The sequence below is a fragment of the Neltuma alba genome, unplaced genomic scaffold, assembly GCF_004799145.2.
Source record: "Neltuma alba isolate B1F8T4 unplaced genomic scaffold, ASM479914v2 tig00013300_pilon, whole genome shotgun sequence".
NCBI lineage: Eukaryota > Viridiplantae > Streptophyta > Magnoliopsida > Fabales > Fabaceae > Neltuma > Neltuma alba.
Genome location: NW_021637580.1, coordinates 110,723 through 182,811, shown reverse-complemented (window position 1 = coordinate 182,811; position 72,089 = coordinate 110,723). Strand labels below are relative to the sequence as shown.

Genomic DNA, 72,089 nt, shown 5'->3' with positions numbered 1-72,089 from the left:
GCCCGGAGAGAGAGGAGGGAAAGTAGGAGAAGAGAGAGAAAATTTCAGAGAAGTGTTATTGAAAAATGGGAGAGAAAAAACGGTTGTAGCAGAAGTTTTTTTGTGAAATATCATTCATTAAAAAAGAGCCACATAAACTGACAAGTGGGTCTGCAATTCATTGAGTTGGTGCGTTTTAATTGGAGAGTGTTCAAGTGATGTGTACTCCCAGAATACCTAAGAATTTCTGGCAATCATGCATGTCAGAGCACGTGGAAAGCAGGTGAGAATGAGAGCAAGAAAGGTACTGAAAGTCCTAATGATTGGTTATCCAGAAGTTAGTTAGAATCTTTCCCCTGGTCATTTTCTCTCTGCTTTCCTGTGATTTCTTTCTTTTTCTGTGATTATCCCTGACTGCTTCTTCTTCCTTTTGTTATATTTTCCCTCTATGGTTGTACTATCATGACGATAGCTTAATGCAGTACTGGAAACTTTTATCAAAGTATATATCCATAGCTTCCGCATATTATCAAAATATACATCCTCACTCTTTTTTTTTTTTAATCTCTGTAGCTCTGTCAAACGGCACTACCAACGCCGCTGCTCTTGCCCACCAAATCGTATACGCAAAAACCTACTAGATGCTACAAATCAGAATTTAGATCAAAACCGACTAAATTAATCGGTCATGGCTAGAGGGTATAGACTGATGAGGACTCATCGACTGAGGACTGAGAAGGGAGGAAGGAGAGATTGGAGACGGCAAGCACTGACCAGAGAAGATAACAAGCACTAATCACTGAGATCAGAGGGTGAGGGGACGACGAGCACAAGGGCAGAGCATCGGCAACTACTCAAGCCCTCCAATGGCTGCCCAGTGAGTGAAGAAGAAAAGTTGCGCAAGGGTCTCAATTTTTCAAGGAATACAAAAACAAAACTAGAAAACATCCTAAAATTGCTTTTTGTTTTTAGTTTTTAAAAACAAATCACTATTTTTTGTTTTAAAAAAAATTTAACTCAAAATAATTTGCTAAATCGTCCCTTAATTCTTATCTAATCTTGGTTGTGTCTTAATGCTGTTCACCATGCTCGTCCTTAGGGTGGTAGTGGTGGCTTTTTATTAAAGGCGATTTAATAAAGAGAAAAAATGTATAGATACAAAATTAAAAATTAAGAGAAGGTATTATTAAAGGAGTATTTACAATGCAGATGACTAAAAGGGATATTTTAGAGTAATTAATGCATATTTTTTGCTCAAAAAAAAGAGTAATTAATGCATATTTTTTCAAAAAATTATAACTAATTTAACTAATTTTAATTTAACTAGTTTCTAAATCTTTGCAAGTTAGTTATTTTATTCTTATATTTAGGCTTGGAAGGGGTATGTTATATTAAGGGTTAACATCTAATTTTACCTTGAAAGTTTATACATTTGAGCTATGGGTATCCAAAAGTTTTCGTTAATCATTAAAAAATTAATATTCATCGTTAATATTTTTAACAATTAGGGGATGTGTTACTCATTTTTTAACATTTCTGAAACAATATTAATCTAACAAAAATTTTCGTACACTTAAATTTTTAGGATAAAATCACACATTAATCCTTATTTTAAATATGGATCACGCAAGATTTATTACTTAAGTTGGGTAGCCAAGTGACTTTCCTAACTCATTATTGACTTTTGCAGTTGTACGCAAAAGGTCCTTAATTATCTGCAGGCCAAGTAAATGGAAAAAGAAAAAATCCTTATTATTTGAGGTCTCTTCCCAAAGAGTGCTCCCTTCAGTGGGCAAAATTAATGGCAGGGAAGGAAGAAACATTATTCTTTCCCCAAAAATTAAGAAATTTCTTCTTATGATGATGATGAAGAATTTTACGGGGACTTCAATTTAATGTAATCCAGGTGCGTGTGCGTGTGCACTGCTCACCTCTTTTCATTCGTAAATTCATCTATTGCGCAATGCTTTTCTCTGTTAGTAATATGCTTAAAACCTTTTTTTTTCGCCGCCATACATACAAACATTATTTAATAGTCACATTCTTAAATATATAATTTTTAAAATAACAATAATTATCAAAAAATTATTATTTAAAACTATTGATATTATAGAGGATTAAAAATCAAATTAATATTACCAATAAGCTGTTAGTTGACTTAGCTCCATAAAAAAGAAAACATAAGTTTGAATTCCAAAAAGTATACTTGTTGCGAGGGCTTTAATCTTAACACTCCTAACCCGTCAGAAATTAGTCTCAAGTCCAAGATAATTTAAGGATGCTATGAGTCACTAAAAATAATAAATGAACATTTTATATAAAACTGAAGGACTAAAAAATAAAATAAGATAAAAATATATCAGATTTTTTCCCACTCTCATTTTCTTTTTCCTGGGCGAATGAATGCGCAGAACAGGAGGGGGGGATTTCTGGGTGTTCTCTGACAAGCTTGGCCTTCTTCTTTGGTTCAGTTTCGTCGCCTGCCTTCCTTCCCTCGCAGGTGTGATAATTCGTTATTTTGAATATCTTTAAAAAAATATTTTAAGTGATTTTTAAAGAATTATCAATACATTTTAAGATATTTTTAAGAGTTAATTGAAAGAAATTAATTGTGAGCATTATTTGGGGATTTTCTTGTGAATATCTTAGTTTGAAAGAAATAAAAATTAATTAATGCTAAGTTTGAGATTTAGTTGATTTTTATCTTATCTTATTTTAATTTGGGATAATTAATATACAAGTCCTTATAGTTTCAACCAGTTTTTAATTAGGTTCTTATAATTTTTTTTTCTTTTTATCAGGTCTTTATTATTTTATTTTATTTTTAATTAGATCTTTGTAGTTTTTATTCTTTCTTCTTTAAATAATAATATTCTATAAATAATAAATTATTATAGCAATCTTATGTTAATATTTTTTAAAATTTTTAGTTAAACATATTTATTATTTAATAATAAAATTTCTAAAATTAGAATATAATTATAAATAATTTATAATTAAGTATAATTGATTATTCTTCTGAATTATTAATTTCTAAATGATTATATCAATTATTTTGTCCAATTATATATTATTAATTTAAAAATAAAATTAATTTTAAAGAACAAAATTAATAAATAATTTTCTTAGAACTACAAATGACCTAATTAAAAAATAAATGAAATTATAAAGATTTGATAAAAAGAAAAAAAATAGAGGGACCTAATTAAAAACACGTGAAAGGAAAAGGACCTGATAAAAAAAAATTTTATAAGGACCTAATTAAAAATAAGATGAAACTATAAGGATACGGAAGTTAATTATCCCTTTTAATTTCTTATAGTTTATTTCCTTTCCTTTTATTTTATTTGCCTTGTCATTTTAGCTTTTCCTTTTATTTATTTTTATTTTCTTCTCCCTCTTCCAGCAAGCCTCAACGCACCGTTTAGTAAGTACTTGAGTGGAGGGCTTCACGTGAGGAAAGGAGGAGGAACCGAGGAACCGCCAATCTGGTTTTAGGAGAGAAGGGTTGAATTTGAAAGGGGGATTCATATTTGGGGAGATTCATCTTGAAGGCCGCGGAAACGGTTCTGGGGGCTCTTCTTCTTCTTCGCTGGACCTGAGGAGAAGCGCCGACTGGTTCGAAGAGAGAGAGCTGGAGAAGAATCCTCTTCTTCGGCAGATCTTGTAGCACGAGTTTGACGGAGCCGGAGAGGAGATACTGGGCACGGTGGTTTTCTTATCCGAAAAGAGAGAGACACCATTGGTTATCAGTTGAGAAAGAAGAGCGACTGTTCATCATTTTCAATCTGGAAACACGCGGACCATAGTTGAGCAATATTTTGATTCCCTGTTTCTCTGTTTCGGTTCCTCTTTCCTTTGCTTCTGATTTTCACGAAGGTTTTCGAATTCGAGACCGTTGCTTTAGAGCTGAGATTGATTGTATTAATGTGTAGCTAATTTTGTTTTTACAGCCTAGAGGAATTATGAACTTGTTAGTGGATTGAGTTTTGATTTCACTGAATTGAGAATATTTAAGGTTAAATTTTGGTTACTTAATCTTGTTCTTTATTGTCCATTTAATCACTGGTCATCATTAATTGTGACTTGGAGAATTAAAGTTTTTCTTGACAAAAGGGGTTTTAATTAGGCTCTTAGATTAAATAATATGGGATTAGATGATAATCTAACTTATGATTAGAATAGAAAAATACCTAATTGCCCCGTATAATTGTTGATGAGTGAGACTGAATTGTTTAGCTTCTTAAGTAATTGCGTAAGAGATTACATAATTAACTTAAAAGAGGATTATAACTGGACCGACATGCATTTGTAGCTAATTGAACTCTAGATTAACAAAATTAACATTAAAGCTAATCAATTCAGTGAAACAAGGTTTAAGAAGTTAGCTAGGGATTACTGATTCCAGGCTGACATTTTAACATTTGCTTAAATTAATTTGATAAAGTTTTGTTTTGTTTATTTTAATTTTTTTTCATTCAATTTCATTAAATCTTGATTTTCTCAACTTAAATGAAACAAGAATTTTTATTACCTAATCACTGTTAGTTGATTTTTTTGTGATATCGACTTTGATTTGTTACTATTTATTTTTGTTAACCGTACGCAGTGTGTCTTAGGCTCTGTTTGGATGACACTGGAAACCATGATTTGGAAGCTCAAACCATGGTTTGCCCAAAATGTCATCCAAACAGACCCCATAAAATTGCAAACTGTGGTTTAAGATAAAACCATGGTTTCGGCTCATCAGTAGGCAATGGTCATTCCAAAAACACCCTCTTCCTTCTCTTCTTCGCTGGCCGACACTCCTTCTCTTCGTTGAACGATCAGAGTATTCTCTCCACTCAGCTCAAAGCTCGGCCCTTCACCCCTTGATCATCAGCTCGTCTCTTCGCCCCTTCATCATCAGGTTGCGCCTTTGCCCGAACCAGAAGGTGTGAGAGAAAAGAGAGAGAAGGAGCAGATGAGGCTCAGAAGCCCAGTAGAACGACTACACTCACTGGCCACTGCTGCATTTCCTGGCTTCTGCGGTACCGTGTTCCCCCCCCCCCCCAATAAATAAAAAAGAAAGGTCACCCAAACAATCATTTATGTTTCAAACACACCAGCATCCCACTTTCTACATAGTCGATGAAATTTTCTACGACAATCTCTCTCTCCGAGTCTTCAATCCTAACTTTCGAATCTCCAATTCCACCAAATGTCTCTCTCCCTCCGACAACCTCACTCTCGACTTTAGATACACTGTGGCTCCGAACCAGAAGGAGGTGCTACTGTTCTTTGATTGCGACTTGCCGTCGCTGCCGGAGGAGATGAAACAAAACGTATTGGGGTGTTCTAAAGGGAACAGAACGAGGTCAGTGCTGGGCATGGTGGTGGATGACGCAGATAAGAAGTTGAAGTATGCGAAGGATAATTGCAGGGGTGGGCCGACTATTGACGGTGGTGGAGAAGGTGGAAGGAGGGATAAGAGAGGCTTTCATGTTTAAAATCTTCAAAGAAAATTAATATTTTTCAGTTAGAAAAAAAAATTCATTTTTCTATAAACATATTTAATATTATGTTTTATAAATATATATACACATATTAATTATGTATTAATTATATTATCTTATATATTATTAATTATGTTAGTAAAGAAATTTTCATTAACAATTTTATTTCTTCAAATCAAAATATATCATAAAATCTATCCCTTATATAATTATCATATTAACTTATACCCTTTTTGGTAATTTTCACATGAAAAAGTGCTTCTGGTAATAACCATCCAAACACTCTCACTTCTCAGAATCACTTTTTCTCAGAATCTATTCTCCACAAAATCTATTCTCCACAGAATCTATTTTCCAGAATCACTTTTCCAAACCACGGTTTGGTTTCATCCAAACACACCCTTAATATTTGTACCATCACGGTGTGTGCCTGTTCGATCTCTGGTGGCTCAAGCTCGGACTCTTCACCGAATCCTCTTCTTCCTCTGTTCCGCAACTCGCTACCATGCGTGAGTGTGAGCAGAATGCCGTCCCCTTCTTTAAACAGATAAACGCATCCTAATTGTGGGGAAAAAGGGTCATATGAATTTATGAAAATACTCTTATACTCTTTGGGACTGTATTGTAATTGCATTATCATATAAAATGACAACACTGCTCTTAGACGTGTATCATCGGCCAGCGAGGAAGATGAGGAGGGCCAAGGGAAGAGAAAAAGCAAAATGGCTATGAATGCTCCCCCCAAGGATTCGGGAAGCTTCTCACCCGCTCCCCCTGGGGTCGTTGAACGAGATCAGAAAATCTGATGGGGTCTGTTTTTTTTTTTTAAAATATTTGGAGCCAAGACCAAACATGAGCAGTAGCCTAAGGCCCACTACATTTCTTTCTTTCTTTCTTCCGCCCCTTTAAAACTTACCAGATCAATTAATTGATTATTGTTGATTTTTAAAATTCTCAAATGGCTGGCTCATTACAGAAACCTTGCAATGCCTGATCGACACCACTATTAGAAAATTGAAAATGTTCCCTTTTTTTTTAAGTTCCTTAGTGTGACTTGCTGGAACAAATAGAACATTTATCATATATAAAGATGCAATTTCATTGATCTAGATTTGATTTAATTTGAACTTAAAATTTCAAGTGAATATGTAGAAAATCATAATCTAAATTCAAAATAATTATTTGAAGCTTATTATCAGTTTAAGGATGCAATTAACACATTTAGTCCATGAAGTTTGCCTTCATTTGGTTTTAGTCCCTCAAATTTCAAATTCTAAGTTTTTAATCCCTCAAGTTTATTTTTATTTAAGAAATTAGTCCCTATAATTCATTAAAAACTTGGATCACCTTGCCTTTTTACTTTTTAGGAACCAAAATCAAAATAAGAGCAAACTTGAAGGATTAAGAATTATATTTGCCAGAGGATATTATTATGCATTTGACCAAAGTAAAACATTAACCCTCTATTTGGATGGGAATAAAAGTTGAGAGGAAAGAAAATGAGAGGAGAGAAAATAGAGAAAAGAGAAAATTGGAGAGAAAATATTATACTCTCATGTTTGGATGGACAAGAGAAAACAGAAAAGAAAGAAAATGAGTAAATATATGAATGACTATAATACCCTTTCTATTATACTCCTCCGGTCCTTAATATAGGACCCAATTCTTGAGTTGGTTTTGGTCCTAAATATAAGACCCATTTCTCATATTTATCAATTTTCTCTAAATTACCCTTATGGATACTCCCTCAACCATAATCAAGTAGAAGAGGGAGAGGAGGTATTAAGAAAGATGATTATGGTGTTTTAAGAAAAATGTGTCACTTTTCTTATAATTAACTAACTTACCTAACTTTCTTAATCTAATCAAATTAGTTAAATGGGTCTTATATTAAGGACCGGAGGAGTATCAAAATATATCTTGATTAAAATCAAATTAAATATAATAATGAAAAACCATATTTACATTAACATAATCATATAATTTAAAATCAAATTATTTGATAAAGATATATTATCACGTTATTATATTTTAATATCAAATAATTTTTAAAAAAAGAAAAAAAATATTTTGTGTAATGTAATGCTAAAAAAATCAAAACAACAACTCTACTTGTTTTTCCTTTCAGTTCATTTTAGAAGAATTTTTGTAATTTTAGTTATTTTATTTTTCAATCAAACAAACACAGAAGAAAGACTTGATAATAATAAATAAAGTAAAAAAATAAAAAAATATTATTTTGCTGAAAAAACATATGTAAGGATAGCGAGGAAAAATATTTTTTCCTCTCACAGCCCATTTTCCTCCCAATTTTTCTCTGGGAGGAAAATGAGCTATGGGACCCACCTCATTTTCTTTCTCGCTTTTCTTTTTTTTCACTTTTCTTCCCTCATCTAGATAGGAGAAAAATCACTTCTCCCCTCATTTCCTTCTTAGTTTGCTTTCCTTCCTTATTTTTTTCTCCATTCAAACATAGCATAAGTCTGGAAATATTTAGTATTTACCCAAAGTTTCACATTTTCTTTCATGTAGTTAAATAAATTTTAAATCATTAATTTATTAATTCATTGAATATTGATACACACACACCATTATAATATGTGTACATGTTCATCGGTTTTGGTTTTCACTTTTTACTTATTGGATACAAGTTATGTTTTTATTGATCTTGATTTGGAAAAAAATCTGATTTGATGATATATTTATTTGGAAACTGACCCACTAATCTTACTAGGTTCGCACATTAGCGTCTTTTTTATTAGCGGAGTTAATGCGAAGCCCAAGTAATACTCTTCTTTTCTCCCGTGAGGTTTAGATGGGAAGCTGTGTTTTTTGAATATGGTCTCCCCTCATCCAAATAACTGTAGTTCATTGCCCAAAAAACAATCTCTATGCAAAACAACCCCAAAAAAAAATCTCTATGCAAAACAAACCCAAAAAAAAAAAAGAAAAGCCGCTATGTTATATTCTCAAATACGCTATGCATAAAACCCGCTTCGCACATTCCACAACTCTGTTAAGCTACCTTTTGCAAAACAAACCCAAAAAAAAAAAAATCCAACTATACACTAAAAATAAAAATAAAACTCAATCAATCGTTCCATCAGCATTCCTTTGAATTTTCCCCACCTGGCTGTGTGAATCTCTATGCAAATATATCATAATACAGCCAACGGGTTATACAAGCCAAAGCAAATCATCATATAACTGTTGAACATCATAGGCATGTAAAGAGAATTATATGCGGAACAAAAATGAACAGCTAATATTGAAGAACATGGAAACAAAATGAACATCTAATATTGAAGAACAAAGATTTACATCTCCACAAGAAATAGCTTTTCGAACATTAATTTGAGAATTCTGCTCAACATAATAAACACAGAATTGAAAGAAAAATGAACGCTTGATAATAACATAAAAAAATAAAAATAAAAATACTGCCTAATCCTCTACGATCCATATTGAGCTTCTTCATCGCACCACACAGAGCACCCCTCCTTCTCTACCACCCATTTGTCCCCATTTGTCCACTATGGCATTTTTAATTGAAGCTGGAAGAGTTTACTGCAATCACATATCCCGAACTTGAACCCCTTGAGGAATTCCATGCATTTCCTATATCAAGCGTGGCCGCTTATCCTTGTGAATCACTAATATAAAAGCAGTGTTCCATGTCAATAAACAGAGCATATACATAAACTAATTTGTTGAAATTCTATCTGATAATATTCTGTAGGGTCAAAAACTAAATACATCGTTCGTGTACCTGCCTTCAATAATCATAGGGGCCTAACCCTTTGTCTTTAAGTTCAGGCCCAATAAAGAGAAATACTGCACGGTGATGGTAGTGTCCTACTTTCATCAATAACATCACATTTTGATTTCTATGTCTGTTAAAGGTTTTTGTTCAAAATCATAAATAACAAATTGCGTAGACCATGGCAAAACCACAGGAATGATTATAGACCCAGTAAAACAGCAAAACTATTGTTGTTTTCTGCTAAATTAACATAGAGGTTGCTGATGAGATCATAAGAAAGAAAGATCCAGTAAGGTAATTAATTACATAAGACTAAAATGATTATTTAGGTTCATATAAAACATACTTGTAAACACAAGCTTGGTACTTCGTTCTGCAACTTGTCAGACTTCGGGGAAGTTACTAGTACGCTGCCTAATGATATCAGAAAGGAGAAAATTGCCCAACGATACATCCACTTATGTTTATTAGCCTAGAATTGTCATCCAAGAATAAACCAAAGTGCTACTGTTGGTTGGACAAAACCAAATATTTACGTCTCACTCCCAGAAGCCTGATCAATAGATCTGTCTTGTGTGCAATTTTTGTGTCCTTTGTCTATCAACTGGCGTGGCTCTGATTACTGGCTTCCGTGAAGAATTTATCTGCTGCTAGCGGACTTCTTCCCTCAAATTCACAAAATATTTCATTCTTGTCTGTTTCATTTCTTTAATATTTAGAAACCCCACTTTCTGTCGTGATACTTTCAGTAAAGGAACTAAGGCATGTTTTCACCAGGAAACATAGTCACTTCCAACCTTAGCTTGAAGGGAATTCTACAGAACCCTCCACAAAAAGCTTGTAGGAGGGTAACTTTTCCTATTCTTGAGAACATACGTTTTCAGTTTTGGACCAAAAGATTCGCTAAATCTATTGCCGTGATTTTTTAAATGAGCTTTAGTGGTATTTAATTTTTACTTATGTAAATGGACTGTACAGAACAATATTGGGTCTTTTAGAAGATTCAACCAACATAACACGATAACAGTATTCGGTAGCCAATGTTAGCTATCCAAACTAAATTTTGAAAATGCAGAAGCACAAATTACTTGGGATTTCTTCCCAGAATTTCATAGGACAGTATAATTTGATGCACCATGATCAGGTTTTTCATATTTCCATATCTCAATATCATTTTACATAATTTGATAGCCTAAACGTCTGCATCAAAGTTCATAAATTTAAGCAATATGTAGCAATTGATATATGTAATTTTATGTATAGTTTAAACTCAGAAGCAACATAAGTGTTAAATGTAAAATGAAGAGTTTAAAGATACAGAAGACATCTTTCAATGCAAAGACTAAATTTTGAATTGAGAAAGTTAAATGTAAAATATAAAAGAAATACTGATAATGCAGTTAATTTATTCAAACCAATCTACTATTATGAAACATAACAATGATGAATTTCAATGCCCACAATCACATAGTAATTGTATTCACACTACGAAATCATGATTATCTGTTATTACATATACATATAAATGTAACTCAAAAGCTAGAGAGAAATCCAATTTAGAACCTCTCTAATTCATCCAGCTAGCACCCGTAAGTTGTCGCTCTGTTTTGGGGCAAATAGGTATCTGAGATTCACAAGCCACGCAAGAAATCAGAGGAAAAATGAAGTCATGCCCATATAATTCTCATCTCATCACGCTTGCAGGAATTTTGTTTGCCCAAAAGTTCCTCGAAAAGCAACGATGCATAAAGAACTGTAAGCATGTCTTCACCAGCAAACATAGAGTCACTTCCAACCTAAGCAAATTCACTCAAAATCAAATGCATTAAAGTGAAACTATATATATTCAAGATAGAGCAGAAGAATATTTATTGAAGTGCCGTTTGTTCTGCTAACGTAAACTATTTATTTATAAATTTACAGAATGTAGAGTAGCGGTTCAAGCAAAGCATCCTACGAAGCAAAACCTACACAGAGAACTACGCAACAAAATCAAGAGAGGAGACAGCCACATCGAGAAGGATAAAGACCCAGCGATTTGGGAAGCTTCAAAGATTGCGTGAAAGAAGAAGTAAACGCTGTGAACGGACTGCAGCCTATATTTTTCAGGAAGAAGAAAATGAACAGTGAGGAAAAAGACGTCGCAATATATGTCTAACTGCCTCAATCGCTGAATACACAAAAAACAACCAACAGCATCAGGTTAAGCAACTGCTGGAACCACAGATAATGAAGGACAAAACTCCCTTACATGATTAAAGAACATGGGTGCGCAAACTTCGGACCCACGATTGCCCGCACAACATGATCACAAGCACGAAACTGCAGGCACGATCGCGAACATGGCGTTGGGTGGTCTAAATGAACGTAAAAACATTGCTTTTAGGGTGTGTTTGGTTGGAGGGGAGGGGAGGGCAAATGAGCCCTTCCCCTCATTTGGTTAAAAATTTTGGAGGGGAGGGGAACCAAAATGTCCCCACCCCTCCCCTCCCTCCCTCCATTTTGGCTCCCCTTCAAATTGGGGGTTTTTGGAGGGGAGCTAAATTTGTGAAACATTATGCCTTTATAATTTTTTCAATATTCCACTTCTACCCATAAAATATATTATTATAATATTTATTTCAAATAAAAAATATATTATCCTAAGTAAAAAAATAAAAAATATATACATTATTATAATTAAAAATATATTATAAAAAATTATTTAAAAATAAAAAATTATTTAAATAAAAAATTATATATTATAAAATTAATTGTTTTTATAAATATATTATTTATTAAATATATTTTAAAGCTGGAAAAAAAGATAGCCTAAAGAGAATAAAATTTCATTTTTCTTAGAGCATATAAAATTTGTTAATTTGATTATTTTAAATATATTATTATATTAATTAGAATAAAAAATTACTGTACCAATTTTTTAATACACATATTAACATGATAAGACTGAATTTTTATTAAATTATATGATTTAAATTAAAATGTAAATTAATTTATATAATATATCAATAAAAAACATAAATTAATATGTAAGGGTAAATTGGTGAATTGATTATTATTATCCTTCTCCTCCCCTCCTTGAACCAAACAAAAGATAATTAAATATCCTTCCCTCCCCTCTTTTTTAATCAAACCAAACAAGGGGAGGATGAAACCTTCCCTCCCCTCCCTTACCCCTCCCTCCCCTCCCCTCAAACCAAACAGGCCCTAAGCAAATGGAGACAAAATTCCTGATAAAATCATTTTTAAAATCTTTGATTTTCATTCAAATATCTTGTCGTCCCACGAAACCTATATGAAACACCAGACAACTGGCATGGTGCGATTCACTCCGCATAGGCCATTAATGTGGCTTGCTGTGCAGGCTGCTTTCAGTCCTGCTTTTATATACACAAAGATCGATATCCAAGTTAAAGCTTTGTTTGGTTTAATGGAAGGGAGAGGAGGAGAGGTCAATTAAAAAAAGAGGAGAGGAGGGAAAAAGAGATCATGATTTTGTTTGGTTGGAGGGGAAGAGAAGAGAGGGGAGATTTCTTGTTTGGTTCATAAGAGGAGGGGAGGAGAGATAATTATAAATTGACAGATATGCCCATATCTCTATATTTAGACTGATTTATTTTTTTTATTACAATATTTATATCAAAATTATTATTTCTTAATTTATCAATTTCAAAAAAAAATCAATTACCTCACTTGCATGTGATAAAAAAATGATAAAACTAAAAAAAATTAGAAAATATGATAAAAAGTTTAACATTCTATCTCATTAATTTTATAAATACATGTATTAATATATATGATATGTATATATTATATAATTATAATATTATATGATTATTATCAAATATTATTAGTGGCTAAAAAAGAGAAAGAAGTGAAAAAAAAGATTTTTAATAAAATGGACAAACTTGAATATTGAAAAGTTAGTATGGGTAGTTTGGTCAATATTAGACATAATATTTCTCTCCCCTTCAAAAAACCTCAAATTTAGAGGGGAGCATGGGGAGGGGACGGAGCACTAAAAGACAAATTTCTTCCCTCCCCTCCCATCTATTTTTCCCAACCAAACACACTTATCCCCTCCCCTCCCCTCTCCTCCCTTCTCCTCCTCTCCCCTCAACAATCCTCCAACCAAACAGAGCTTAAGGCTATGTTTGGCTCAACGGAGGGAAGGGGAGGGGAGGGATTTTAATCAAGGGAAGGGGAGGGGAGCAAAGGGGAGGGTAGCTACAGAGGGGAGGGGAGGGAGGGGAGGGATTTTAATGATCTCCTGTTTGGATTGATTGGAGGGGAGGGGAGGGAGCAATTTTAATAATACCTTATTTTGTTCTAATAAAAAATTGACTATTTTAGCCTCATAAAATTTAAATGAATTTTCTCACTTTTTATTTTGTTAAGATATAACTATATATATAATACAATTCACTAATTTTGATTTACAAGATACAGTCACATACTTATAGAATATCAAGACAAAAAGTCACAAGTGATAGATTTCAATCAGAGAAAAGACTTTGAAGGTGAAAGAAAATACCAACTGCCTCTTAGAATTAGAAGAAGAGAAAAAAAGTTTACAAATACTCACTAATTTTGGAGATAATTATCTTAATAACCTCTTATTAGATGCTCAAAAGAACTCTCTTATGTAGAAATGTTTATGACTGATTAGAGGTTAACAAATCGAAAGGGTATATAAGGAATTAAAATATTATCTCTCACCTCCCCTCCAAAAAACCCCACTTTTGGAGGGGAGGCTAGAAGGGAAGGGGAGGGGAGAAGAACCCCTCCCCTCTTTAAAAAACATCTTATCCAAACGAGGGGAGGGGAGGAGCTCCCCTCCCCTCCGAAAACCCCGTACCAAACATAGCGTAAGTGGACATGGTGGGTTCTTTTTTTCGTTTATTAATCTTCTAGGACCGATTCCATGTAACTAAACATAGGATGATATTAAGGGTTTTTTTAATCACTAGATATTAAGTTTACATTATTAACATAATGTAGATTGAAAATACTATTCCTCCGGTCCTTAATATAAGACCCATTTAACTAATTTGATTAGATTAAGGAAGTTAGGTAGGTTAGTTAATTATAAGAAATGTGACACATTTCTCCTAAAATACCATAATCATCTTTCTTAATACCCTATTTTCCTTTTCTACTTGATTATGGTTGAGGAAGTATCCATAGGGGTAATTTAAAAAAAATTAATAAATATGAGAAATGGATTTTATATTTAGGGAAAATGACAAATAAAGACCCTCAAAAATATAAAATCACAATTTGGATACTTCAATTCACAAAATTGCTGTGAGGGACCGGGTCCTAAATATGAATTATGAAATGTAGGAGAAAAGTCAAAAATGCCCTTCCCCTTGTCTTCCTTCCGTCTCATCTCTCCTTCTCTTTCTTCTCTTGCTCTCTCTCTCTCTTCGTCTTTCTCTTTGCTGCTGCTGAATCAAGATCGAAGCATTACACTCTAATCCTCACCCCAACCACTTCTCTCACTTCAGAATTTAGAGGGAGAGAGGGAGAGAAAGACAATGCTATATTCTGATTGTTCTGCCATAGCTCAAAACCCTATCTCCATTTCCACCTTCCATAGCCACGAACTTTTGGCCCTTCCTCGCTTTCACCTCTTCTATCCTTATAACCGAGAAAACTTTGCCTTATGGTTTGTTATTATCTTCAGCTCTTCTCATATGGATTTGCATCAAATATAGTGAATTTCTGAGTCAGTTTGATTTCATTTGATGATCCTTTGGGTTTGAAATTGTCAAGCATTGTCAGACTCGATTTCGCTTGTGAGATTAATAAAATTGCTCATAAGCTTTTTGTAGGACTTTGCGTAAGGTGGTGTGCCACGGCTTTAACCATTGTTGAGCATGCAAACACTTGCTTTTTCTTTGGTGAAATTCAACTTTGTTGCTGACTAGGAAAAATGATTAAATCAATTCTTTTAATCTTGTAGGCTCACCAACAAGGTAGATGGCAAGCTAGAATTGGCCATGCTGTAGGGAAGAAGGATCTGTACCTTAGAACATTTGGTAAAGTTTCAGCTTGTACTATTATCTATCTTGTAATAAAATAATATTGCGATGGTTTGTTGGATTTTGAATAGAAAGTCTAGTTTGAAATTATTATTCCTTGTCTCGGAGAGGGAAGGAACAATGTAGCAAAGCATGTTGGAGCATTGTTTTATGCTTGTTTAAGATTATGTGTAATGCTTACAGAGTGTGATATTCTGTTCTTAATCATCTATTACATGATTTCCATCCCTTGCTTGAACTAAGTACCAAATCTGGAACATTATTTGATTCATCTTTTATTACCTTGGATAGATCCAGAACATTAGCAAATCATTATGTTTTTCTACTGTCTAAAACAGGGCTTTATACATATCTAATAATTACCTTACCATAACTTACGAAAACTATACCAAAAGCTTGAAGATACTTATGCCTTATCCTTGCTTGGGCTCATTTTGAATTCCTCCTTCTGCCTTTACTTTGTCTTTGGTATTGTCTTTGTGAATCAAGTAGTTATGGAGGAAATCAAGAAATGAAAATTCATGATTAACTTTCATTAATCAATTTATCAGTTTCATGGAGAAAGTCAAAGGCTATTTTAATGTATATGTGTCTTTTTATATATATAGTTTGAACTTTGTTTTGTGTACATACCTAGAAAACATACCCAAATCATATTGGATTTGGTCTTGCGTACAGGACAATTCTTCCAAATGGAACAAGGTATCAAGAAATTCTCTGAAGACTATGGTTAGATCAGGAAATACATTTCAATTTGATGGTGACAAATTCATAATCTACTCCTCCTAAAAGAATGAAAGCTTGGATGATTCATTGCATGTGAACGAGGAAGGGAAGTCAACTTTATGATGGAATGTAAGACTCAAGATTGCATGAGGTGCAACTTGTAATTAGTTTCCTTGTACAAGGGGTTCAACTCACTGAACTTGTGAACTTGTCATTTACTACTTATCAGAAGTGGTTGCCGTTAGAAATCTGTAAATTTTAATTTCAACAGAGAAATTTGAAATTGTATGAAAACCTTATGGGAATTTGTTATTTGTCATACTCAACTTGTCATTTGTCATAGTAAACTTGTTACTTCGCAAATCAATGTGAAAATTCAGTCATTTTGACAGAGAAATTTGAAATTGCGTGAAAACCTTATGAGAACTTGTCATTTGCCAAACTCAACTTATTATTTTCCATAGTAAACTTGTCACTTCGTAAATCAATATGGAAATTCAATTATTTTAACAAAGAAATTTGAAATTGTATGAAAATCTTATGGGAACTTGTTATTTGCCATACTCAACTTGTCATTTGTCATAGTAAACTTGTTACTTCGCAAATCAATATGAAAATTCAGTCATTTTGACAGAGAAATTTGAAATTGCGTGAAAACCTTATGGGAACTTGTCATTTGTCAAACTCAATTTATTATTTGCCATAGTAAACTTGTCACTTCGTAAATCAATATGGAAGTTCAATCATTTTAAAAAAGAAATTTGAAATTGTATGAAAATCTTATGAGAACTTGTCATTTGCTATACTCAACTTGTTATTTGTCATAGTAAACTTGTTACTTCGTAAATCAATGTGGAAATTCATTCATTTTGACAGAAAAATTTGAAATTGTATGAAAACTTTATGGAAACTTGTCATTTGCCAAACTCAACTTGTCATTTGCCATAGTAAATTTGTCACTTCGTAAATCAATGTGAAAATTCAGTCATTTTGACAGAAAATTTGAAATTGCATGAAAACCTTATAGGAACTTGTCATTTGTCAAATTCAACTTGTCATATAGTAAACTTGTCATTTCATAAATCAATGTGGAAATTCAATCATTTTAACAGAGAAATTTGAAATTGTATGAAAACCTTATGGGAACTTGTCATTTGTCATATTCAACTTGTCATTTGTCATAGTAAACTTGCCACTTTGTAAATCAATGTGAAAATTCAATTTAACAGAGAAATTTGAAATTGCATGAAAAATTTATGGGAACTTGTCATTTGTCAAACTCAAGTTGTCATTTGCTGTAGTAAACTTGTCACTTCGTAAATCAATGTGGAAATTCAGTCATTTTAACAGAGAAATTTGAAATTGTATGAAAACCTTATGGGAACTTGTCATTTACCATTCTTAGCTTGTCATTTGCCATAATGAACTTATCACTTCTAATAAGGTTTTCATACAAATTTACATTTCTCTTCTCAAATGATAATTTCCAGAATTCTTTGACAACAATAATAGAAGGAGGTAATAGTTGTTAATTTGAGTATATCAGTAGGAGATGAGATTGTGGAATGAAGAGAGATTATGGAGAATGAGAGCTTTTATATGAAGAGTACTATATTAGCATTACATGTTTTGTAGAAAATGAAATATGGAAGCTACACGGTTAACATGTTTTTATTTCTCCTATTGCAAATCAATGGGTTGGGAAAAACATGGAAGAAAGTCATGATTCTAGAGAAGAAGAATGAAGTCGAAGGAGATTAGAAGAAGGAAAGAGAAGGAAGAGAAGAGAGACAAAGAGAGAGAAAGGAAGTCAGAAATTTAAGTTTCTGACATCATAAGAGAGAGGAAGAGGGAGAGAAGGATGAAGAGAGAGAGGAAGAGAAGGAGGAAAGAGAAAGAAATGGGGTGCTGGAAGAAAGAGAAAAGAAAGGGCATCTTAGTCATTTGGGCTTTATTTCATAATTACAATTTAGGATCTGGTCCCTCACAGCTATTTTGTGAATTGAATTACCAAATTGCAATTTTATGTTTTCGACGGTCTTTATTTGCCATGTTCCCTTATATTTAGGATCAAAATCAACTCAACAATTAGGTCTTATATTAAGGATCGGAGGAGTATGTCACAAAAATTTATCTTTGGCGCTTACTATCAAAAACTTCTAAATCAAAACTATGCACAACCAATATTATATTAGTGCAACTCAAATTTCTTTTTCTCCTTAATTTTGGTCAGACCACAATCTCATACTCGATATCAAACTAAATTCAAGAGCTTCATTAATTAGGTTTTAATTAATTATATAAAACTTTCTGACCATGAATTTTTCTTCTTCTTTTAATTATTGGAGGTCTCAAAAGTCAACAATATTAACGTAAGTTCAGAGCCTACATATATGACACGGCCTTTGGTATAGCTGAAAGGGTACGACCATCCTTCAATATGATCTGCCCTGTAATCAGGTCTCGTCCCTCCCAGTTTTCAAGTCCTAAAGTGGTTTGGTTGGCTTAATGATTTTACAGAAATGAGAATAAGAATGAAAATGAAATTTAATAGAGAATGACATAAGTATATTTAGAATGGCATGGAAGAGTTATTTGTATCTAGTTGGATAATAATGCCCTTAAAATAAGAATATATATTAAAAATATTAAAATAATCAAATTTGATTTTCTTAGTTTGAAAAAAAATATTCTTAAATAATGTGATTTACTTAAAAAATGTCAGTTATAAATAATATTAAACTGAGTAATGATTAAAAAAAAGGTTAATATCATTGTTGTTTCTTATCATCTGATCAAATTTTGTTTTGATACATGTAGTTTCATATCATTAGTTTTGGTCTCTATAATTTTTTAAGAATTTGGTATAAGTTTAACTAATAGACCGTACTTTTAACAAATTTTAATTTCAATCACCTATGCTTAATCTCAAATAAAGTCTTTATGAAACTATAAAAATGAAGACCAACTATTTAAAATTACAAGAATTAAAATCATAATTTGATTAAATAGTAATGAAACCGTGGTACTACTTCCGTTCCATAATATAAAAACTGATTTGATTTTTATTTTAGTATTATATATAAAATCCCAATCTACTTTGTCTCTCATATTTATCTTTTTTTTAAGGTGGTCTTCATAGTAATGATAATTTCAGCCAATACACTTGATTAGTAAGGGTATTTTAGGAAAGACTATTTATTACAAATAACTAAGTTAACTAATTTTTTTAATTTGCTTAAATTATTCAACTAACACTTATATATACATATATATATATTAAGGATCAGAATATTAACTAAACAAAGTAAAAAAAAAAAATTGAAGTTGATTGCTAGGCACTTGGAGGAAGCCGCGGAACGTCGGGGCACAAGACGCAGAGGAGGAAATTAAAGGCCCTTGGCACTTGGCAGCGTGTGGTTTTGGAAGGGTACTAACGACATTTCAATTGGGCTTCTGTGGCTTTGCGACCGCAAGTTGTACTGATCACGTGAGTGTGCGCAAGGATTAGCAGCATGTGGATTATGATTGAGGAAGACGCTTCATAAAAACTCCTAAAAGAAATTTATTATTAAAAAATCTCATTATGAATTTGTTGTAGTTTCTTATCTTAAAATTTATCATTGCATGCGTTTTAATTGTCAATATATTTTAGAGTAATTTAAAACTTTTTTGGAACTGACAAAATTGATGGAGCAAACTTAAAAAATAATATAAAACCTGATTCAAAAAATAACATTATATCTCATAATCATTTCAGCATGCTTCCTTTCAGGCCTTATGTTACTCCATTAATTCGATTTCCGCGTTCTCTGCCAAAAAATTAAATAAACTAAACGAGCAAACAAAAGCATATGATATTGTTATCTTCGTCTACTTGCTTGTGACTTTGATGCATTTTTAACGTGTAGTTTTAGTTTGGTTAAGAGTTTTGAATGGGTTTCTCCCCTCGATTCATTGAGCTTGAAATGACGTGGTTTTGAGTTAAAAAATACTTGCCCATCATATTTGTGTTCGTTTGTGTTAAACTATGTAATTTTCTTTTTCACATAACTCAGCATATCATTAAGTTATTTTAAGTTTGAGATTAATTTCTATTAGATTAAGAGTATTAAAAGTTAAAATCTTTCTAATAAGTATACTTCCTGAAAATCAAACTTTTGAATATTCTGTTTACTTATACATTAATGCCTTTTTTAATTAAAAATGTTGTCCTTTTTTGAAATATATATAAATATTTTGTATGTTTTAATTAATTATATTGTATTAATGTCAGTTAGATCACGATTTAGAACAATGAATTTGAACCATTTTCATTTAATTCTATATATAGTTTTATTCCTTTAATTTTTGTGACATATTTTAATGGGAGAATTAGAAAGAAGGACCAATAAGAAATGGTATTTATGAGAAAGGATCATAAAAATTAAAATTACTTAAAAGCAATAAATATTTAAATATAAATTTAAAAATACATTTTCTCTTATATTTTCTTCTATATTTTATTTTTAAAACTAATACAAATTAATAAATTTCACTAAATTAAAGATGATTTTTCTTAAAGTCTACAACCTGCATAAAAATCAATTAAAAAAATGAAAACATGTTCAGTGATCTAAAAATTAAAGTTTTATTTTTAAAACCATCACAAGTTTTAATTGAAAATAAAAGTTATATAACTTTATTAATATTTAGATTATTATATAATTTATCATATACACAATTTTAAAAATTTAAAGAAAATTCGTATAATTTATTTTTTTATTCTATAAAAAATTTGTATCAGATTTCAAAATAACAAATTCATGTAATGATAAGAAATTTAAATAATTTAGATAATCTATTATAATTTTATAAGACCGCACCTCAAAATCATTTGGCAAAAGTCACCTAATTATATGACATATTAATATAAATAAAATATAAAATATAAAAATATTAACAAATACAAAAGGAATTGTGTTTCACTTAAAAGAATTACAATAAGGGAATATATTCCTAAAAAATAATCTGTTTGTAAAATAAACTAGTTTTAAACATGTTAAACTTTCTACCTAGTATTTTAATTTTTATGATCCTTTTCCATAAATATTACTCGATATTGGCCCTTATCTCTTATTCTCCCTATTTTAATTATGCTTTCAACGTTAAGAAATTAAAGAGCAGTACATGTAACATTGAAAAAAATTCAACTAAGAAAAAAATTACATAGAAGAAATTTTACGCCAGACTGTGAATATTTATGGGCGTGAATACTAAAACCAACTTTTAAACCCGCTATGATATATGGGGGGAAAAACTTATCTGTATGATTAGTTGATATAAGTAAACGATGTGGATGAAAAAAAAATGATTGCATTATTGTGGATGTCATTATCCATGCCACGAAAATCTTTCTGTGTCGTTTGGGAGGGGGGGGACCTTTCTGTGTTGTTGCCTGCCACCTAATTGAACTAAATTGGACAATTTATTATTTGGATAAATTTTCAAAACCCCCTCTCCCAACACACACACACATTGCAAACGAAATGTTCATGATAATATTACTTTCTATACTTAATATAAAAATTAGTTGAGATTTAAATTTGGTTCTAAATATAAAATCTTAATCCACTTTGTCCTCTAAGTTTATAATTCATTTTGTAAAGTATCTCTTATTAATTGCCCATATTAAGGGATTTTTATTTAAGAGTAGTTATGATTAAATGGAGGAAAATCGATTCATATTTGTTACAAATAATTAACTTAATTAATTTTTTTAATCTATTCATATTAGTTATATAATTCTTATATTAAGTGCCAGAATACATCCAATTATATGTTTACTTGTTTTCTTTTTTTCTTCTCATCCTTGACAAAAAAACAGAATTCACACGCACCTGTAAAGAGCGGAACTTGCAATCTCACATTTTCAAAAGGACATAAGTTCACCGGTGAGATTACTATTATTTTCTGCCCAAATTATTAAATAGAATTTTGGACAAATTGGAAAGCAAAAATGAATCTTTTCCTTTCCAGAATATAAAAACAACCCTGAGCATTTTTATATATTGAGGTTTAAATTATTTATATTTACACCGCTATATCTATCTATATATATATATAGAGAGAGAGAGACAGAGAGAGAAAGAAATTTTGGTGATTTTGTCCCACGTTAAAAATTAACTTTGAAATTAATTATTAGTGTAAAAACTATCCGTGCAAAATAAATTACATTTTGAGAAGAGAAAAAAGGAGATTACATCAAGCTTTGAATATGAGCAATCTAGAAAGTGTCTTACAATAAAGACCAAAGTAGTATATTTTTTAGACCAATTAAAATTAAAATCAAGACGAAAAATCTGCTAAAAGTTTGGATTGTTTACGAAAATGTAATCGATTATATTTTCATGCCAGTTAAAATTATAATTAATTTCTGTAGAATGTCCAATAAAACTTTAAGTTATTGATAAAATTATGATCGATCACTTTTTTTATACCGATTTATTTTTAACCCATGTAAAATATTAGTATAAAAATTCCTTCTTCTTTTTTCCTGGTGTTACTATCAGCAATTCAATTATTTTGATGTGAAAGGTGGTTTTTCAAGATTTTTTTAAGTAAAAATAGACAAGATAAAGTATTCAAACCTTCGTTTCCTTTAAAAATGTTAAATCTAGATTAATGTATCATTCTTTATCATCACAATAATATTATCATCATCCTAATCAATATGCTAATCCAGATTTAAGTATGATATCAAGTCCCAAAAATGAATAGTTCTTTCAATATAATTTTGTTGTCTCCAAGAATTTAATACAAAATTTATTTGAAAGGCATCAAATCCTTTCTAACTTAAAGTTTAAACCAACATATGGATGCCAGGAAAAAGTATTAAAAGAAAATAGAAGAAAAAAACAACATATGGTTGAAATAATCTAACTAGTCAACTTCAAGTGATTAACAGAAAAGAAAATAACTTCTTCAAAAAAAAATCAAAGCTTTATACAAGAATTATTAAATAGTAGTAATAAGATATATTACTCTAAATTCAAAAGGAGAAAGCAGCAAAGGAAGCGCATTGAATAGAAGAAACAACAATTTACACTAACATCGTTTTCTCTCATTCAATTTTAGGATGTAATTGGTTTCATATTCAAAACTAACAAAACATAATTTTGGTAATTTTAAGCATAAAACCAAATATGCATTAAGTCCTATGCAACTACGAACTACTCTTTCCATTTGGGGAAAAAAACTTCAGTATAGCAATTATTAATATATAATTTTTCTTTGATGCGATAAATAAAACTTAAACATTTGAATTGATTAAGAATAATTATTTTATTTAAAAAATAAATATTTGAATTTAGGACCATTGAATATAAAATTCCTAAAATATAATTAACGCTTTTTTAAATATCATATAAATTTATGAAAATGTAAACATATCCTTTGTTATAAACTGAAATTATAAATTTTATTTAAAAAATTAAAGATGAAATAAATTGTCCCGATCGCCAGCTATAAGTCAGCCTTATCTTTGACCTATCCAAGTGTACACAAACACACACAATTTAAACGTGACCTCATGGTTTTATGGACATTTTTCTCAATATCTATATATAGTTAGACGTTTATTTTTCCATCACAATTTTTCTTCCTTGAATAATATCCTCTTGGTGTATGAATTGACATATGTTTTTTCATAAGAAAAATAACATTTATCTGAATTTAACCATTAATTAATCTTAACTTCCCATATGTATGTCGTATAAGTTGAAATTAAAATCTCTGACGTAATAAAGTTATTTTCATTTAAATATACTGGAATTCTTTTTTACACTGTTTGGATGGGAAGAAAAGTTAAGAGGAAAAAAAATGAGAGGAGAGAAAATGGAGAGAAAAGAAAATTGAAGAGAAAATATTATCACTTCTAATGTTTGGATGGACAAAAGAAAACAGAAAGAAAAAAATGAGTAAATATATGAATAATTAAAATACCCTTCTATTATATCAAAATATATCTTGATTAAATGTTTAGTAAAATAGGAATAAATAATTCTGAAAAAAAGAATAGGAATAAATAAAGATTATTCAGGAGACATATGACCAAATGATCATAATTAATAAATTTAATAAAATTATGATCCTAAACTTGATGACAAAATATTGTTATGGAAAAATTAGGCATTTTACTTATTTTTCCAACATAAACAGAAACTTTGCAACTTTTTTTTCCCCTTATGGAAATATTTTTTTAAAATATCTTTCCAGGATGAATATATATTATATTAAAATCCATAAAAATCATGTTTCAAGTCTCTATTGAATATCATGGGTTTTGATTATTTTCATTCTCTGTTCCCATTTCATTCTTCTTGTTTTTATATTTCCTATCCAAGGTAACCTAAGCTTTTTGGTTTTTTGTTTTTGTTTTTGAAAGATAAAAGGGGATAATTTGGGAGATGCCACAGCCTAGAGCCGTCAAAACAGGCCAAGCCCATCGGGCCAACCCTTTTAAGTCCTTTTAAATAGAGGGCCGGGCTTGTATTTTAAGTGGTTGAAAAGGAAATTGGACTTAAAAGGCTAGCCCTATAGGGCTCAAAAATAAAAGGGCCAACCCTTTAGGGCCAAGGGCTAGCCCTTTTAAGCCCGTCTATTTTTTTAAATTATTATCAATATATTTATAAAGTTATAGATTAGTCTTTTATGAATAACTTTAAATTAGAAAAATACCTAGAAGTCAATACTCAAGCTAGATAATTGAAAAGAATTAAATGTCTTGGACTTGTAGAAGAATAATTAAAATCAATTTTCAATTCTTTCAAGAATGGTAACTGATATTCTTAACATTTTAATCACCATAATAGCTAGTAGATCTTCATTTACCATCGGTTTACATATCTTAACAAAGTGTAAAACTTTTCTTATTCGAACAAATGTTCAGGTTCTTATTTGTACTTATAACTACTGCATAGTTTTATTTCAGATAAGGTAAATGAAGACAAAAACCTTAATATTTTTATCACTGAAGAAGAGCTCACTTGTAGTAAAGAACAATCAAATATTGCTGATCTTGATGATACTGATGAAGATGAAGATAAAGATAATAATTATGTTGATATTGTTAATCTTTAACTGCTAGGTTTTATCTTTCTGTTTTTCATGTTTTGTTAGATTTTGATTTTTTTTATTTTGGACAATAGTTTATTGGCATTTAATTTTTTTTTCTATACACCACTAATTTATTTTACTTATATTTATAATTTAAATAAAAAATCTTAGAAGTTTTGTTGATTTATTTTTTATTTTAAAATAATTAAAAAGAATTTAAATTTTAAAAAATAACATAAAAGGGCCAGCCCTTTTAAGCCCTGAGCCCGCATGCCTAAGGGCCGGGCTTTAATAATTAGATAATTTTAAGGTATGTGGGCTTTAAAGGGCCGGCCCTTTTAAGCCCTGGCCCTTCAAGGGCTAGCCCTTTAGGGCCGGGCTAGCCCTTATTGACAGCTCTACCACAGCCGCATGTGTGTATTTGATAAGCCACTTGCATATATATATTTTTAATTATATTTTATCTATTTATTTAAAAAATTTACTGTATTTTTTAAAAAAAACATTACTAATTAATACATTTTAATGATTGAAAACTTTTTAAAAAATATCTACTTTTACTCCCTGCTTTATTCAGATGAATATTAGGTGTTAACTTATTTGTGGCGACTTCTCAATTACATTAGTTTAGATTTCCGATCATTTGAAATTCAAACATTTGTAGCCAGATCTCAATTTCTAAGAAAGGCATTTGGTATAATTTGTATTAATATATAGCACCTCTAGTTCTTAATATAAAAGCTAGATAACTAATTTAGAGATAGTAAGAAAATTAATTAATTAATTAAGTTAATTATTTGTCACAAATATATATTGGTCTCCTTAAACCAAGTCATTATCTTCAATCATGTGTATAGGATGATTGAAATTATTCTCTGCTAAGAACTATTACAATCAATAGGGATATTTTAAAGAAAAATAAGAGGTAAAGCATATTAAAGTCTTATATTTAAGACTAAATTGAATTTCTAACTAACTTTTATATTAAAAACTAGATTGGAGGTAGTGTTATTTACTTATTATATTTAAGCTTTTAGGGGGTATTTTGATTTAAGGTTGCCCACCACCTTCATTATATTCATGTGTTTCAAACTATTCGGTCCATAAACAAGTGTCTTCACTCTACATACAACATACTCCTCTGATCTTATTTATAGGACAGAGAGAAGGTATTTCTTAGTTCTATTTATAGGGCACTGAGAGAAATTTTTTGTATGGAGGTACAATTTTACCCTTCATTTATTATTATGTTGAATTTATTTATATGAGGTACAATGTATATTAAATAGGGATAAAGTTGAAAAGTCATTAAATTTTAAATGAGAGTTAATGAAGTTTAAGGTTTTTCTTGATTTGTATAAAACATATTAGAAGTGTCTAATAAATAGGATCAAAAGAGTATATACATACTTCACAATGCAGCTGTTGCATATTTACTTGGTGATGTGCTGTAGATTTCTATAATTTTGCTTAGCTTAAATCAAGCCCTTGTAAAATTATAGGAACCAAAACGTTTAAAACTATAGAGAGAGCAAAACCTAAAGACCAATAATTATATAACTCTAAATTTAAATCTTTCTAGGATCCAAACAGACAACTCAAAGAATGCTATACTAGCTACTTCCATGACTTTGTAATATGTTGTATCTGGCTATCTGCACTCCTTTTTATCTATTCTTTTTTTTTTTCCAATTAGAAAGACTTATATTAATATTAATAATTGGAGGTTATGAGTGCGATTAAATCTATAACCTTTAATTTCACTTATTGTGGAGATTTCACACCATTAGATTATAAGTTTATTGGCTCTTTGCACACTTCTCATGCATACTTGTTCACTTCACCCTATCTATTTTTATTAAAATTTCGATTTTCGATTCGTTGTACTTCACATTATGCAGCTCAGTGCATTGGCTTGATGATGTACGTGTTATGGGATCTCTATCTTTTTGCTTTACCAAAGAGTTAATTTCTCAAGCTTAATTTAATTAAAAAAAAATTCAAAGAGATGTATTACTATAGGAGATAAGTTTAATTAAATCTTTCTGCGATTGAAAGAGTACAACAAAACTTTTTTTTTTTTAAGATGAAATAAGAGTATTCCCAAATCACATTAGACTTAAGACTAATCTCTTTCGGATTTGAAACGGTTAAGTAATAGCCTTCCCAAAAAGGGTGCAATAAAACTTTACTCATGTTAGATTCATGTTCCAATTATAGTGTTGGCTGAAAAATAATGTGAAAGTAATTTGTATTAGGAAAAATATTTATATCAAGTTTTTTATATTTATTATATTAAGTTTCCTAACATATAGATATGAGAAATTTGGTGTAACTATTGTATCTTGTGTTACACGTTTATATGACTTTTTTTTCCCATACAATTCAAAGTTTCTTTAAGTTATTTTGAATCTGAGACTAATTTTTATTGGGTCGGTAGCGTAAAGATTAAAACTCGCTCAAAAAATATAGTTTTTAAGATTCAAACTTGTATTTTTACGGAACATCTTGTGGGTATACGTTTATATGACTTAATGAAGATATTGCACCAAAACGCAACAACACATAACAAACAATGATTGAAAAGCTAACTAAAACCGAAAAGTTTGAAATGCTAACAATTTGTTCCTCCTAGTTAATGCCCACTTAAACCGAAAGTTTTCTGTTTTTCTTTTTGACCAAAATACTACTCTTAAATTTACCACGATGGAATTAGTTACCATTTACTTGTATGACTTTTCCGACTAGGTTCATAAACGATTCTAATTCCGCCTCTAATTCCGGTTATGTTCATAGCCCCACTATATATCCCTACATTGTGATGCTGATTTGCTAAGTAATTTCCACCAAACTCAATTAAGCCAACTAGATATTCTTGTATTTTATTAATATGATTTTTATTATAAGATATTTGCAACTAATTCATCATTTTCATAATTAATAAGAGGTGATTATATCATTAAATTTGTTAAAAAAAATGAAATTTTCAAATTTACTCTTATTAAAAATCATGAATCACATCTCTGAAAATAAAGAAGGAACATGTATTTTTTTTATCTATACCATATCTATTAATTAGGAGTACAAAAAAAATATTTGACCTGAAAAATTTTAAAAAAAGTATGGCAATTTAACCTAATTGTTATTGTTAGGGGCAAAGACACTTATTAATTAGAATTAAATTTGAAGTGTGAGTTGGTCATAGCTTTAAAAGAAAAATCATGGGAGGGTGACTTTTGGTGAACTGGACCAGCTAACACAAAAGGGCTTTTTCGTAATAAAAACAAAAGACCCGTCACTTTTGGTAACTCAAATCCTTTAAAAGCTCTAAAATTCTAGAGGTCCATTCCCTCTTCCAAAATCCCTCGCTCGTCCTCCACTTTCTCTCTCTAAAATCTCAGAGAGAGGAGGAGAATCACTCAGAAGCCGACGAAGAAAGAGGAGGATGAGGACGATTGAGTTGTCAACTCTGCGATCTTCGGAGTGGAAGAGAGAGATCGGAAAGGAATCGATTGCCGATGGAGGATCGCCGATATGCGGTGTTGATGTGCGCGGAGGAATCAGAGTATGTGAGGAAGAGGTACGGCGGGTATTATGGAGTATTTGTGAGAATGCTGGCGGAGGAGGGGGAGAGGTGGGACGTGTACAGGGTGGCGCGTGGGGAATATCCGCCGGATGAGGAGGTGGAGCTGTACGACGGATTTGTGATCACCGGAAGTTCCAATGATGCACATGGGAACGACGCCTGGGTGAGAGAGCTACTGACATTCCTTAAGAAATTGGATTCTCTGAGGAAGAAAGTTCTGGGCGTTTGCTTTGGCCACCAGGTATGTTTATTTATTTATTTAATAATTGATTTTTTGGTGAAGCCAGTATGTTTTTGTTTTGTTAAATTTTACACGTTTTTCTTTTTTAATTCCTTTTTCCTGCTTGTTTAGTTAATTTATATATATGTTGAATGTTCACTTTTGTTTTTGAATTTTATGATCCGTTTATTTATTAGCATAATTTAGGGTTAATACAAATTTTAATTCTTTAAATTTATCCTTATTTTGATTCTGATACTTCAAGTTTTAAATCATAGGTTTTGGTCTCTCAAAGAACAAAATGGTCCAAGATTTTTTTGGATTATAGGGCCAATGTTTTATATGAAAGAAAATTTGAGAGACCAAAACCTATTATTTGAAATTTGAGACACCAAAATCAAAATAAGAATAAATCTGAAAAACTAAAATTTGTATTAACCCTATAATTTAACAAAATTTTAAAAAATCATGTAAGTTTTAATCATTTTAATTTAAAACTTGAGGATTCAAAATTAAAATGAAAAACAAAAAAATTATATTAACATTTTTTTAACAAATTGATATTTTATATTCGTTGATATTGATGGTTTTGGTGAAATATAAAACGAAATGCACAAATCACCCTGTCTTTTCAGAAGTGCATTGAATAATTTGTTAATTTTAATTTAATTTTAAACACGTTATAATACTTTTTTTTGGCCGGTAAACTGTAAACATGTTATAATACCTAGCATCATCATACAAAATAAGGTTTAGCAAAAGAAACTATTTGTAAACTCTGAATAATGTAGTTTAACTTAAATTCTTTGTGCATGGTGCTTCTATTCTTACCCTAATGAACACAACAACTTGGGGTTATACTTTTATGCAAAGTTTTTCCTACATAAATGGGGAAAAGCTCTTGGTTCATAATTTGGAATTTACGAACATGATTTATACATATAACTTCAAAGATTAAAGGGCTAGTGCATAACTTAAAAGTTCAAAACATTATTTGTATTAATAAACGAATTAGAGGTTCATTCAAACCCACGCATTATCATTCAACTAGTGTGTAACAAACCCAATACAATTAGGATTTGGATCCCCTCAATTAAGTTTTTTAATTGAGTTTTAATTGAGAAATATTAACCATTAGATCACAATATTAACCAATTGGGTAATGGTGTTGAGATAAAGGGCTTTGACTTTTTTTAAAAAAAATAAATAAATTGGTAACTCTTTTCTCAATACTATTAGACGGTGATGATATATGTTTCTGATTTGAAACTGGATTGATGGAGTCTCGATGATATGGTGTACTGTGACATGTTATGGTAATATTTGACATAAAGTATATTTATTGTTTTTTAAAATTAAAATAATTAATTCTTCAAAAAAAAAAAAGAATCTACCTGAATCCATTCGAGATTCTTTGCTGGTGTTAATTTTGTTTTATTCTCCCCCCCCTTCCCTCTCAGCAAATAATTTATGTCACATGCGATTCAGACATGCGATGCCTTCTGTTGGATTTATGGTAAATATACAAGTATATGGAGGAAATAAAGTTTATTATTTATTTTAATCAACATGGATATTATTAGATTCATGAACAATTTTTTTTAAAAAAATAGTAAAATAATAATTTAAGTATTTTTACATATATTAATATTTAGTTATATATATATATTAATATTTAGTTATATAAATTACTCCGAAGGACAGTTAACTTTGAAGCGTTGATTGCAATTTTTTCTGATAGATCTGAGAAAGAAAATGATATTGAGAATGAATAAACTATATAAATTATAGTTATTTTTATTACCTTTTTTTATACAAATATCCATCTAATATAGTGTACGTAAGGGTAAATTATTATCTAATCAAATTTGAGCAAATTTAATTAGAATATCTCTCTCAAAATGACTTTTTTACGGAGTTTTTAATCATAATGGAATGTTTGTGGTCGCTATCCCCATCAGGGGACCCAACAATAACAAGAATGTTTTGGAGGGGACGTTGATAGTGAGGCAAAATACAGAAGTTTTGTTTTAACATTTGCGAATATTATAAAAACTTATCTTTCAAGTTTCACACTCTTTAACAAGATTTTTCTTATCTCTCACTCGGAGTTTCTGATTTTCTTTTGATGTTTTGAATTGACAGTGTTTGGAGTCATTGAAGCAGATAGGAGTTTTCTATGCTAATGATGATAAAATTTGAATTGATATGAAGAAATGAAGTCGAAAGAAAAATATCAACGGGGTTGGGTTTAGCGGAAGGGATCAGTGTCTCATAACGTGACGAACTAAGATTTGAATCTCCGCTAGGAGAGGTACTCACATTTAGTGTCCAATAATATCTCGAATAGAATTACTTCTAATAGAAGGATACCTATATTTTAGCAAAAAAAATCGAAAGAAAAATAGATACAGTAATCTAATAATCTGGTTTTCCCCCCTTAGAATGCAAAAGTTAGTATTGATTTATTTACATTTGCAAGTGGTTCAAAAGTTGAAGAAGAGCATGTTACATATTTTTCAAAATTTATTTTTTAGTTTGAATATACTTTGAATCAATTACAAAACTTTGATATCACAAGTAAAAATGAATGACATTATGTAAATAATAATATTACTATTAATAAAATCTCAACCAAAATGTCCAAAACAACTAGTGGGTGTTTGGAAGTCATTAAAACAACCAGCATTTTACACCTTGCGAGGGAAAAAAATCCATTTCAGATATTTACTTTTCGTAGCATAAAATTACTTAAAATAATTTAAACCAAATATTTTTATATCTTAAATCTCAACTATTTGATACTCTCAAGTCTCATCTATTCTTAATATAAGGTTCATTTCACATCATAATTTAGTATTTATGATGCATTATCAATCATACTCCAATTTAATTTATTTTCAAGTGTTTATAGAAGGAAGAATCCAAAAAAAAAACGTTTAGGATTACTAAATTTTAAATAAGAAATTTTTATAAAAATGTGTTATTTACAAGTTTAATATTATCAAAATATATTAAAGTGTTATCAAAATTGATTTAGGATTTAATAATTTTAAGATGGAATTCTTTCTTTTTAGGAAATAGAGTAACTTTACACCTTAATTCTTGTGATTTAGTTAAAAAGAGTGTATAGAGCGAGGGGCTCAATGCATAAAAGGAGTGTGGAAAATGCAATGACTTTGTGTGACCTTATGTTGTTTGCGAGTGAAGACAACTAAGGATTGCGTGTATTCGGTATGTGCAATCACGTGATGTGTTGTCAAACATGACAACCACTTGGCATGTGAGGAATTGGTTATATCTTAGCCGTTGGTTTCATTCATGACGTGGCATGTGGCCGTCCTTGCTCATACAAATTATTATTAAGTTCATATCTTGTGATTGTATCACTGCCACACATTGGTTGACACCAAATCGAAAAAGAACATTATACCTTGCATGTCTATTCATGTCCCGTGGAGTGGCATAAGGTGGGATCTGATCTGTCTCGACCATCCCCAATAATGAAATAGATTAGTTTCATCATAGAAATGGTTGTCCTAGGTGTCTCATCTGTTGTATATATGATATGGGGAATGAGTCAGGCTTATAAATATAAGTAAAATTTGTTCGATCTTAAATATAAATACAAGTTTGGCAAAAAAAAAAATATAAATACAAGAAGAAATTAAGAGAATTGCTTATATTAGTTATTTATGAAAAATATATATATATTGGTTTTCTTCAACTATATAGTACCATTTTAATCATTTTCATTAGGTACTACTCCCTTAATTAAAAAAAAATTCTCTTAATATGCCCATTCGATTAATAGAATTTAGGGGAAAAAAATTTAAATTTAAGAGATGTAGAAAATTGAGGTCTTGTATTTAGGATCAAAACAAACTCATTTAGAAGTAGATGGAGTATGTTTCATTATAAATTGTATATTTAAAAATAATTTATAAACTTTAACACAAAGTTACATTATTTATGAGTCACAAACATTTCAACTTATTTTTTTTCTCACTGTGTGTAACACCTTTTATATGACTTTTCATTCCGATGTGCTTATCTCTTTGCTTTGGTTTTTCTTATTGTTTGTTTATTCCCATGGTTTTCGACTTCATGTGAAGTTGCAGACTTCTCAAAGCACGTAATATAATAAACCTTTCATTAGAGAAATATATATGGCAGAAACACTTCAAACCTAACATCTCTTACCAAATCTGGGGACGGGAATTGACTTCACTCAATCCAAGAAATTAAAACACAAATAGATAGATTTTGATGGACTTATTTTATGTCCGCTAATAATTTATCAGTAGTTATCTCTTTTATGGCCACAAGAACCGCTAGGTTTTATTTCGTAAATGAGGATGATTGTTTACTAGTTAAGCTTTTTGTATTGTTCATACTTTGGATAGGTGTCTTCCCCGTTAGTTGTGGGGGACTGTGGTCACTATGACAGATTCCCTACCGCATAATAATAGCAATAATGATATAGCCTTGCCATGTGATATGGTTCCCTATAATCCATGTTTCCTTTTTGTGTTTTGTAAAGTTGAATTTGCTGAGTTGGATGAAATTATGCATTTTTCTGACCTATGAGATAATGTTTGCCAATTGTGATAGTCATAGATCACTGATAATTCACACACGCATACATATTCAGGTGGCTTATATAGTACTTTGGTATTATTCACTCCAGTACTTAATATAACATCTAATTGATTCATTTGAAAAAATTAAAAAATTTACTAAATTATTTTAAATTATTTATTTATTATTTTTTACGGAAACTAATTTGCCTTACTCATAAATTAATATATAATCTAATGATCCGCATAAGTATTTTAGAGAGATTAGGTAACACATGCTATAATTAAGTAATTTAGTAATTTTCTTAATTTTTTTAAAATAATCAACTGGATCTTAGATCAAGGACTGATGTAGAATGTGTATACATTTGTATGTATATGATGCAGAAGAGGGATAGCATACAGATCTTTTTTCTTTAATTAAAGAGTCGAATATGACTTTGTTGAAAAAGGATTCTGATGAAAATTAGGGTTGGGTTTTGATCAGATACTTGGCCGAGCACTAGGAGGGAAGGTGACTCGATCTCCCACAGGTTGGGACATCGGTGTCAGAACGGTGACGTTGTCATCATCTTCATCACTGGCCCTGTCTTCTCTCAAGCTGCCTTCAAGGCTCTCCATAATAGAATGCCATCGTGACGAGGTGTGCCCCTTTCCTAAAAGCGACGACTCTAATAGGTTGAATTATCTAAAATCATTAAACACATATTCTCGTACGTCACTTTTGATCCACTTATCTACCTCCTCATAATCCCACTTAAATGCCTATTTGCTAATCAACCATGAAGAAACACACACAGAATATATATACTTCTCTCGTCTTATTTATAATTCATTTCTAACACATTTCACAAAAACTAAGAAAAACCTTAAACTTTATTAATTCTCATTTAAAATTCAATAACTTTCTAATTTTATTCCTATTTAATATACATTATACCTCATATAAACAAAACCAACACAATAATAAATGAAGGATAAAATTGTACATCTATACAAAAAAATTTTCTCAGTACTCTGTAAATAGGATTAAAAAATATCTTATCTCTTTACCCTGTAAATAGGACCAGAGGAGTATTATATAGATATATATTTAGTTGTCAGTGAGAAAGCCTACGTGCTTAATTACTTAATGATTTAGCTTATGGCATTTAAAAAGTTAGGTGAGAGAGCTGCCAGCAAAGGCCGAGGTGATTGCGTGGTCAGAGAAAACAGGAATTGAGATGTTTAGGTACGGAGATCACATCATGGGAATTCAAGGCCACCCTGAGTACACCAAAGACATTCTTATTCACCTCATCGATCGACTCATCCAACGCAATTTTATCATGGTATGTGAAATGGTGGGATTTGGGGCGTCCAGTGTTCCTTCTCAACTATCCCTTAATTTGTCTTCACTTTCTAAATTTTTTTTTTGGTTTCCTTTAACCATTAGGTTATATATAAAATGGAAAAAGTGATATTTTGATATCTTTTAAGCAAAAAAAAAAATTGCAGTTTTGTATTTTTTTTAATGATTTCTCAAAGAAAAAAATAAAATTTAAAACTGTATTATTTTTTTTGTTTGCAAGTTATTAAAATGTCATTCATTTCATTTTATATAGAATCTGATGATTAAAAAAGACAAGAAAAAACATATCACCAAAAAAGAAAAACAAAAGAAACAAGAAAAAAAACATTTGAGAAGTGGTAGAAAATTAAGCGGGACAGATGGGGTAGTTTATAACATGCCAAAATGGTGTCTATGTAGCCGAGCTCACTTAGTGAACAGGGCTTATTATTGTTGTGTGTGTGTGGGTGCGTGTACCTATGAATCTCTTCGTTCTCTTCTCTCTATCTGTAATCTTCTGGTATTTCAGGTAGAAACTTGTGTTATGTGCACTAATAATAACTCTCACCCATTGTCGGTGTTTGATTTGTGACAGTCACAGAAAGCTTATGCAGCTGAGGCGGCGGCGAATCTGGCTTTGAGGGAGCCGGATAAGGAGGCATGGAGAAGACTCTGCATCAACTTTCTCAAGGGTAGATTATGACAATGCAGTGAGAGAGAGAGAGAGAGGTTTTGTATTGAAAGAAGTTGGTTTAGGAAGAAAAGAGAGTGGAGGAATAAGAAAGCAATGGGGAAAGAAGAGGGTTATGTGTAAGGGTTGACTCCATTTTCCTTCTCATCATTAATCAGTTAAATTCCACTGATAGGAGAAAAGTATGCCTAGTCTATTGATTTTTTTTTTCAGATGGCGATAGAATGCACTAATTTTAGAAATATGCAAAAATAATTACGAGGAAAAGAAAAATTTTCAATTAGGTAGATGCTTAAATCTCCATTAAAGGAGCACTGAGAAACACGCCTTCTTTAAAAAAAAAAAGAAAGAATTTCTTGTGTGAATTCTTTGTCCGGCTGAGTACTATAGAGGCCAACAAGAGAAATTAGTCAAGGGAAAAAGGAAATAAAGGGTAACAAATTATATAAATATAAAGAAAACAAAAGTCATATTGATTTTAGTGTTTACTATGATTTTTTTTATAAAATAAATTAGCTACTTGAGGACTTGAGGTCAAGGAATCACACCTTCCATATTAAAATAAAATATATCATTTTGTTAAACTGTGTTAAAATTACATGGATACTTTCTTATTTTAAAAATATATCAATGTCTGAAATAAAAAAGTTGTTAAAATTAATTCTTTTTACTAAAATATAATATATATTAATTTAAATTCATATTTATATTATAAAAAAAGAAAATAATATTTTTATTTTTATAATTATATAGTTGGGGAACAAAAGGCTTCAACCAGGGCATAATTCTTGTCATTGCTTAATTTCCAATAAGATGTAGGAGGAAGGCAAGTTTTCCTTGCCTTTTGATTTGTAATTCAAAGTTTGGTACCTAAAGAACTTCATATACTTGATATTTTTTAAATCAAGTAATATTTGGTTTGATTCAAGCATTTTAAAATCAGGGATAACATCCGAAGATGATTTCTCATATCTATACAATTCAAAGACTTGCTCTTGTGATTACGTTTCACTTTGTATTATGCATGATAAAAGATTTATGTCTATAATTATATTCAATAATGTATTCATTTTATTTTTTGTTGCAGAATGCAAATGATGAAGATGATAAGAAAAAAATCAAGGATTAATCTCATTTCTAATTCCATATTTGATTTAAATATTACTATTTTTGAATGATTGATGAATGATAGATTCAAATGACATGATTATGATTGTTATCATATTTGTGAAAATTTGATTTATAATATCCACATGTGGTATGGATGAACATGAACATGTTGTCTTTGTTGAATGTTGCTTATGATAAAATGTTAAGGTGTAATTTTGCCATCAAATTTTTTTATGTAGTAGTTGCGAGTGTTCAAAATTTTTTTGGATCAATATTACTTCAAAAATAATAAAAGATGAGTAATATCGCTTCTGGATATTAAAAATTAATTTTTAACCAATCAATTTTAACTTTTTTAACGGTTAAGGTGACTTTACTCTTTTCTTAATACTTTCAAAATAATATTAATCCAAAAAATCTTCCAATACTTATATTTTCTACACGAAAACTTTTGGAGTTAAATTGAACTTAAACGTCATGATAAAATAATGTAAAGTTATGCAGGGAGAATTACGATGAGGTTCTAAAAAAAAACACCAACAAGACAAGTGAGCAGTTATTATTTACTATCTAAGAAATTGTTATTACTGGCTTTTTTATTGTTGAAAGACTTCTTAATAATTATGTTCTTTACTTGGAACTTCAAGTTCTCCTACTAATGTAATATATATATATATATATATAATATTTATATAGGTTTAAAGGTTATATGATTTGTATGCATTATATTTAGGTTTTAAAAATTACTGAATATTTTTCACGGGTAAAAACGAAACAAGTAATGTTAGATTAATAGGTTGGCCTTTAATCCTACTTCTACCAAACAAATTGAATGTTATTAACCTTTCTTGATGTTGTCATTTGATTTCTTTAATCTATTTTGGGCATTTGTCTTTTCTCGGATGTGCAATTACTTGAACATTTTTCTCATTTTCTTAATTTTATATATCTTCTTTATTAATAGAAAGCAGTATTGGCTGGGGGATATGGAAAGCAAGATGTAGACAAGTTTATGAGAAAATTGAAGTGGATGCCTGAAGTTGGGTAGCAGTGGCTATGACATTAGTGAGAGACTTTATGGATGCTGCAACAAGTGTTGTCTGTTGCAGGTCAGGTCCGATAGTTCTTGTTTTGAAGATTGATTCCCCTGAAATGGTGAGGCCTAAAAGCTTACTCAAAGGTATGTGCCAACATATTAAAGAACATTTATGTTGTAACTAAAATGACATTGTAATACTAACGGGGGTTGGGTCTAACAGAAAGAACTAGTCTCTTACAATGTAACGAACCAAGATTCAAATTCTTACTGGGAGAGATGTCTACATTTAGTACCCGACAGTGCCTCGAATAGAATTGTCTCCAATAAAAGGATAACTATCCTCTAGCCAAAAAAAAAATGATATTGTAATCTAATGTCATAAAAACTCTAATAAATAAGAGATTGTGGACCCAATCACACTGGTGACCATCAAGCCGTTAGTGGCTACAGCAATGCAGAGGCGAATGCATAGAAAATGCCCATGTTTTTGTTAAGAGCTAACAGGAGGAAGTGTGAAATTATGAAGACGATGCTGATGAATAAACTTTGATGAGACCTGCCTCTCTCCTAATGTTAAAAAAATCTCGCAGAAGATGTACAAGTGTGTTTGTGGGTGAACGGCAAGTAGCAGACATGCAGAATATGAAGGGCAATATTTAGGCCATTGTTAAGGATGGTGGTTAGAAACATTCCGTGCTCTCTCAGCGTATTACCAAGTTCTCATGTTTACACCTAATTAGGGGGAAAGGCACAAAATTCCCTGGAGATATTGGCCCTGCATGTATGGCAATTAAGAATGGAGATGGCGGCTTACTTGGGCTACAGTGGCTGCACCAGAAGGAAACAGAACGTAAGCTAGCTCATCCTGATACACTTCCCAAGACCTGTGCAACGTGCAAGTGAAGCTTGAATGTCTATGGAGGAAAAAGTGGGAGAAAAATAGAGACCAGATAAAGCATCCAAAAGTAGTTAAAAAAAAAAATTTAGTAGTATTCTTTCCAAACATAAAGCTGACAACATAATCAAAACATTTCCTCAGGAAGCTGCGTGAGCATCACACTCCCTTCATAAAAAGGATGACATGTTTTTACCCTCAAACAACGGCTGTTTGAATCTCTTCAAAGGTAAAACTGTCCTAGTTGGACTAAACTGGAATATTAGAAAGGAATTGAGCTCCAAGGGTATCAGTGTGATATTGGCTAAACCATCCTGTTATGCGAATGAAGCTTATTTAGTTGGCAAAATTAGAGGGACAAGCAAAATGAGCTCAGAAAACACTATTCAAACGAAAGAGCCCATGACAGCTCCATCTATCGTCAATCCTTTTCAGCACTGTATAGATAGGGAAATCAGAATTGTTTCAATGTCAGTTTATCGTTAAACAGAGAAACTTGTTTCGCTCAAGTTCAACATGACAACCATCAAACAGATCCACATATAAAGCAGACCAAATAGACCAATTACGATATCCAAAGATCATAATAGCAATGAATGAATACTGATGGTTCATGCAAAAAGTATTCTTTCCATCTTCCTCCTTAAAAGGCTTTATTTAAGTGAAGCCGACAACCACATATGGAATAGTCTTAACCATCAGAGACAGTCTAGGACAGTGACACTGATGCTGACTCATGGCGGAGATGACTCATTGCAGAAGGGTAAGAGCAGAGGGAAAATAACTCAAGCACTCAATGAGGCTCCAGAGTTCTTCCTGCACTCTGCTAGCATGTCCATGTAGAATTGGCACTTGCTAATGTCATTACCGTAGCTGTTCAGGCACTGCAAGAAAATAATCACACATCTCTAATGTCAGCAAATGTAGATGAAATAATTAATCAACAGCAGGAACAATAAGATTCAAACATGTTTGGCTTAAAAATAGATTGTGAAGCCAATGAAATAATCACACTAGTCCAGTTATTCAGTAAAACAAACTGAAACGTGAAAGATATATGATATACTTGGTGACGCCATACTGGTGCGGTCACATGAAATTCATGCAAAGCATGGAAAGCACAATCATGCAACAAACATTTGAAACGCATCTGACATAAGGAACTGTTAAAGACTAAGAACCTTTCACAAAGATCTCGCATGTCTCGTAGAATGTTAATCAGATAGTTATTATTTTCTGTTGCTTAAGATATTTCAATACTAATGGACATATCAAAGCATATAGCATTCGAAACATTAAAAGAATGGGTGAATTTGAGAGAAATCCATCCTGTAAAGAGTTATTCACTTGCGCAAGTTAAGGTTTGATTTATAGGTCATAACTCAGATAGCCAGAACAGGAAAGAAATGCATACATCTTGGAAGGCCTTTGTGTGAACACCACAGGCATCGCTACCAAGACTATTTGCTGTTGGTGCAGGGGCTGCAGCGGCACCCTCACAGACAACTGTTTCATGTTGAATAGTTCGGGGACCCATCACGGCATCCACAGCCCTGTGCGCTACTGCACTGCCAGTTCCAAAAGCCATGCCTACAACAATTTTTCCCATCCATTAAGCACAAAGAAATACGTTTTCACAGGTCTCATCCCATACGTTAAAATGAAATAATCATATTCACTAACGTACCCTGAGCAATGGTTGAACCAATGCCACCAAGCAGAGAGCCACCACTGCCACTCTGAGCGGGAGCTGGGGGAGGAGCATGGTGAGCTGCAGTAAGACATAACCAAGGTTAGACAAAAATTAAACCACATAAGTTTCTGGCTGAGTAATATTAATACCATGTCACAACGAAACTCTTTAGAAGGCTCATTAGACCTTCATCATTATTTAGATTTAAGAACAGCTTAACTTTGTTGTCAAAACAGTTAATCTTTTCGGAACGTACATTAGAAGCATGGTGCACAGCTTAACTTTGTGAACTAAAACCGAAAAAAATTTGACATTTTAACCATTTATTGCATCATATTCTTATTTACCTGGCTGAGGTGGGAGATTACGAGCCGCTGCTGGACGAGGTGCTGAGCGAGAAGATCTTCCTGCAACGATAATCATATCACAAAGGATCACACAGCTAAACTATGACCTCTCCGCGCAATATACACAAATTATTGATTAGTTAGTTCAGTCATTCAGAAGCTTGTAACCAAGGCAAAATAAATAAATAATCATAATATAATAGCAGCAAACGCTTGGATGACAGAGGACCTAGCTTACATTTCAAATGTTTCCTCAAACGAAATGTTCTACGAAAACATAGCCTCTTGCAACATCACAGAAAGCAGAGTTGAAACCATAATAACCACAAATGACACTAAAAGAAATGTTCCAAGAAAACACTGCCGTTTGCAACATCACAGACCGCAGAGTTGAAACCATAATAAACACAAAAGACAAAGTCAGGATAAAAATCCGATTAGGGTCAAAGTATTCTCAATAAAGGGGCAACCTAAGCTTTTGCCAGCACCCCATAAAAATCTTGCTTAAATAATCATCGACTTACGCAACACGCATCACCAGAAATGAGAGAGCATATGCATCACTGTATTAAAATTAATGGGTTAAAGAAAAATACCTCCCTGGAAACAGTAAACGATTTCCCATTTTTCGGAAAAGACGGAACTAACGCTTCAGCAAAAGCATAAACGTCTAGAGTTCATCAACAACAAAACCTTTCAAGTGAAAAACGTCGAACCCTAAAAATCTCAAATTTCTTCGATAACGAAACAGGAAAATTGAAAAATCCCTAGATATCATCGAAGAGCTAATCCTATAGATTCCCAATAGACGAATGTCCAGAAGATGAACACGAAACATAAATCGATTAGAGGACAGCCAGTTACCACTGGAGCTGCGGCGAGGCATGGTTAGAGATATGCGGTTGAGGCGGCGGAAGAGCAGATTGACAGACAGAAATCTGAGAAGGAACCACGGAATATGCTGCTGCAGAAATACACACCAACAAACGCTTGGAACGGAAAATTTATAGCCAGCCCCACAATAAAATTATGAGTTGCGGAGTCGAGATTTTAGGGCCCAAAAACGTGTTCCAGAACAATTCAGACCGTGTTTCTGGCCCAAAAAAAAAAAAACAATTCAGACCGTGTTAACGTGTAAGTATATGATTGGTTGATATTAGTCAATGACGTGGTCAATTTTCAGTTTATGATAAGAAAAATAAAAACTTAGAAATAATTTTAAAGTTAATTTTTGGAGAAAAATGGCCTATTTTCCTAGAAAATTTAAGAAAAAAATACTTAGAGGTTTATATTTAAGCTACACATTTTAGGATAATTATTGTACGAGGTAAAGAAGTTATTTGAGACATAAAATCTTTAAAATGAGCTAAGGATTAATTTCTAAAATTAAGGTCTATTTTATTGAAAAATTTAGGAAAAATAGTTAGGAGTTGATTTTTGACTCAAAATTTTTATAAAAATTATTTTATAGGTCAAAGAAGTTAATGGAGAAGAAAAATCCACACGAAAAATTATAGAAAAATTTCTGGATTTATTCCTGGATTTCAGAAAATTTGAGAAAGGATGAAAGTGAAAACAAGTAAAACATAGAAGGGCAAATTGGTACTTTCGACACGCATACCTTAATTTTTTTTCGAATGAAAGGGGGAATATTATTGCAAATCAATCTAAGTACAAAGTAGAAGTATCAAAATAGAACACCGCTAGGAAAAGAGAGGACAAAAGTTAACATCTTCAAGTTATCCTTGGCACTGAGTAATAAATAAGAGCATAATACTGGAAATAAGGAACACCTATGACCTGCATATAGGAACCATTAAGTGTGGGGTCATGAACGGTATGCAGTAGCGACCACATGCATACCTTAATATCCTGCCATCACGCCTTCTTCCTCTTCATTTTCCCATCTGAAACTCTGAAAAACAGAGAGAGAATCGAGAGAAAACATGAGAGACCAAGAGGAAGAGGGTGACCGGAGGAAGCTTATCGGAGGAGGATCTCTTACATGCAACACTTGATTCTGACTGAGGTGACTCCCTCGCACCTTCTTCCACCTTCATTTTCTTCGATTGGTGGCCGTACGAGGAATTGATGATGATAATAAATTTGGCTCTAGTGAGAGAAAGTCATGGAACAAGTGAAATAATCCTAGAAGAGGGTAGATTAAAGTTTGTGTAGATGAAATGTGGAGTTGCATGTTGATTTTGTTGTTGGATGTTGCTCTTCTTCTCTGGTTCTTAGTGTCCGAAACAGGGGTTAATGGCTTAGGGAAATGGCTCTGGTTTAATGAGAAAATGAAGAGAAAGTTTGGGTGTGCAGTGCTGGGGATTTAAATTGATATATATAGACACACACACTTGGGGAAGTGTTTGGTTAGTTGGGTGTTTGTTTTGCTTGATTTTCTCTGGTTTGGGGCCTTCGAAACGGAGGTGATTAAAATCTATCTGTCAAAGGAAGATGACTTGGTTTATGAAGTATTCAAATAATGAGTTTGTTGTTGATCTGTGTTCCATTTTGTTCTTGATAATGGCTTTGGGTTTTATGGAATTAGAAAGAGAAGAATGAAGTATTGTATATAAATATATACATGTCATGAGTGTGTACTATTGAATCTAGGATTATTGCATAGGGGAGGTAGTCCGTTGAATTCAAGGAGAAAAAAAAACGGTTGAACCAAGTGGATGTATATTTGTTGGCGTGCGGGCTGATTATGTTTTCAGTTTCAGTGCCTTATTATATATTAAGATGGACAGAATTTTTTGGGTCTGAAAATGGAAAAGTGATGCCAAAATCTGGGATTTTAATAAGACAAGAAATTGTTGAATTTGGTGGGAACCAAAAATCTGATTGGAGTCTATTGTTTTGTGTTCTCAAATGCTGAATATCTAGGATAAATGATTAAGTCATACTTGGAGATACTAAACTGATAATCTGTGTGTTATTATCGAAGCTAGGAAATTTAAAAAAAAAAAAAGAAAAGAAAAGAAAAGAAGAAGAAGAAGAAGAGAAGCTTATCGAGAGCCGTCCAAATTTGAGGGTACAAGGACATCTAGAAGTGTATGACTAGTAATAATGTAGAATTGGCATAAGGAAGGAATATTAAGGATGCTAAATTTAAATTTGGGAACACATAATTATAAATCAGGAAAATATTTCCAGATTAAGTATGTGATAGCTCAAAGCAATATCAAATATTTAGGAAAGTGTCAACTGGTTGTAATATTGCTGAAAATTTACGTAGACTCAGATAGAGGCTTTTAAATGAAGATTAATTGATTCTTGATGAGGAACTCATTCGTCAAAACTTGGAATCTTAAGCAAGTATTTAAAACTGTTGGAATATGCACTGTTAAGACATTGTTTTAATCTCTTTTTCTGGAGAATAAGCTTGAGGTTAATGGTGAGTGACTAAAGGTCCTTCTATGGTGCTATCTAACTTGAGGATACTAGAATGATTATTTGACCACAATTCTCAAATCTGAGAATAATTCTAGAACCAAAAGATCGAGTTGCCCAGAATGTTGAGGATAATTGAAGAATGATTAATTCAAGTTGAACATACATGTGTGAATCGGGCAAGCTTGTCAAGTAATAGTTGAATTGATTAATTTAAATCAAAAGGTAAAATTAAATTTCATTGAACTAAGTCTAAATAATTAGAGTTAAATACACATATGTCTCTCGGCCAAAGCTTGCTAGTAATGGCAAAACTTATTAATCAATAGTTGGAGTTTGATTAGTTTGGATTCAAATGCTTGAGAATAAATGTCCAAGGGTCATTAAGATTAAACTTACTTGATTAAAAATCAAGTAATTGGGCTTGTAAACATATACATGTATGCATGTATTGAGTGCGAGTGGTTAAGTATTGTAAAGTGATTTGTGGACATTGATATATAAATATATATATTTACTTTTATTTTCCATGACGACCAATCACTTCATAAAAGTGAAATCGGCATAATGAATGGGACACAACAATTATCCTTAAATGTAATAGTTAAATTAATATTTTTTACTAGAGATGATCAATCATTAAGTAAGGCTAGAGAATAAAGAAATTGGGAATTAAAGAAAGTTGTTCAATTTCATGGACTGTAGTTGGATCAAATGGTAACCTACCCTTACATATGTGATAGGTTTGAACATTTGCATAAACCCACCAAGGACACAGCATAAAAGAAGGAAATCAGGTTTGATTTGGGAGCAGGGAGACCCAAGTAGTAGTTTTTTCCTATCTTACACTTGTATATGATTATTGTATGTCTGTTTGTACCATATTGCTATTTTAAAGCATGAGAACATGCAACCTTAATTCTTTGCATGAATTATTTAGCTATGGTCACATGTAGTTGATAGACATAGTGCAGTATCTACCAATTATTTATGCATTATTTATTTAACTTGTCTATATGTCATTGTGTATAAATGTTTAATTGTATTAGTTTGTAAGGTTTTATTTCACATTGGCTTGTTTTGCGTGTTTTATATACTCTGCACATTGGTTTGATGGAAATTACTACTATGGATATTCTTTAGAATCTCACCCTCATTTTCATGACATGGAGCAAAGGCAAATAGCTCGATGAGAAAGAAAATTGTATAAGAAAAGGTTGGTCTAGTTAAAGGGCAGGGATACCTACTATATTTTGTATATATATAATAAAATATTTTGATAAGTTAATATTTATATATGTTATGTGGGCAAGTAACTAGTACTTGCTTTATGTAAATATTATTTTGTATCCTCTATAAAGAGGAGAGCACTGCTGGGCATAGGTAAATGTCGTTGACCGAGATGGTTACTATATTTTAACATAATATTATGAGATTTCACAATTTGAAATCCTTGTAGGTGTTATTAATATAAGTTGGAGGCAAAATCTGCTATGAATCACTTGTCAGATAATCTGAAAGTTCGAGTTATTTAATTAATGAATTCCAATGTATTTACAGGTTCAATTCCTAGATTGGAATTTTATTTTCAAATGATTTATGTTTTGAAACGATAAAAAAAACTTATCCCATTTTTCCACGTCAGAAACCTAGCGTTTAGTAATTCACAGACATTAAAATGACCCTATTAACATATAGAAAGTCAGGTGTTATAATGACACTTGAATATTGAAATCCTTATTTAATCACCTAAATCATGAAAATTTTTTTTGGGCACACATTATTAATTGAGATTTTGAAATTTGCTGAAAAGACCTAATTGTCCTTTATTTAAAAGAAAAATATCAAGCACCCTCACTAGCCAGGCGATCATCGAAGCCCTGATAACAGTGGCGGTTGCCGAAGTTTAAGTGATTGCTAACTGGCCAATAACCGGTCGTCGAAGTTCTGAAGGCCAGCAACATTTTTTTGAGGATTTGTTTTAAGTCGAGTAATGTGATTAACAAGTTCTTTAAAGTTATTAATAAGTTAAATATAACAATTAATAACAGGTTTTTCAAGAAATTCAAAAAGTAGTATTTTTATAATTTCACTAATGCGATTAACAAGTCATGTAACTATATTAACAACTCTCATAACAACAATAACCATGTGATTTGAGAGCTTTTTGCACTTAAAAAGATTAGTCATGGTATCATAAATAGGGAATTTTTCAAGTCTTTTAACGAGATTAATAAGTTTTTTAGTGTTATTAACAAGTTCGGTATAACAATTAATAATAAATTTTTCAGAAAATTCTAAAAGTGTTATTTTTACAATTTTAGTAATATGATTAGCAAGTTATGTAACGATGTTAATAACTCTAATAATGCTATTAACAAAATTTTCTACTCAAAATTGATGTTTTTAATATTAGCTCCCTATAAAGATCATACAACAAATTTTTCCCGTTTATTAAGCAATCATTATAGTTATGAGAGTTATTAATATTATTACATGACTTGTTATGAGAGTTGTTTGTGACGTTATAAGAATTGTTAATATTATTACATGACTTGTTAATCATATTACTAAAGTTATAAAAATGTTACTTTTTGAATTTCCTTGAAAACTGTTATCAAACTTGTTAATAACTTAAAAAAACTTGTTAATGACATTACTAGACTTAAAATAATTCCCAAAAAAATAGCTGCAGCTGTTGAAGCTCCGACGACTAGTGTCCACCTATACTCCAGTGGCCATCTTCGGTGACTGGCTGATAGGTGAGGGTACCTAATGGTTTTCTTTAAAAAAAAAATTAAAGGGTAATTTGGTTTTTTTAGCAAACTTTAAAATCCTACTTTGGTCATATGTGTTCAAAGAGAAATTTTTATTATTTAAGTGATCAAATAGGGCTTCATATTCAGGTGTCATTTTTCTGTCTTTTTTCCCTTAATATTAGATATGCAGAACAAATTTAATGAAAACAACTACACCGTTATCACTCCCTTTTAGAAGAAAATTTTGATATTTTTATAAGATCATATGACAATTTTAATGAGTATTAAATTTTTATTTATATGCTCATATTTAATAAGGGTAGTTAAAGAATAAAAATTAGAGTAAAATACTCTAACCTTCCCTATATATTAGCTTAATTACATAAATCTTTCCTCTATTTTGAAAACACATAGTTGAGTCCAAACCATTAATTCCGTTAAGAATATTCTGAGAAAATAATTTTTTAATTAAAAAGCATATTATTGATTTACCCTTGATTATACTAAATCTTTAATTTTGACTAAAATTTTTTTGGAGGAGTTTTGCAAATTTTTTCTTCTCGTTTTTATTTAATCAAATATTTATTTTTTAAATTTTTTTGGACAAAAACTTAAATAAATTAATTAATTTAGACCTTATAAATTTGATTAATTTTTTTAAGTAAATTTATAAGTAAGCAAATATGTTTATAAATGTTTGTAATGAGAATTTTGTTTGAAAATTGTAAATATTAAATTGCAGTATTTATATAATCTCTCAAACTTACGTCATTTATATTGTATGATGAAAATTGCATTTAAAATATTTTTTAGCGATCTAAAAAAACTAAATAAATAGATTTGAATGGATGTGATGAAAAACTAAAATTATAAAATTTTACAATATAATCGAAATTAATAAATCCTATAACATAGTAGAGGTTTGAAAACAGATGTATTAAAATAATTTTTTGTTGTATAAAAAATAGTTTTTAACAAATATAAATGTTTGGCATAAAAATAAATATAAATATTTGAATAATTCTAATGTGAAGAGGGGTATTTTAGCCAAAATAAAAGCTCAGCAGTCAAACTTGGAAATGGAATCCCAAATATATACGGAAGGTTTGTGTAATATATACTTTAATTTTAAAAGAGGTCTATATGTGTTTTCAAAATAGAGGGGATATTTCTGTAATCTAGGTAAAGCAGAAGAGTGGTTAGCATATTTTACCCCAAAAATTAATATGATGTTTATAAGGGTAATATTGAAAATCATTTAAATTTTATGAAAAACTTAATACTTTTAATTATTTTATGTTTTATGTGTGAATTAGTTAGCAGTGCTTTATAATAGTAAGCAGAGGAAGTAGGATGGGTGGAACCAAAAAGAATAATTATTAGGGGGTGTTTGGATAAATTCAAACTTCTTTCAAAATCTATTTTCAAAATCAATTTTTTTAGTAAAAGCTATTCTCCAAACCATGATTATTTGGAAAGAATAGCTTCTAAGAAAAAAGTGGTTTTAATAAAATGAAAGTGTTTGGATAGTTATTATCAAAAATGTTTTTTTAGATACAAATTATCAAAAAGTACATAAGTTAATTCATAATTACATAAAAGATATATTATAATTTACATTTTCAGTTGAAATAATAAATTTTCTAGTAATTTCTTTTACCAACAAAATAAGTGATATATAAAAAGTATAATTAATTAATTGCTGGTGTGTATATATACTTATAAAATATAAAAATAAATGCAGTTTTAGAAAAATGAATATTTTTTCCAATAAAAAATATTATTATAAACATAAAATGCTGATAGATTATCTAGTTTTGAAAGTTGGAAATATTCTTCCATACTCCCTCATTATTTGTCTACATGTTACCGACCCCATCCATCTTGAGGTCTGACTGTTTGGCCATTCTAAAGTTTCAAGCTTCCTGACAATCATAATAATTATCCCGGAACTGGTTGTTATCTGAGAAGCGAAATTTTTTCGCTTTTCTCAAAATCATGGTTTTAAGTTTTTCAAAAAATTAGCCTGTTTGGATAGTTTTGGTGGTTTGGGGTCTAAAAATGCTTTTTTATTAAAAATTTATTTGGATGAAACCAAATCATGGTTTAGAGAATAGCTTCTAGAGAATATATTTTGGGATAATAGATTTTGTAAAGAATAGATTTTGTGAAAAAGTAATTCTCATAAAATGAGAGTGTTGGAATAATTGTTATTAGATATACTTTTTATATGTGCAAATTACTAAAAAGGATATAAGTTAATATGATAATTACATAAAAAATAGATTTTATAATATATTTTAATTTGAAGGAATAAAATTGTTAATAATATAATTTTTACCAACATAATTAATAATATATAAGATAATGTAATTAATAAATAATTAATATGTGTATATATATTTATAAAATATAAGATTAAATATGTTTATAGAAAAATAATTGAGGGATGTTAAAATCATATTACCGTTAGGATCTACTCTGGTAGGTACAAGCATACTCTTCAATTTGAGCCAGAAGTAGAATGGATTCATTTTTTTTCAAACCATTATTTTAAATCCAAAAACCATGATTTACTGATTTTTTCCCCTATTTGGGAAATTTTTTACCCAAATCATAGTTTAGGTCCTGAAACCATGGTGTCAGGTATTTGCCAAACAGGCCCTTAGTCTTGGCTCAATAAGAAATGACTGAGTACTACACCGGAGGCTCTCCAGGGCCCTTCCGAATACGCCCAACAACCTTATTTTGATGATAATAATATCTGAGTAGTCCTATGTGTGGTATCTATCAAGAGGCTGTTGAAATAGATTTCGTTGCAAATTATTAGACTTGTTGCTTACATTAAAAATAGCTTAATTAAATTACTTTAGATAGACCCATTACATGTTTATATAGTAGTGATGAATCCTTTAAACACTCGGATGGCTATTATACATCAACTAAAATAAATACTAAAATTTTTAGATACAATATGTATTGTACTAAATTGGTATAATATACAAGGATTAAGGTGCAATTTTACCTTGATAATTTTTGCTCAGAAGCTGTGAGTATTTGAAAGTTTTTTTAGCAGCAATGTCGTCTTGGAAGGGTAAAAATGTAGTAACGTTGTCCATCATTTAAAAGGAATAATTTTGAGGGAAAATTGCAACAAGTCCCATCCAAGAGAATTAAATACAAAAATGTCTCTTGAAATCATCAAATTATTCTGAAATTCCAAAGGACCTTATTACAAGAGAATCCATTTGTTTATTATCAAATTGCCCTTATCTTTTCTTTAAAGTATGCATTGATAACTGAAAGAGTAGTCATCAACAATTTAAGATATAAGGATTAACAACTATTGCAGCAAATATTGACAACTTATGCATTACATTTTATGATGAGCTGAGAAAATTTGTTGTTAATACTTACTGTGATAGTTGTTAATCATTACACCATAAGTTGTTAACGACCGCTCTTTTAATTGTCGATATATATTAAAAAAAACATAAGGGCAATTTAGTAATTAAACAAATAAATTTTTTTACAATGAGATTCTTTAGGACTTCAGAATAATTCAATGATTTTAAGGGACATTTTTTGTATTTAATTCTCTTATATAGCACCTTATATATATTATAATTTTTTCTTAATTTTGACTATTAAATTTGACTTATGTCCCACGTGGCACTGCCACATCAGCACTCTATTTCCGCATAGTCCCTTCCTTTTTTCCCTCTCTCCCCTTTCTCTCTTCTGATGAACCACCGCCCTATTGTTTCTTTCTCTTCTGAGCTATGGATATTTGGCAGTTTTTTAAGAGCAATGTCATTTCAGAAGGGTAAAAAATGTAACAATGCTGCCCACCATTTGAAAAGATAAATTTTAGCTGTTAAATTTGAATTATTTCCCATATGTGACACCATCAGTACTCTATTTCCGCATAGTCCCTTCCTTTTACCCCCCTCCTATCTCTCTCTTCTGATGAACCACCGCTCGATTGCCTCTCAGTCTTGATTCATTGCTCACGTCCCCACCTTGCTTTCCTCCTTAGGCTCCCCTGTCCTTCTTTCTCGCCCCTCCACGTCTGACTCCCGCCTACAGTAACTTGATTGCCTCACTCTTGATTCATTTTGAAGCATAATTATGAATCTGGAAAATAACACCCAAGCCTGAAGGCAGAGTATTCATTCAATGCGTGCGTTATATATACAAATATTGGGCATAGCAAATATTGACAGGCCTGAGATGTCAATAGGAAAATGGTCCTTTTCTTTGGGCATATCAAAGTGGTAGAACAGCGAGTAAACAGTAGCAGGCTGAGGAGTTTGTTGAAGCTTGAACATGGCGAGAAGTTTATCTTCAGAGAATAATTCTTCTCTTTTGATAGATAACTCTTCTCTTTCATCATCATCCACGTCTTTCCTTTCGTGTGGCATCAGCATGTCGATTTCATTTAAGAAGAAGCCGAGTTTGCTGTGGGGAGGTGGGAATCAACAAAGAGGCGAGAGAGATTGATAGGGAAGCCCGAGGAGGGAAGCGTGGCGTGGGTGTGAGAAGAATCAAGAATGAGAGGTAATTGGTGGTTCATCGAGAGAGAGAGAGAGAGAGAGAGAGAGAGAGAGAGAGAGAGAGAGAGAGAGAGAGAGAGAGAGAGAGAGAGAGAGGGAACTACGTGGAAATAGAGTGTTGACGTGGCAGTGCCACATGGGATGTAAGTCAAATTTAATGGTCAAAATTAACCCTTTTAAATAGTGGAGCAACATTGCTACATTTTTTCCGGCGCGGCATTGCTCCTAGAAGAATTTCTAGATATCCACAGCTCCTAAATGAAAACTCCCAGGGATAGAATTGCACTTTAACCCTAATATACAAACTAAAATTCCCCATACAAAACTCTTGCTCTATTCTTAAGCTTGACGGACAAGAAAAGATTAATGAGGAAAACAATAAAACATCCCCCCAAGCTCCAGCTATCTATGCTCCACAAACTCTTCGTTGTTGTATCAGTAACTGATGCTAGTTAGAGCAGCAAACTGAGACTCCTCATGTTTAATTGAATTGATGTTAATGTTTTTTTTTTTTTCATTTCTCAAGTTTTGAATGCTTGCATGAATGAGAAAAAAATAAGACATAAAAAATAGGCCCAATAACCATTGTCATGGAAGGAGAGGGATTCCATTCTTCAAAAACTTTATAATTCGAATGATCTATACTCTCTGAAACCCAAAAAATTACAAAATATAATGCTCACATTTGCTCGTTCCTTACAAAAAATAGAAAATCGTTTTAAACTGTATAATTTATCCCGTAAATTTATTCAACGTTTCGAATTATAATTCTTTTTCTTAAATGGAAAAAAATGAATCAAATAAAATTTAAATAGCAAAATACAATTGTAAGGAATAAAATGTGAGAAAAGGGAAAATAAATCAAGACATAAAAACATGGAGACTTCATATATTAATATAACAGACATATAAATTATTGCCATTTTAAGAAACAACATGTTTCATAAACAAAATAAACCAAAGGATAAAAGAAACAGTAACTAAAACTTTCATAGAAAGATTATTTAACTAGGGGTGCATCTCTAACATTTTACATAAATATGACCTTATCTTTTTTAATGAGACCACAACATCAATCATCATAATTCGTCCATCAGGTAATTCAGTGCAACAACTTAATGCTAACTCAAAAATTGATGATATATGTGGTAATATATTGCTGACATTTGGATTTCCTTCATGTAGGAAATTGACATCAAGAATATTGATAATTGAGTGTGGTGTTGATTTGTTAACCCAATCTTTCAAATCAAAATCTTCAACAAACATTTCATCAGTTGGTTTCTTCCTTGTAAACATCTCTATTAGCATGATACCATAGCTATATACATCTCCTTTGAAAGAAACCACTCCTTTTGATGCATACTCTGTTTATCAAAAGAGAATATAAGGTTTGCAATTAAATATTTTTTTCACATAGCTAATAAAAATATTCGCGTATATGAATAGAATATATATACATATATCAATGATTAAATAGTATAAAATTTTACATAGAATAAAAAACGACATAATTAAACTAAAATATCATTACTAAACTATTACGTGGTGCCATGTAACCAATTGTAGCCAATGTTGTTGTGTAAGTTTCCAACTGTCTTTCACCTAATAGTTTAGCTATACCAAAATCACTAAGACGAGCCACCATATCTTCATCCAACAAAACATTGCTTGGTTTTATGTCACAATGAACAATTGGAGTAGAAGTACCGTGATGAAGATACTCTAATGCAATTGCTACATCAACCATTATATTCAACCTTTGTAGGATATCCAAACAGTAATTATGAGAGTACAACCATCTATCAAGACTTCCATTTGACATGAATTCCATTATTAGAGACTTGAAATCATCATTTGAGCAACAACTAATAATCTTAATGAGATTGCGATGGCGTAAATTGCACATGGCATCACATTCAATATCAAAACTTCTCAATGCTTTTTCCATGTCTGTGTTAAATACTTTGATAGCAACTACCTTTTCGTTTGGAAGAATTGCTTTGTACACTGATCAAAACTTCCAGAGCCAAGAAGATTGCTCTCATCAAATCCATTTGTACCCTGTAGAATCTCATAATAGGATATCCTAGTTGGTGCATCCAAATTTGTTAAATCCCTTTTGGTTGTATAGTTAGCATCATCTCTATTTTGCTTTAGAAAGATAATGCCTATAACAACCAAAATGAAAAACATGATTGGCACTAAGCATTTTATTACTAGTATCACTTTATTTGACATGTGCTTGTTTCCTCTCCTACATGGTTGGACTTGAAGTTGGAATTTTCCACAAAGATCTTTATTCATCATAAAAGATTGAGCAGTAAAATTTTGAAAAGGACCATCATTTGGAATTTCTCCATCCAGTAAATTATAGGAAAGATCAATAGATTTAAGATAGAGTAGTGACTCTAAAGACTTTGGAATCACACCAGACAAATAATTATGGGAAAGATCTATTGACTCAATACTTATCATGCTGCTTAGTGATTCAGGTATAGGCCCTTGTAATTTATTGTGAGCCAAAGATAGGTTTTGTAAAGTCTGCAACCCACCCATAGTTGTAGGGATGCTTCCTAAAATTTGGTTTCTTGACAAATCCAGTAGTGTAATTACTCTTAAGTTTGATACCTTTGGTGAAATTATACCACTCAATGCATTTGAGGATATATCTAAGACCAATATATCTTTGAGACTCCAAAGAGAATATGGCATATGAGAAACAAATTTGTTAGAGCTAAAATTCAACTTTTGCAGAGAAGTATTCCCAAGGCATCCTGGAATTGTTCCCAAAAACATGTTGTTGGCAATATTCAACTCACTTAGCCTTTTGAGTTGGCAAAGGTCATTTACAATGGACCCTTGTAATTTGTCGTTGCTAAGACTTAAGTGTTGAAGGCTATGTAATTTGCCAAATGTATACGGAATCAACCCAGTCAATTCATTCCCATCCAAAGCTAAGTCAAGCAAGTTTGTTAAATTTCCAATTACATTGGGTATAGCTTTGGTAAATTTATTCAATGGTAAACGCAACCTAATGAGCTGAGAAGCATTTGATATGCTGTTTGGAATTTGTCCAGTTAGTTCATTTCCTTCCAGCACTAAATTCTTCAAGTTAGGGGGGCCAATTCCTAAATATGATGGGAGAAGGCCAGAGAGGAAGTTGCTCCCAAGGTTTAACAGTGTCAGTGTTGAAATGTTGAATATGTTGAAAGGAATGGGTCCTTTGAAATGATTAGAAGATAAGTCTAATCTATCAAGTTTATAAGACTGCCTATCCCTTTGGGTAGAAAACCTGGACAAAAAAATTAATGGATGAATGAAACATGTGGGCACATTATATGCGGCATGGAGGATGAATGAAACATGTGGGCGCATTATATGCGATATGGAGCTTTTTCATTGATCAAGCTATAACCAAAAAAAAAAAAAAAACCTTCACGTCTTATTAATTCCAAAAACTACAATATTAGAAAGCGAAAAAGCGAATTTCTTATAACATCAAATTGCATACCTTCTATTGAGTCTGTTAAGTTTGACTACTGTATAAATTTTTTTGTGCATTGCCAATTAATCATGTGTGGCATACTTTCTAATATTTTTGGTACATTTTTTTAGCAAAATATTTTTGGTACAGTGGAGCTGAGAAATTACGAAGTATACTTTTCTCAACGGATTAAAAAATAGGTCCCACATCACACATTGCATACATGTCTCCCTCTTGTTAACGTTGTTTACTTCTTTTATTTTCATATTTAATAATTACTCAAAAGTTATTATATGGAAAAAAAAATTTACTGTAAAAGCTTTATTGATTTTACATAGAATTGAGCATATAGATGCAATCAAAAAAAAAAGAAGAAGAATTGAGCATATAGAACACTTTCTCTTTACACCCAAATGAATTTAAATTTAATTGATGTGATTTAATTATTTGACAAACTATTAAAAACATCTTGTATTCTCATTCTTCAGTTTGAGCTTAAATTTCGTTAGAGAAGTCATTTTTACAGATGCATTTAAATTTTTTTTAATTTTTATATATTTTAATTTTTTATACATATTGAAATGTTTTTTTATTGTACATTGTTTTAATTCCTACGTTATAATTTTCGAAAAATAATATTAAATATAATTTTAATTTCATTTAAAAAATATATAGTTTTTGCAATTTATTTATATAATAAATAAGAAAAAACAACTTTAACCTCGTAGGAATTTTAATATTATTTTAATATTAAGAGGAGAGGAAAAAAATATAAAATTAAGTTAATTGAGAGACAGATGAAATCTTTCAAAAAAAAATGTATTGGCATGACACACGGGGGCCATTCTGTATGGTTTGAAGTTTTGTCATCAAATAATATATTAGAGAATATAATTTCTCTTTTTCATGAGTTCCATCTGCTATATGAATGAAATGAAAGAAAAAAAATTTTATTTCAGAAAAAATATTAAAAAGAAAAAAAACACACAAGTAAATGCATACCTGTAAATGAGTTACCACCCAAATATAATTCTTTCAAAGCTATGCCTTTGTTTATTGATTGCCTATAGCATTAAATTACTTATTCGGCAGTTTATCCCTCTAGGAAATTATTGTGTGAAAAGCTTTAACTTGAAAAGCTTTATTTAGTTTCACAACGTGCAGAACAGTTCTTCTATTTGTTGAACAATTAACATATCTCATGTTATTGTTCATCAGTTTGAGTTACATTTAAATTTTTATTCAATTTCTATTGTTATAATTTGTAATTGATTTTTATATCTATTTAAAAAATCTTTTGTTTATTTCAAATTTTTAATTCATATGCTGTGATTTTTTTAGAAAAATATGAATATAAATTTAATTTTAATTAAATGATAGAGCTGTTACCGTGTGTTTGTGCGTGTAGAAAAGAAGAAATTATCATATATGATGCAGAAATTATCAAATATTGTTAAAAATGTATGTTTAAGAATAATCCTAAAACTTACGTTAAATATGTTAAAAAGAATTCAACCGAAAGAGTAAAATGTGGTGAAATGACTAGTATTTCTTTTGAAAAATAAAAGTTTTTGTACTGTAATTATTGAATAAGTATTTAATTTGAAATGAACGAATTTGAAAAATAAAAAATTGAAAAAGAAGCATAACAGATGAAAAAATGTACGCTACAATAGAGAGGAAAAAATATAAAATTAAAGTTGCCTGGAAGCAGATAAAACCTTTTAAAAAAAAAAGTAGCGGCATATAATAAGTATGTATGTTGCATTTAAATTTGGTTGAACAAGCATTTTATGAGTTGCATTTATTGTATGATTTGTAACTGACCTTTTGTACATATCTAAATAATTTTTTTTGTTGGACATTTTTTAATTGCTACGTTGTAATGTTTTTAAAATAATATAATTTTAATTTCAGTTAAACAATGTTGAATTGTTACAATTTGTATATATAATAAATAAGTAAAACCGACTCCAAACTCATCTGTATTTTAATATTATTTAAATATTAAGATGAGAGAAAAAATAAAATTAAAGTAATTAAGAGACACAAAAAAATCTTGATAAAAAAGAATTGTATGGTTTGGAGTTTTGTTGTCAAAGAGTATATGTGAGAATTTCGTTTTTTTTGTTACAAATTTCACAGCATCCATCTGTTCATGATTAGGATTTTTGAGAAAAACAAAATCTCATTTTGGAGAAACATATTAAAAAGAAAAAAAAAACACTCAAGTAAGTGCATACCTGTAAATGAGTTACCATCCAAATATAATTCTTTCAAAGATGTGCAATTGCTTATTGATTGTGGAATACCTCCCTCTAATTGATCACCATAAACATCAAAGGCCTCAAGTAAAGGGAGATGATGACACATTTCTTCAGGCAAATTACCCTTTAAATGATTCATGCCAAAGGCCACATATGTCAAAGAAGGCATGTTCCAAAGAAATGAAAGAATTCCACCTATAAATAAATATAAAATATTTGTTAATTGCTTGGGAGAATGGCAAGCATGTTCCTAATAAATTCGTCCGTACACAAGCGTATAAATAATACAAGGAATTTTGGTAATTAGATGCTTAAAATTAATAGAAAATAATTTATTTTTTGTTGGACAATAGTTTAAAGGGACTCTTCCAATATTAATGACCAATTAGATGTTAAATTTCTTTCAAAGAAGAATTGCTGAAGATCAGAGACTATGGAATTAATCTCACCTAATCTAAATTGAACATCCAAATTATTTATATTTTGTATTATAGTTATTGAAGTATTTAAAAAGGTTCTAACTTTAAAATCTGATGATGAATCCATCATAGGCAAAAAAAAAAAGGCTGAAATTTTAGTTTTTCTTTAAGGAATTAAAAGCCCTTTTAGTTACACATTTTGGAGATAAAGCATAAAATTAAGGATGAAATTTCACATGTTTCAATGTAAAAGTGGACAAGATACAAGTTATGTATATGTTGACGAGAGAATTGGAAGTATTAAAAATCTTTTCAAATACAAATCCTTTCATCAAATATAAACAAACATTATATTGATAGCGAACACATTTATTCTAATGATCAAAAATTATATTTTATTTCTCTTTTTAAAGACATTTTTGCTAGGATTTTTACAGGGCTTCCCTAATTTTTTTAATGATCCAAAATTATATTTTATTTCTCTTTTCAAGGATTTCTATTATGAATGCAAACTTTTTAGTAAGCTTCTCATGATTTTTTAACATGGATGAAAGAAATGAAAAGAAAAATCTCACTTTAAAATTATTTTTCATTCGAGAGATGAAAACAAAAACAAAAATACACAATATGGTCTAAGACAATCATATAATTAAAATTCTTACCTTGCAAATTGTTGTAGCGAAGATCAAGGAATTGGAGGTTTGTCAAATTTCCAATCTCACTTGAAATGATTCCTGGATAAATTATATATGGTAAAGTCATTTTATTGATCAAAGTATATTAATGATGTGGTAGATTAAGGCTAAAATTAAAAAAAAGTTTTTCACATTTTAAATCTATCAAGTGGTCCCATCAGCTCATGATCTTACCTTTTCTTTATTTTGGCATTGTAATATTGTTTGCATTAATATACATAAATAAAAAAGAAACTTCACATGTCTTACGCATTAATTTCAAAAACTTGAACATTTGTGCTATACTGATTAATCCATGCATAAGTATTAAAAAGGAAACAGGCAAATTTCCTCTAACCATCAAAGTTCTTACCTTTTAATATTGCAAATGAGTACATTAAGTTTAACTATATAACTTTTATGCATTGCCAATTAATCATGTACGGTATAAAACATTAGACTACTTTTTCAGCAATTTATCTCTGATGAAGGAATTTGTTTGTGCAGTTTCAGCGAGAAATTATTAAGTATTGCTTTGCTGAAAAAAAAAGTTCCACGTAATGTATAATGATTCCACATTTTTAATTTAATCCCCATGCTTTCTCCCTCATGTTGATTTTTCATACTTCTTTTAAATTTCAAAGTAAAATAATTATTAAGAAATTATTTGTGGATATTTTTTGTTGAAAAGCTTTATTTAAATTTATAAAGAATTGAACATACTGAATAGTTCCACTTCAATATAAATGATTTAAAATAATACAATTAATTATTTGTCAGACTATTTAAAACATCTCGTATTCTTATTTATTTTTTTGAATTTTTTCTTCTAAACTAGCTTAAGCTCAGGTATGGCTGAACTAATGTTTATTGAATTATTGCATTTAAATTTTTAAATTAAATTCTTTTAAATTATTCACAATTGATATTTTATACTTAGTTTATTTAAATAAATTTCTTGTTTATTGTAATAAATAAGGAAAAACACACCTGCAAACTTTTCTGTCTTTAGTATTAAATAAACTTATCCTACCATACGAAAACTTTCAAATATTAATACTAACTCTGGCTTGTCTGAAAAAAGTCGAGAACTTGCCTTGAATATAACAAAAGAATTTCAAGTAATACTCATTTCAATTCAGAAGAGTAAAATACAAAAAAATTATTTGTTAAATTAATTTGAACTCTTTTAAAAAATTTTAAAATAAAAAATTATGAAAATCATAAATGACACTTGAGGTGACATGATTAGTATATTGGATAATTATTTAATTTTTTGTTGGTAAAAATCATTTAATTCGAAATTAATGAATTTGAAAAATAAAAAATTACATGAGTGAGCCAATTTACAAATTTTATCACGTTGTTTAATTATTTTTCACATGAGGCATGTGGACACCTTATATGCTGAGTACTTAAAAAATTGGAAAAATAGATATGATAGTTCTTGTACTTTTATCAAATTTTGAATTAGGTTTTTTTTAATCCTTATTATTTATTCTGTTAATATTATGAATCCTTTTGTTAATTTAACTTGACACCGTCCGCCCCGTCTCTCTCCTCTCTTACTGTTCATATCTGCTCTCTCCATCTTCCATACCCCATCTCCACTGCTTGCGATTTGATTGTCTCTTTCTCCGGATCCTCAATTGGAAGGTCCAGATTCATAATCCAAACAATTGGTTTATAGAAAGGATTGAAGGTCGATTTTGGGAAGGGGTTGGGGAAAATTAAACTTTTAGGATGAGGATGGTGAAAGAGTGGAATGGTTGAGAATTGAAGAGATTGGGGGGGCTTCAGTAGTGGAGAAGAGATGGGCAAGGTGCTCATGGGCTTGAGGATATGACGGGTGGCTATACGCACCCGGGATAACAGAAGGAAGCTGAGAGGGAAGAAAGGAATGGACAGCGCCAACTTAAACTAACAAAAAGGACTCATAATATTAACAAAATAAATAATAAAGATTCAATAAAAAGAAAAAGAAAAACATGACTCATAATATTAACAAAATAAATAATAAGGATTCAATAAAAAAGAAAAAATTATAAGGATATAATTCAAAATTTGATACAACTATAAGGACTATCATATCTATTTTTCCTTAAAAAAAATTGCTCTCGAAATGGGCCGATCAGCTTAGCTTGTGAAGTGATGATCCTATCTTTCTATTATTTTGGGATTGTATGAATGAATGAAATGACCAAAACCCAAAACCTCATCTTATGGGTATTTGGATTAACTTTTTGGAAGTAATTTTACCATCAATTCATAATTTGATCTTTTAATATTTTTCATGTCTTTAGACATAATCTAATAAAAGTATTATTCATTAAATTTGTAACGCAAATTCGTGACTTATCAAAATTTAAGACAATCCTATGATAATTAGAACTTTTACCTTGAAAGTTGCTATTGGGAAGATATAGCCACTGAAGTTTTGTCAGATTTCCAATGTCAATTGGTATGTTTCCTCTGTTGAATTTGTTATCTCCCAATTGTAATTCTAATAATTCTGTGCATTGATGCCAAGTGGAGGGTATTTCACGAGACAAATCATTTCCATCCACATAAAATATTTGTAGCTTTGGAAGGCTAACACACACATTTGTTGGGAGACTCTGAGATAAGTTATTTATTCCAAGATCAATCTCTTGTAGTACTGAATTGTTGAATAATAAAGATGGTATTGGACCGACAAGTTCATTATTTCCAAGATACAATGTCTTCAATTGTGTAAGATCCCCAATCTCACTTGGGATGCTCCCTTCAAATATCAGAGGGGAAACAAAGAGAATAATATCAGTAACAATTTTTATTTATAATAAGTTATTATGTACATTAGACAAATTTGTATTTTTTTAAAAAGACATATAGTTAGTTAGACCTGCACATTTTTTAGAAATAACACAAATTTATTCTAAATGATAAATCACAACTACAACTATTATTGTCAAAAACGAATAACCCTTTCAATTTGGCTGGGCCATTCACCATACAACAAAAAATTTGGACATGTGATTTGTTGGAAAATTTGGATGGCTTAGTGTTGGAGAACATAGTGGGCTATTCCACAGGCCCAATGCACTGTGTTATCTATTCGAATTTTGTGGATTAATTAATTCAGATTGAGTTTCTTCAATGAAAATTAGAGAAACAAGCTAAGAGACACATCGAAATCCAATTGACCCTTACTTTTCATCATGAGACTCCCAGAAAAATAATTCTTGTTAACTAATCATCCGGTCCTAAATATAAGACTCATTTTGTAGTGTAATTTACACTACAAAATGAGTCTTATATTTAGGCCGAGATGATTACAAAATTTTTTTTAAAAAAATTAATTTAGATTATCCAAAACAAAATTAAATGTTCCGAGTATGTTTCTTCTAAGACTTACTCATTTTGAAAAAAAAAATCATTCAGAATCTTTTTAATGACAGAATAGTCAACATTTATTTTCAAAGATTGATGATGAGCCTTTAGATCTGCTAGGATTAACATTACCCCAACCGTTTTAAAAATTGGATGACGAATTTTTAACAAAAAAATAATAGAAAAATTCTGAAAAAAAATAAAAAATGCACAAAAATATAAAAAAATATAAAAAACAATTGAGACAAGCCCATATTTCTTTAAAAATACCTAACAAACTGTTAAAAGATAGATGAGTTAAAGAATTGTACGGATCCAAAGTGATAGAAGATTTAAGATTAAAAAGTGCAGATTTATCAGCAGAATAATGTTTGTCTCTGTCCAAGTTAACAAGAGAAAAACAGAGGCGAGATTTTTTTTTTCAATGTTTCGCACTGCAGAATTATTAAAAAAAATTAGTTGGATTTAAAAATATCCCTAAATTTATATAAACGGCTAATTACTAAAGACCCAATAAAGAGATAAGATACCATTAATGAAAGTCAAAAGTAACCCCCCCTTTTAATGTCTTGTTGTGACCCTAAGTATGGAGGTCGAGCTAATTTGTTAATACTGCTAAGATTATTTATCTAAAATCATTTTTAGAACATTGAATCATCATCTTAATCATTTTAAAAGAGCCACCATCCTTGAAAGATATATATAAATTATTTTTCAGCATGTTGTTTTTTTTCTTGGATCGATGTGAGACTCGTTGACAAATTCGAATGAACTGTCTCTGTATTAGAAAACAAAAACTTAAAAAACTTGCAATTAAAAAGAAAATATAGGGGAAAATGAAAAATAAGAAGCTGGAAAAAACATTGAAATCCCAGCTAACACTTTTTATCATCCTTATCGGGTTATTTTTTATGGGGCTTCCTGTTTGATGATTCAATATTTTACCGATTTATGAAGATTTTAATTTTAAGCAAGTTATGATCCCACCTTTGCATGTGTGTGAAACTTCTGGCATGAACTAAATGACGAATAACAAAATCTCAGTTAATATTTATTTCGTGATTTATTGGGGAAAAAAAATCGATGACTCTATTGGGTTATCCTACAGGCCCATTACGCATTAATTCTGATAAATTCTTATATGCTATATGAGCTGTATCCACCTCACTGCAAAGATAAGGTTATGAGTTTCTTCGATTAACTGTGATTAAGGAAAAAAACTAAGACACACATCGAAGTTGATTGGCCCATACTTTCCATCATGAGACTCCTAGAAAAAATATTTTTGTTAACTACACAATTTTTAAAAAATAAAATTAATATACAATTTAGATTGTTTAAATAAAAATTAAATGTTCTGAGTATGCTTTTTGCTAGGCTTACTCATTTTTGGCAAAAAAATAAAACTTCAGAAAATTTTTAATAACGAAATAATAAACATTTATTTTCGAAGACTGATTATTAGCTTTTAGATCCGTTTGGACTGATATTGCAAGTTTATAACAATATTCTTTTGCCCATGGTCTATGACTTCACTATCCATTTTAAAAATTGGTTGACAATTTTTTTTAATTTAAAACAGAATAGAAAGATGCTGGGAAAAAAAAAAGAAATGCACAAAATATTCAAAAAATAAAAAAAAAACAACTGAGACAAGCCCGGATTTCTCTAAAACATATTTAACAAACTGGTAAAGACAAATAAGCTAAGAAAATTTGTCATCATCCTTGTCACGTTATTTTCCTTGCTAAGAAGATTTTTTAAGCAACTTATGACCTCACATTTACATGTGTCTGAAACTTATAATATGAACTAAAGGATGGGAAGCAAATCAGAGTTCGAATTTATTTCTATTCCAAAGAGTTAAAAAAAAAAAAGCACAGTATTAGACACATCAGCACACATGGTACTTATAGATTCTGAAAAGTATACCATTTAATTTTATTCATATTCACTTTGTGATTGAAAGAAAGCATCATATTCCATGTCTTTAAAAGCAATTTAGCAAAATCACCACGTAATTAAATCGCTAAGCTGATTCCCATATATACTGTATTTTTACTTTTCGTAAAGATAAGATACAATGATTTTAGTTGAGAAAGATCTCTGATCTCAATAACAATGTTTTTTTTGTTTTACGTGTGACAAGTTATTATGTACAAGAGACAATATATATATATGTTAAAATACAGTAAGAGTTGCACATTTTTTGAAAAATAACAAAAATATATTCTAAATGATAAACCACAACTACAATTATTATTTAAAAGGTATAATCCTTGTTCTTCATCTGGGCCAATAGCCATTGATTAAATCCATTGGATGGACTCATGGTGATTGACATTAAGAAATATATTAAAATCCAATCGGTCCTTCCTTTTCATCATTCCTATTAAAAACCTTTTTTTTGGGAGACTCCCAGAAAAATTATTTCTGTTAACTCTGAAAACTTTTTTAAACAACAATAATTATTAATAAATAATAAAATAAAAATAAAAATTAGATTATCCCATTCAAAATTAAATGTTCCAAATATTTTGTTCTAAGGTTTACTCAACTTTAAAAAACCCTTTAAAAATTTTTAATGACAGAATAATAAGCACATATTTTCAAAAACTTATGACAAGCCCATTATTAGATATGTTATTACACTCGTGGTGTGACTGTATAAACTGTTTCATGATTTTGATGATGAATGGTTTTTTCCCCTTAAAAAATAATAGAAAAATGTTGGCAAAATTAAAAAAATTCATAAAAATAACAAAAAATTAAAAAATTAAAAACAGTCAATAGAACTAAGATAAGATTATGCTAACCAAATACGCTACTTTAAAACAAAAACAAATATAAATATTAGAAATAATCAAAGACATACCTGACAAACTGTTATAAGACAGACTCAATGACTCAAGTGAAGATAAGTTGGAAATTGTTCGGGGAATGTTTCCTAAAAGCTTGTTACCCGCAAGACGTAAAATGGTCAATTTCTCAAGTCTTCCCACCTCAAGTAGAATGGTCCCTTCAATGGAATTAAAATTCCAATCCAATGTCTCTAACATTGTCAGATTGAATAGAGATGGTGGAATAATTCCATTAAGACTATTATTTCGAGGATTTAGTTTCTCAAGTGAAGATAAACCTCCTATCCCTGTTGGAACTTGCCCATAAAAGTCATTGCAGCTCAAATTGAGTAGTTCCAATCTATGCAATTTAACTAGCTCGTTTGGTATTTGATCATGAAAATCGTTGTCACTGAGGTCAAGTTCAACAAGGAACGAGAGATTTCCTAGTTGTGGAGATATGGTACCCTTAAGATCCATGCCACCAAGATTCAAGGAGTGGACTCTTCTGTGACGAGTATTGCATGTGATACCAATCCAGCTGCATGGAGAAGAAGAGACAGACCAATTAGCTAAGAAATTGTGTGGATCTGAAGTGATACAGGATTTAAAGGCAAGAAGTGCAGATTTGTCGGTAATAATATTTGTATCACTCCAAGCTAAGAAAGCCATGAAGGAATGGAGTGAGAAGAGGAAAACAAAGGAAGAAGGTCTTCCCATTATGTGTAGCATAATAGACTTATCAAAATCTCTAGTATTCGCATCCAAGAATTAACATACACGACGTTTTATACTTCTTCGATTCCAAATCAAACAAATTGCGTAGTTGGAAAAGGACATCTTTCGTGATAAGGTTAGAAGAAATTCAACTAAAAATTAATTATTTTGCTTGTGGTCGCGTGTGGCAGGCTATGAAATAAGGAGAAGCTTTGCCATTTAATTTCATTGCGTGTTGAACAATTTCATTTTTGGGACCCCACTTTTATTATTGAAAAGAAGCTTGCATACGTGGATACATTGTTCCTTCAATATTTTTGCATTTTCTTTTCTATTGTTTTTAATTTTTGGGTGAGACAGTTATTCTTTTCTTCAAATTAACTACCATGCATGAAATCTAAATTGATGAAAGAAATTTGTGTTTTGTATTATTCCTCTTTCCCATTACATGTGGTTGATTCAATTAATCAATTTATGCATATTTTTATAAGCTTGCAGTTAATGATTCAAGGAAACTACTGTATATTTTAATACATATGAATATTGAAATTATCATTTGATAAAAGATTTGCGAGTAGAGCAAATAATAAAAATGTTAGATACAAATTATTAATTACTAATGTGTGTGTAAATATTTATATTAGTGGTTGACTTTTCAAACATTAAGTCATCCAAAAAAGAAAAATAAAAAAGAAAGAAAATGACATTAGTGATGAGGATAAATTTTAATCTACAAGTAGTCTGGTATCACATGGAAGACCACATTTTTATTTTCATTGATTTGGTCTAATATGAGAGAGTTCCAAAAGAACGTCGGTAAGAAGAAACATACGCGTCCAAGACATCACACTCCATTTCATAAGAAACTACTTCTAAATATCTCCTCTTGTATGGATATTTTATTTTGTTGATATCATCTTGGTCCAAAGAAAAATAACACTTAAAAATGCACGTAAATAATACAACTTTATGTATATTGGGATACATTGGGAAAATCTGAATCACTGACCTCTATATCGACGCCTAATTGGTTAAGAATTTATTTAGTTACTCTATAAATATATAAAGCCAAGAATTTTATTTTTCTCAGTAAACCAAAAGAAATCTCTCTCTATCTTTCAATAATTAGACAGACAAAAATGTTGATTCCTCTTTTCATCGCACTCCCTCTCTCTCCCTCCGTTGCCAAGTCAAGGCACGCACATAAATAGAAGATTAAGGCTATGTTTGGATTGCAGTTGGAGAAGCCAAAAGCACACGGGAAAGCGTGAAACTGAGGTTAGTGGCTTATTGCAGCTTAGAAGATTGTTTGGATGGGACTCCTTTTCTAACTGATTTATGGGAAAAAGTAACTTTTCTAACTGACTTATCCAACGTAATCTGATCAACTTTTCTAATTGACTTATGGAAAAATTGTGCAAAGCTTACGATCTAATTAGTCATGTGATTTCTTTTACTTTAATTAGAGACCAAATAAATTTTAATTTATATTCTTATTTATCCATTATGTATATTTAATTAATTATCTACAATGTGTTTTCAAATTTTTCTCCATAACAAATATTTTTATTTTATAATCTCACAAATAAACTATTTATATTTTATCATAATAATTTTACGTATTTTTTAAACTATTATCACATTAAAAATATTAAATTTCAAACACTACTATTCAATAAAATCCATACCCTTTTTAGTCATTTACAACTAAACTAACTTTTCTATTAATTATTCAAATAACTTTTAACTTTTTCAACTGACTTTTTATAAGCACCTATCCAAACATAAATCATATTACACTAACTGACTTTTACTCTAATTTCAGTTATAAAAGTCAGTTAGACTATAAGTCAGTTTTGTCCAATGCCAATCCAAACATACCCTAATTATTAGTGTGGGGACTTGAGTTTTTTTCATTTTTTTATTTTGAAATTAGTGTTTAACTTTCAAAAATTTAAAATTTAGTTTAACAATACAAATCATAGATGTCACAGGTTTTATCTGGCCAGCACATAAATATCACTTTTTATCTTTGATACTTTGCGCATTTATGAATATAGCCGGAGTCTTTAAACGTTGAGGAACTCTTCCCCCTACCTCCCTCCATCTGAATTTTGAATATTCTAAAGGTTTTTCTTAATATTATTAATAGATGAATATGTAATTAAATTGAATTCATTGATACTTTGATATAAAAATTTTATGGAGTGATGAATTATGATAATTTAGGCAAGCCAAAAATAAATATATGAATAGATTATATGGATTTTTTTTAAAAAATCCCAAAATAAACAAAAATGTTATAAATATTTCATTCGTTCTAGATCGTCTTATTCTTTTTCTTTCTTTTTCCTTTTGGCGTAACTGATCTGTAGTTTGGACTCTGGTGCTTTAATGGGGTCTGAAAAAGTAGCGTAGAAAAAATGGTTATAAGGATGAGAAGATATTCTTCTTGCTAAAAAAAAAAGAATATAGTATCTTTTGTCACAACAATATAAATAAAAATATGTTACGTACAGTTTTAGTATTATGACTGTAAACCAATATTATTTTTTTAAAATATTAATTTCGATGTAGTCTCAATTTGCAATTGTTCAACGAGCGTATAATCTACTTTATTAAATTGAGCCTTCAATTTATTTTAATTAGGGAATTTTCAAAATGAAAATACATCCACAAAAATAAATTTATAAATAACAGCTAAGTGTAAAATTGTACTTAGAAATACTTTAGGATGTTGGAGTCTAGATGCACCTAAAAAATACTTTGAAGTGCTGGACAAACCACAAAATACTTTAAGATATTTGATGCACCTTTACCCTATAAAAAAAATTAAGATCTCCAAAATGGATATATAAGTAAAAGCTGAATTTCTTTAAGACTAGCCAAACAAAGACGTTGACAAAACACTAAATCAAAATATATTCATGTTAATAACCCAACAAATAGTTGAGCATAAATGAAATTGGCACGGTAGACTATTCAAACATTAAAGTTGTTCCCAAAACAAGTTGATTAAATAAGGGAGCTAAGAAAATTACGTCAGTGATGAAGAAAAGTTTTGATCCTATAAGTGGTCTGTTATCACATAATTAAGGACTATATTTTCATTATCATTTTTATTATACAGGTTATAAAGTAACCCCATGAAATAGGTTATGAGAAATAAGAAGAACGAAACTTTGTCGTCTCTTCAGAAAATATAATTCCACTTCTTGGGTCACATTTTCATTTTCTTGGCATTATTTCATTTATGGTCAATCTTGTAGGCCATATATATAGATGATACCTCCAAAAGAACATTATTACTATTGAGAAGAAGCATGCATCGACAAAATTGTCCTTACCCTTCGCAACATATCTATCAAAAGTCTACAATCTTTAATTCATTGGATGGATGCATTGGTACATGGACTGCTTGACTTGTAATTAGACCTCAAAGTCACGCTCTATTTCACATGAACCAACTCACGTGTGCGTGTGTTTGTAATTTTAATTCGGTAATACCATTTTAGTTTACCCAAAGGAAAATACAACAATTGACTTCAAAAACACATGAATAGTTCATAATTTAATGTTCAATGGCTTTGAAAGGAACACGAATCAAGTGGTTTTATGCTGAAATTGGTTGAATTTCATGATTGTGTAACTTGAGGAAATGTTTCGGCTAGACCTGGTTCTTGTGCCTAGGATGTGATTTTGATGCTTCCAATGTGTTTAAAATGAAAATTTGTGTAGGGATAAGATGAAAGAATGAAGTTGGAAGCATTGGAATCAAAACTGAAAATTAAGTGGCAGATTTTGTTTTTGGCCTAGAACCAGGGGAAGGGATTGAAGTTTGATCAATCTAATCTCATATTTGGATTTCTTGGGCAAAATTGTGTAGGATTGGCCTAAGGGAACAATTTTGACAAAGCTAGAACACTACATTATAAATTAAGGAATAAGGGAGTAAGTTTGAGGACTTAAGTCTTCCATATTGTGTAATTTTTGATCCTAATGAGTAATGTGACCCTTGTGACTGTGATTAGGATCTTGAGACATTCAAGAGAAGGTTTGGATGCGGTTGAGCAAGCAACTTTAATGGTTGGAAACAAGAAGGGAGTAAGAAGAAGGCTTAATGACACAAGGTAGCAAACGTGACCTTACTCTTATGTGCTTGGTATTTGCTTGTATGTATAACATGTTCTGTGTTTATATGATTTTATGACCTCATGCATTGTGATTATGAATATGTTTGAAATGTGTCATAGGCCTATATGTTTTATGGTTAATGCATGATGATTTCCAAACATGTCACTATGTTATAGAAATGTTAAGTTGCAAGCATGTTATGAATGCCAAGCTTGTCATGTATGTTTGGGGTGGTTATTGTTTGCTATTGAGATTCTCCCGAGTCTCACCCTCCCTTAACCAATCATAGTAGGTCAAATGATAAAGAGAAGGCCTGCATGAGGAAGGGCAAGAAGATGGAAGCAAAGAAAGTGGAGAATTTACATGCGTTTCAATATAATGATTGACATCGCTAATTATGTAATTAATTGTGGATGTGTCAAGCATGAAATGTGATGTAATGTTTGATGTATAATGTAATGGCATGCAACTCAAAGTATATGAATGAATGGGAATTCATTAATTACCTATTTTAACACTTAATATATTTATTATCTCATTTTCGAAACTATCATATTTCCATCACATATTCTCTCTTCTTCATAATTCTCTTTATTATAATAATTTTCCTATTCTCTTTCTTATACTCCCTCCCTTTATAAATAAGGGCTTTTTAATTTGTACACATTTATTGTCCTTAACTAATTTTAACTGATAGTTTGATCTAATGGGACGGAGGGAGAATAATCATTGGCAAAAAAAAAGGTAAAACATAATTTATTTTCCTTCAATGTAGTCATAATCTCTTCCACTAATAAATCAATTTGTTATTATTATAAAATAATTTATTTCTCCTAAAGTATTTATTTTTGCTCAGAAGTCGGATTAAAGAGATACTTACAAAGTGGCTTCGGGCAAAAAGAAAAAAAAATTCCCAACATAATCTATTTTCCTTCAATGTAGTCATTATCTCTTCTACTAATAAATCAATTAGTTATTATTATAAGACAATTAATTTCTCATGAAGTATTTATTTTGCTGTCCTTCAGAAGCCTTTAGTATTTTCCCCACCTATTCCATAATTAAATGCTCAAAAGTTGGATTTATTTAAGAGATACTTAGAAAGTGGCTTAAAAATTCTGAAGAATGTGTGCAGATCATAAATCCTTAAAAGTGGGAAATGAATGAGTAACACAACGAAGTCTTGGACGATTGGTTTTATATGCCTAACACATTTTAATATGGAATAAACAAAACAGGTTTTTTTAAACTAACCCCACAATGTTATTAGTTGAAGAAAAAGAAATATAGAACTACACAGCATGAAAAGCCTGTAGACCTATTCCAAATAGGACATGACTAATTTGCCTCCGAAAACCTTCTTCAGAACCACAATTCCATTGTGATCAAAATGAATTATAAATATTTTGATTAAATCTTACAAGGTGCATTTGTTCCATCTCCACTATGTGAGCATAATTATATATCTTTCGCTTCTCTCTCGAGTACGTTAGCATAATTATATGTCGTTCACAAAACTAGAATGAATGATCTAGGAGAGAAGGCAACTGTTGTTCCACTGGAGACGGGAATACAAAATTATTTCTTGGAAGAGTAATTTCCTTTTAATGAGTTAATTTAGATTATGAAATAATTAAAGCTAAAAATTATTGATAGTAAAGAGTCAGTACAAAAAAAAAAGACTTTAGGTGACGACTTTCGGCGGCGACAAAAAAAGTCGCCGCTGAAACTAAGACTTTCAGCAGCAACTTTTTTTGTTGCTGTTAAAAGTGGACTTTTAATGGTGACTTCTTTTGTCGCCGCTGAAAGTGGACTTTCAGCGGTGACTTTTTTTGACTATCAGTGTCGCTGCTGAAAGTTGCTGAAGGTCTGACTTTCAGTGGTGACTTTATAATGTCGCCGTTGAAGGTGTAATATAATAATATATATTTTATTTTACAATATTAATAAACAAATTCAATCCGGCAGCAAGAAGATTGGACACGAAAGGAGGTGGTTACGAGTTCGAACCTTGAAGAAGACACATTTAAGGTGAAAATATTTGGACGATGTGACGGGGAGGAGTGATGTAGCAATGACGTGGAGGTAGCTAGTGATGATGTAGCAGCTGATGGTTATGATGTGGCAGCCGGCGACGATGACGTGGCGGCCAGCGGTGATGATGTGGCGGCCGTCGGTGATGACGTGGTGTTGGTAAAGCCAATTCTTCTCAGGCATTACTTTCAGTGGTGATAAAAAAGTCACCGCTGAACATCCCTTTTGGTGGCGACAAGAATGTCGCCACTGAAAGTTTTCAGCCACAGCTGTTACGGCAACGACTTTTTAGTGATTTTTAGCGGTGACAAGTCAATTTTTTTATAGTGAGTCCAGAAACCGAATCAATGATTAAAGATAATTCATAGGGAATAACACTGAAAAGGACTCATTAAATGCATGACCAAAACCAAAATGTATGTCTGTTCAATTTTATTGCAACTTTATGAACAGTTTCCTCTTGGATATTATATTCGTTGTTATTCCTATAGTGAGTTTACGAAGGCAAGATTTAACTTTAGACGTACGGAGATGAAACATAAAGCATATTGATACTAATATGATTATTGCTAAATCATCATGTTCGAGTGACCACCCTACCCAGGACATATAAATCCCAAAACCTCTAAATTACAAAGATGTAATATGTAGTAATTCTCATAATATGCTATTCTAGATCATAAATTCTTGTTTATTCATCCTTCTTTAATTTCTTGTGTCCCAGATGCTACTATTGGTGTAGAAAGATCAGGTGCTTCCACTTCTATTCGATCATGATCCATATCTATTGTCAGGTTTCTTAGTGTGGAGGCCCGAGCACTGTCTTTATTCATTCTG

The 72,089-nt window shown here is 30.8% G+C and overlaps 3 protein-coding genes across 3 annotated transcripts; 1 reads left to right on the top strand and 2 right to left on the bottom strand.

Annotated features, from left to right (window-relative positions):
* The first annotated feature begins 28,587 nt into the window (after positions 1 to 28,587).
* LOC114736086 (gamma-glutamyl peptidase 5) lies at positions 28,588 to 35,725 on the top strand. The gene is made up of 4 exons (XM_028923863.1): positions 28,588 to 28,933; positions 33,980 to 34,135; positions 34,656 to 34,823; positions 35,424 to 35,725. Exons 1-4 carry the CDS (start codon positions 28,625 to 28,627, stop codon positions 35,523 to 35,525), a joined length of 735 nt encoding a protein of 244 aa, XP_028779696.1. The 5' UTR covers positions 28,588 to 28,624; the 3' UTR covers positions 35,526 to 35,725.
* Positions 35,726 to 39,034: 3,309 nt separating this feature from the next.
* Positions 39,035 to 41,514, bottom strand: LOC114736081 (coiled-coil-helix-coiled-coil-helix domain-containing protein 10, mitochondrial-like). Its single transcript, XM_028923860.1, has 5 exons — positions 41,462 to 41,514; positions 40,598 to 40,657; positions 40,245 to 40,328; positions 39,972 to 40,147; positions 39,035 to 39,441 (listed from the first exon to the last, which is right to left on the bottom strand). The coding sequence occupies exons 1-5, from the start codon at positions 41,481 to 41,483 to the stop codon at positions 39,343 to 39,345; spliced, it is 441 nt and encodes a 146-aa protein (XP_028779693.1). The 5' UTR covers positions 41,484 to 41,514; the 3' UTR covers positions 39,035 to 39,342.
* An 11,771-nt stretch (positions 41,515 to 53,285) lies between these two features.
* LOC114736083 (LRR receptor-like serine/threonine-protein kinase EFR) lies at positions 53,286 to 65,087 on the bottom strand. Its single transcript, XM_028923861.1, has 2 exons — positions 64,403 to 65,087; positions 53,286 to 53,479 (listed from the first exon to the last, which is right to left on the bottom strand). Exons 1-2 carry the CDS (start codon positions 65,085 to 65,087, stop codon positions 53,286 to 53,288), a joined length of 879 nt encoding a protein of 292 aa, XP_028779694.1.
* Between the last annotated feature and the right edge of the window lie 7,002 nt (positions 65,088 to 72,089).

Excerpts from the sequence above, each read along its gene's own strand:
- LOC114736081 (XM_028923860.1), bottom strand. The coding sequence starts at position 41,483 with ATGCCTCGCCGCAGCTCCAGTG. Across the intron at positions 40,658-41,461 it reads GCCTCGCCGCAGCTCCAGTG|GAAGATCTTCTCGCTCAGCA; the intron begins GTAACTGGCTGT and ends TTATCGTTGCAG. Across the intron at positions 40,148-40,244 it reads TGGTTCAACCATTGCTCAGG|GCATGGCTTTTGGAACTGGC; the intron begins GTACGTTAGTGA and ends AAATTGTTGTAG.
- LOC114736086 (XM_028923863.1), top strand. The coding sequence starts at position 28,625 with ATGGAGGATCGCCGATATGCGGTGTTGATGTGCGCGGAGGAATCAGAG. Across the intron at positions 34,136-34,655 it reads TAGAATGCCATCGTGACGAG|GTGAGAGAGCTGCCAGCAAA; the intron begins GTGTGCCCCTTT and ends TTAAAAAGTTAG. Across the intron at positions 34,824-35,423 it reads TCCAACGCAATTTTATCATG|AAAGCTTATGCAGCTGAGGC; the intron begins GTATGTGAAATG and ends TGACAGTCACAG.
- LOC114736083 (XM_028923861.1), bottom strand. The coding sequence starts at position 65,087 with ATGGGAAGACCTTCTTCCTTTGTTTTCCTCTTCTCACTCCATTCCTTC. Across the intron at positions 53,480-64,402 it reads GTCTTATAACAGTTTGTCAG|GCATTATCTTTCTAAAGCAA; the intron begins GTATGTCTTTGA and ends TGGTTGTTATAG.